At 36.8% G+C, this 72089-nt stretch overlaps 2 protein-coding genes across 7 annotated transcripts; both read right to left on the bottom strand.

The window, feature by feature from the left end:
• Positions 1 to 20550: 20550 nt before the first annotated feature.
• Positions 20551 to 39645, bottom strand: LOC101117272 (caspase-13). Of its 4 annotated transcripts, none has more exons than XM_004015963.5 (9): positions 39585 to 39645; positions 35215 to 35469; positions 30643 to 30752; positions 29674 to 29847; positions 28191 to 28425; positions 27222 to 27365; positions 25966 to 26075; positions 24088 to 24191; positions 20551 to 20735 (listed from the first exon to the last, which is right to left on the bottom strand). In XM_004015963.5, exons 1-8 carry the CDS (start codon positions 39589 to 39591, stop codon positions 24093 to 24095), a joined length of 1134 nt encoding a protein of 377 aa, XP_004016012.2. In that variant the 5' UTR covers positions 39592 to 39645; the 3' UTR covers positions 20551 to 20735; positions 24088 to 24092. The 4 variants fall into 4 exon arrangements, with proteins under 4 accessions (XP_004016012.2, XP_060255238.1, XP_027834926.1 ...); XM_060399255.1 differs by having other exon boundaries at positions 35215 to 35466; XM_027979125.2 differs by lacking the exon at positions 30643 to 30752 and having other exon boundaries at positions 35276 to 35469.
• On the bottom strand, positions 35356 to 54940 carry CASP1 (caspase 1). Of its 3 annotated transcripts, none has more exons than XM_042232827.2 (10): positions 54902 to 54940; positions 54047 to 54313; positions 51637 to 51696; positions 48314 to 48429; positions 47502 to 47675; positions 46828 to 47062; positions 46260 to 46403; positions 42516 to 42625; positions 41956 to 42055; positions 35356 to 35469 (listed from the first exon to the last, which is right to left on the bottom strand). In XM_042232827.2, exons 1-9 carry the CDS (start codon positions 54906 to 54908, stop codon positions 41957 to 41959), a joined length of 1212 nt encoding a protein of 403 aa, XP_042088761.1. In that variant the 5' UTR covers positions 54909 to 54940; the 3' UTR covers positions 35356 to 35469; position 41956. The 3 variants fall into 3 exon arrangements, with proteins under 3 accessions (XP_042088761.1, XP_004016011.1, XP_042088762.1); XM_004015962.6 differs by lacking the exon at positions 35356 to 35469 and adding an exon at positions 40381 to 41530; XM_042232828.2 differs by lacking the exons at positions 35356 to 35469; positions 41956 to 42055; positions 42516 to 42625; ... (1 more) ...; positions 46828 to 47062; positions 48314 to 48429 and having other exon boundaries at positions 47503 to 47675.
• Between the last annotated feature and the right edge of the window lie 17149 nt (positions 54941 to 72089).

The following is a 72089-nucleotide window of genomic DNA, read 5'->3' as shown; positions in this document are numbered from 1 at the left end:
TATAATTTTCAATATGGGAGAAAATATTTGCAAACAAAGCAACTACAAAAATTAGATTAAAGTTTTACTGAGCATGGCCCCACACATCAGAACAAGACTATTTCCCCCTCAGTTATTCTTTCCCATTAGGAAGCTTCTGTAAAACTCTTATCCTTCTCCATCAGAGGGCAGACAGACTGAAAACCATACTCACAGGAAACTAACCAATCTGATCATGCAGATCACAGCCTTGTTTAACTCAATGAAACTATGAGCCATGCCATATAGGGCCATCCAAGATGGACAGGTCATGGTGGATAGTTCTGACAAAATGTGGTCCACTGGAGAAGCTAATGGCAAACCACTTCAGCATTCTTGCCTTGAGAATGCAGTGAACAGTATAAAAAGGCAAAAAGATAGGACGCTGAAAGATGAACTCCCCAGGTCAGTGGGGCCCAATATGCTACTGGAGATCAGTGGAGAAATAGCTCCAGAAAAAGTGATGAGACAGAGCCAAAGCAAAAAAAAAAAAAAAAATCCAGTTGTGGATGTGACTGGTGATGGAAGTAAAGTTCAATGCTATGAAGAGCAATATTGCATCGGAACCTGGAATTTTAGTTCCATGAATCAACATAAATTGGAAGAGGTTAAACAGGAGATGACAAGAGTGAACATCAACATTTTAGGAATCAGTGCACTAAAATGGACTATAATGGGTGAATTTAACTCAGGTGAACATTTTATCTACTAGTGTGGGCAAGAACCCATTAGAAGAAATGGAGTAGCCATCATAGTTAACAAAAAGAGTCCAAAATACATTATTTGGATGCAATCTCAAAAAAGTCCGAATGATCTCTCTGTTTCCAGGGCAAACCATTCAATATCACAGTAATTCAATTATATACCCTGACCAGTAGTGCTGAAGAAGCTGATGTTGAATAGTTCTATGAAGACCTACACGACCTTCTAGAACTAACACCCCCCCAAATATTCCGTTTTCTTTACAAGGGACTGGAATGAAAAAGTAGGAGGTCAAGACATACCTGAAGTAACAGGCAAATTTGTCCTTGGATTATTAAACAAAGCAGGGCAAAGGCTAATAGTTTTGCCAGGAGAACACACTGGTCATAGCAAACACCCTCTTCCAACCACACAAGAGAAGACTCTACACATGGACATCACCAGATGGTCAACACTGAAATCAGATTGATTTTATTCTTTGCAGCCAAAGATGGAGTTGCTATATAGAACCAGCAAAAAGACCAGGAGCTAACTGTGGCTTAGATCATGAACTCCTTGTTGCCAAATTCATACTTAAATTGAAGAAAGTAGGGAAAATGACTAAACCATTTAGGTATGGCTTAAATCGAATCCCTTATGATTATACAGTGGAAGTGACAAATAGATTCAAGGGATTAGATCTGATAGGCAGAGTGCCTGAAGATCTATAGTCAGAGGTTCATGACATTGTACAGAAGGCATGGATGAAGACCATCTCCAAGGAAAAGAAATGCCAAAAGGCAAAATGATTGTCTAAGGAGGCCTTACAAATAGCTGAGGAAAGAAAAGATGCAAAAGGCAAAGGAGAAAAGAAAAGATATACCCATTTGAATGCAGAGTTCCAAAGAAGAGCAAGGAGAGATAAGAAAGACTTCCTCAGTGATAAGTGCAAAGAAATAAAGGAAAACAGTTGAAATGGAAAAGACTAGTGATCTCTTCAAGAAAATTAGAGATACCAAGAGAATATTTCATGCAAAGATGGGCACAATAAAGGACGGAAATGGTATGGACCTAACAGAAGTAGAAGATATTAAGAAGGGGTGGCAACAATACATGGAAGAACTATACAAAAAAGAGCTTCATGACACAGATAACCACGTTGTTGTGATCATCACGTAGAAACAAACATCCTGGAATGGAAAGTCAAGTGGACCTTAGGAAGCATCAATAAGAACAAAGCTAGTGGAGGTGATGGAATACCAGTTGAGCTATTTCAAATCTTGGAAGATGATGCTGTTAATGTGCTGCACTCAACATGCCAGCTAACTTGGAAAACTCAGCGGTGGACACAGTACTGGAAAAGTTCAGTTTTCATTCCAATCCAAAAGAAAGGCAATGCCAAAGAATGCTCAAACTACCGTACAATTGCACTCATGTCACACGCTAGCAAAGTAATGCTCAAAATTCTCCAAGCCAGGCTTCAACAGCACATGAACCTTGAACTTCCAGATGTTCAAACTGGATTTAGAAAAGGCAGAATAACCAGAGATCAGATTGTCAACGTCCAGTGGATCATCAATAAAGTAAGAGAGTTCCAGGAAAACATTTACTTCTGTTTTATTGACTATGCCAAATCCTTTGACTGTGTGGATCACAACAAACTGTGGAAAATTCTTTAAAAAATGGAATACCAGACCACTTGAACAGCCTCCTGAAAAGTCTGTATGCAGGTCAAGAAGCAACAGTTAGAACTGGACATGGAACAACAAACTGGTTCAAAATCGGGAAAGGAATTCTTCAAGAGTGTATATTGTCACCCTGAATATTTAACTTATATGGTGAGTATATCATGAGAAGTTCTGGGTTGAATGAACACAAGCTGGAATCAAGATTGCCAGGAGAAATATCAATAACCTCAGATATGCAGATAACATCACCCTTATGACAGAAACTGAAGAAGAACTAAAAAGCTTCTTGATGACAGTGAAAGAGGAGAGTGAAAAAGTTGGCTTCAAAGTCAAATTAATAAAACTAAGATCATGACATCTAGTTTCATCACTTCAATGCAAATAGATTGGGAAACAATGGAAACAGTGAGAGATTTTATTTTGGGGTGCTCCAAAATCACTGCAGATGGTGACTGCAGGCATGAAATTAAAAGATGCTTTCTCCAAAACTTCCAATTAAAATAAATAGATTTATGTTTTAAAAAAAGGAAAAAAAAAAAAGACTCTTTCTCCTCAGAAGGAAAGCTATGATCAAACTAGGCAGCATATTAAAAAGCAGAGACATTACTTTGCCAACAAAAGCCTTTTATTCACAGCTTTGTTTTTTCCAGAAGGTATGTATGGGTGTAATAGTTGGACTACAAAGAAATCTGAGAGCCGAAGAGATGATGCTTTCGAACTGTGGTGTTGAAGACTCTTGAGAGTCCCTTAGAGTACAAGAAGATCAAGCCAGTCATTCTTAAAGGAAATCAGTCTTGAATATTCATTTTAAGAACTGATGCTGAAGCTGAAACTTCAATACTTTGGATCTGATGTGAAGACCTGAATCATTTGAAAAAACTCTGATGCTGGGAAAGATTGAAGGCAGGAGGAGAATGGGATGACAGAGGATGATATAGCTGGATGGCATCACTGACTTGATGGACATGAGTTTGAGCAAGCTCCAGGAGTTGATAATGGACAGGGAAGCCTGGTGTGCTGCATTCCATGAGGTCACAAAGAATCGGACATGACTGAGTGATTGAACTGACCAGTGTTCCCAATGTGAAAAATTGCTGGGGTCCAGCCCTGGTGGATCCAGGGTAATTCGAAGGGGAGATGAAGTAGGCGTCCTAGGAAATAACTTAATTAGAAGTATAAAGAGAGATTAGAAAGGAATAGTGTAGTAGGTAGATTAGTGGAGAAAAAGAGGCTGAATAACTTGATTTATGTGGAATACCAATAAAATTCCAAGACAGGGAAATTGCACCATCTACGTTGGGCCACCGGCACCACTTGAATATCGGAAGGTGGCCCTCCTTGGGCTCCTTCTCCCATGGAACTTAAAAGCTGGGGCAAGTAAGTATACATGGCGAGCACCCATGCTCCAGATTGGAATTCAGCCAGAAAAATGGTGAGCAAGAAAGAAACAACATGGGGGAATCAGTCTTTCCAGAAACTGATCCGATCTCTTTATTTTTAAGGTTTGCTTATATACCTTTAGTTACACATAGAGACAAATGGAAATTTTAAAGTCATGCAGGGGTCAGCAGTCCTGACCTTTATCAAAATCAGGTGCTTCACATAAATGTATAAAAAAGGTCTTAGGGGTTTTACATCATCTCCTGGCTATGAGGCCTGCTGACATTTTATGATCCTTTCTTTCTGATAACCAAAAAACTTATTTTTTCCAAGGGTGTTTTTCCTTAAACCAGGCGCTGCACTCTGAAGGCACCAGATAAAGTTGCATTCCTATAGGGTGAGGGTTGCAGTGGGTTACAACTAAAAAAGGAATTTATTTAACCTAAGGTTAACATGATTAATCTTATAGGTTACTACTTATTTCTCCTAAATGCTAGTCATATTCATTATAAGGGCAGGGAATATGGAGATTTAGCAGCAAACATCAGCCCAACAAATGAAAACCTTGCACCAATGTTCCCCTTAAGATCTATTTAGTCTTAAAATAGTGATAAAGTTACATTTTTACATAGCAAGGACACAGTGATTTATAACAAAGTACAGTAATCTATAACAAAAGAGAAAATTCATTAATTCAAAAAGTCTAGTATTGCTAACATCAAAAACTACTATATTTCCTTTTCTATATTTCAAATACATTAATATATTCTCAGGTGCCTAAGGACATGGAGGCCTGGCGGCAATCACTGACTCAAAAATGAGAAAGTCCTATGTTAATTCAGTTCAGTTCAGTTCAGTTCAGTCACTCAGTCCTGTCCGATTATTTGTGACCCCATGAATCACAGCACACCAAGCCTCCATGTCCATCACCATCTCCCAGAGATCACTCAGACTCACCTCCATCGAGTCCGTGATGCCATCCAGCCATCTCATCCTGGGTCGTCCCCTTCTCCTCCTGCCCCAATCCCTCCCAGCATCACAGTCTTTTCCAATGTGTCAACTCTTCGCATGAGGTGGCCAAAGTACTGGAGTTTCAGCTTTAGCATCACTCCTTCCAAAGAAATCCCAGGGCTGATTTCCTTCAGAATGGACTGGTTGGATCTCCTTGCAGTCCAAGGGACCCTCAAGAGTCTTCTCCAATACCACAGTTCAAACGCATCAATCCTTCTGTGCTCAGCCTTCTTCACAGTCCAACTCTCACATCCATACATGACCACAGGAAAAACCATAGCCTTGACTAGACGGACCTTAGTCAGCAAAGTAACGTCTCTGTTTTTGAATATACTATATAGGTTGGCCATAACTTTTCTTCCAGGGAGTAAGCATCTTAATTTAATGGCGGCAGTCACCATCTGCAGTGATTTTGGAGCCCAAAAAAATAAAGTCTGACACTGTTTCCACTGTTTCCCCATCTATTTCCCATGAAGTGATGGGACTGGATGTCATGATATTCGTTTTCTGAATGTTGAGCTTTAAGCCAACTTTTTCACTCTCCTCTTTCACTTTCATCAAGAGGCTTTTCAGCTTCTCTTCACTTTCTGCCATAAGGGTGGTGTCATCTGCATATCTGAGGTTATTGATATTTCTCCCGGCAAACTTGATTGCAGCTTGTGTTTCTTCCAGTCCAGCGTTTCTCATGATGTACTCTGCATAGAAGTTAAGTGACCAGGGTGACAATATACAGCCTTGACATACTCCTTTTCCTATTTGGAACCAGTCTGTTGTTCTATGTCCAGTTCTAACTGTTACTTCCTGACCTGCATACAGATTTCTCAAAAGGCAGGTTAGGCGGTCTGGTATTCCTAACTCTTTCAGAACTTTCCACAGTTTATTGTGATCCACACAGTCAAAGGCTTTGGCATAGTCAATAAAGGAGAAATAGATGTTTTTCTGGAACTCTCTTGCTTTTTCCATGATCCAGCGGATGTTGGCAATTTGATCTCTGGTTCCTCTGCCTTTTCTAAAACCAGCTTGAATATCAGGAAGTTCACAGTTCACGTATTACTGAAGTCTGGCTTGGAGAATTTTAAGCATTACTTTCCTAGCATGTGAGATGAGTGCAATTGTGTGGTAGTTTGAGCATCCTTTGGCATTGCCTTTCTTCGGAATTGGAATGAAAATTATTCTTTTCCAGTCCTGTGGCCACTGCTGAGTTTTCCAAATTTGCTGGCATATTGAGTGTAGCAGTTTCACAGCATCATCTTTCAGGATTTGAAAGAGCTCAACTGGAATTCCATCACCTCCACTAGCTTTGTTCACAGTGATGCTTTCTAAGGCCCAGTTGACTTCACATTCCAAGATGTCTGGCTCTAGATTAATGATGACATCATCATGATTATCTGGGTAGTGAAGATCTTTTTTGTATAGTTCTTCTGTGTATTCTTGCCATCTCTTCTTAATCTTCTGCTTCTGTTAGGTCCAGACCATTTCTGTCCTTTATCGAGCCCATCTTTGGATGAAATGTTCCCTTGGTATCTCTAATTTTCTTGAAGAGCTCTCTAGTCTTTCCCATTCTGTTGTTTTCCTCTATTTCTTTGCATTGATCTCTGAAGAAGGCTTTCTTATCTCTTCTTGCTATTCTCTGGAACTCTGCATTCAGATGCTTATATCTTTCCTTTTCTCCTTTGCTTTTCATCTATCTTCTTTTCACAGCTATTTGTAAGGCCTCCCCAGACAGCCATTTTGCTTTTTTTGCATTGCTTTCCATGACTATGTTCTTGATCCTTGGCTCCTGTACAATGTCACGAACCTCATTCCATAGTTCATCAGGCCCTCTATCTATCAGACCTAGGCCCTTAAATCTATTTCTCACTTCCACTGTATAAACATAAGGGATTTGATTTAGGTCATACCTAAATGGTCCAGCGGTTTTCCCTACTTTCTTTAATTTAAATCTGAATTTGGCAATAAGGAGTTCATGATCTGAGCCACAGTCAACTCCTGGTCTTGTTTTTGTTGACTGTGTAGAGCTTCTCCATCTTTGGCTGCAAAGAATACAATCAATCTGATATCGGTGTTGACCATCTGGTGATGTCCATGTGTAGAGTCTTCTCTTGTGTTGTTGCAAGAGGGTGTTTGCTATGACCAGTGCATTTTCTTGGCAAAACTCTATTAGTGTTTGCCCTGCTTCATTCTGCATTCCAAGGCCAAATTTGCTTGTTACTCCAGGTGTTTCTTGACTTTCTACTTTTGCATTCCAGTCCCCTATAATGAAAAGGACATCTTTTTTGGGTGTTAGTTCTAAAAGATCTTGTAGGTCTTCATGAAACTGTTCAACTTCAGTTTCTTCAGTGTTACTGGTTGGGACATAGACTTGGATAACTGTGATATTGAATGATTTGCCTTGGCAACAAACAGAGATTATTCTGTCGTTTTTGAGATTGCATCCAAGTACTGCATTTCGGACTCTTTTGTTGACCATGATGGCTACTCCATTTCTTCTGAGGGATCCCTGCCTGCAGTAGTAGATATAATGATCATCTGAGTTAAATTCACCCATTCCAGTCCATTTTAGTTTGCTGATTCCTAGAATGTCAACGTTCACTCTTGCCATCTCTTGTTTGACCACTTCCAATTTGCCTTGATCATGGACCTGACATTCCAGGTTCCTATGCAATATTGCTCTTTACAGCATCAGATCTTGCTTCTATCACCAGTCACATCCACAACTGGGTATTGTTTTTGGTATGGCTCCATCCCTTCATTCTTTCTGGAGTTATTTCTCCACTGACCTCCAGTAGCATATTGGGCCCCTAATGACCGGGGGAGTTCCTCTTTTGGTATCTTATCATTTTGCCTTTTCCTACTCTTCTATTTAAGATTTTCAAAATACTCCAAACTCTCTGTGTTGTTTATCATTGAGAGGTAGTAAACAGCCATGTGTGTAGTGGCAGGAGTATGGATAATCCTTTCACACAAACTAGTCTGCCAGCAGAGAGGTTTGACCTGAGACACCATTGTCACTCCCAGGAGAGGGAATATGGAGACTTAGTGGCAATTATTGACACCACAAATGAAAAACCCTTCACCAATATAATTCCTAACCAACCCACTATACTAATAATTTCTAACTTCCCAAAAAGAATCTGCCTTTAGTAGGTCGAAAACATCTCATGCCTCTCACAGTTGGGAGCGTTTAAACAATCACATGTGGCTGGACGAACCTGTACAGGCAAGCTAGATAACCTTCAGAGGAGTTCATAAGTTGAAACATTATTGTCACGCCCAGTAATTTTTATTGACTCGGAGCTGTAAGTTAACTCCTTTTCCTAGAAAGGTAATGAGGGTCAGCCCCCTGTAAAGTCAGAGGTATAGGTGAGAGCATAAAACAGTAAAGTAGGCAGACCCTGGTTTGGGGGTAGATGCTCAGAAACAGGGGATTTCCTGAGGCTCGATCCCGCCTTTGCGTATGCCGAAGCCTCCTTCCTCATGACCTTTGCCATGGGCAGAGTTCCTCACGCTGGCTCCCAGCAGAAAATATATACCAATGCTTGGAAAGTTCACAGTTTATCATACTCAGAACTTTCAACAAAGATTTAGAATGTTTTAAGTTCCTTGTTAGTGGAGATACTTCTATTGTAAATGGAGCTCATATATCTGAATAATGACTTTAATGTACTAACTGAACATTAAGTTTCCTTCCCATTGTTTACATGAGACTAGTTATTTTGGGCCTGAGAAAGAAATCAATGTGTGACCACTAATAAAAACAGAAATGTACAGTGGTGTCAGTAAAAAGCAGCAAGTAAAAGGAATAGTACTCAATTTCTTTTAGTCATTTAAATATGAAATTATTTTCTTATTATATTAAGCTTTTGGTGGTCTGGCAGTAAGAATTTGTCTAGAATAAATGCCCATGCAGGCAAAAGATTTGCATGGTAACGGATGTTACTGTTTAAAGAGCTACTTTTCTCTCTTTTAACTCCGTAAAAAAAAGCAAGCTTCTTAGCCTTGGAAATGAAAAGTTGGTCCTCATATTCATTTACATAAACTGAAGACAGCAAAGGTAAGTGAGGCGATATGTTTTGAAAGACTTTCCACTCAAATCTCACTCAATTTAAGTTCTTGTTACTAATGCCATAAGATCAGAACAAAGGCATAGGATGCCACTTAGTCATGTTATCTAATTAAGTGGTACTTAAATTTCATTTCCCCTCTGTTCCATCACATCCTGAACTCCTGTTCACCAATAAACCGAAGTCCAGTTTCTAGAGTGTATACTCAGACCTAGCATATGTTTTCAGTCTCATGTATTGTCTTTTTCCCCCATAGGACACATTTTCCCTTCCAAGCTATCAGTCACCCACTGTATAATTTCAAAGGCACCTTTGTATGGATTGTGGAAGCAAAATTAAGATGTCTGAGATAACTCATTTTGTTATATATCTGTTATTAATGTATTAACTCAATATTTTGCAGACATATTCAGTGATGGAGAAGGAGGGCCAAGCACTCCTGATCCTCATCTGCAGCAAATAATTTGTTTATCTTTCTAAATGATATGAGGCTTCCCCAGTGGCTCAGTGGGTTAACAATCCACCTGCAATGAGCAGACATAGTAAGCTCCAGGTTGATTCCTGGGTAGGGAAGATCCCCTGGAGGAGGGCATGTCAACCCACCTCAGTATTCTTGACTGGAGAATCCCATGGACAGAAGAGACTGGCAAGCTACAGTTTATAAGGTTACAAAGAGTCAGATATGACTGAAGGGACTTAGTACGCACACATGTTAATCAATATGGTTACGAAGTTGACCTTTTGGAAATGCAAGATTTACTTGAAAACCTTGGATAGTTCAGTTCAGTTCAGTTCAGTCGCTCAGTCCTGTCTGACTCTTTGCGACCCCATGAATCGCAACACACCAGGCCTCCCTGTCCATCACCAGCTCCCAGAGTTCACTCAGACTCACATCCATTGAGTAAGTGATGCATTCAGCCATTTCATCCTCTGTCATCCCCTTCTCCTCCTGCCCCCAATCCCTTCCGGCATCAGAGTCTTTTCCAATTAGTCAACTCTTCACATGACGTGGCCAAAGTACTGGAGTTTCAGCTTTAGCATCATTTCTTCCAAAGAAATCCCAGGGTTGATCTCCTTCAGAATGGACTGGTTGGATTTCCCTGCAGTCCAAGGGACTCTCAAGAGTCTTCTCTAACACCACAGTTCAAAAGCATTAATTTTTCAGCACTCAGCTTTCTTCACAGTTCAACTTTCACATCCATACATGACCACTGGAAAAACCATAGCCTTGACTAGACGAACCTTTGTTGGCAAAGTAATGTCTCTGCTTTTCAATATGCTATCTAGGTTGGTCATAACTTCCCTTCCAAGGAGTAAGCATCTTTTAATTTCATGGCTGTAGTCACCATCTGCAGTGATTTTGGAGCCCAGAAAAATAAAGTCTGACAGTGATTCCGCTGTTTCCCCATCTATTTCGCATGAAGTGATAGGGCCAGATGCCATGATCTTAGTTTTCTGACTGTTGAGTTTTAAGCCAACTTTTTCACTCTCCTCTTTCACTTTCATCAAGAGGCTTTTTATTTCCTCTTCACTGCCTGCCATAAGAGTGGTGTCTTCTGCGTATCTGAGGTTATTGATATTTCTCTTGACAATCTTGATTCCAGCTTGTGCTTCTTCCAGCCCAAAGTTTCTCATGATGTACTCTTCATATAAGTTAAATAAGCAGGGTGACAATTTACAGCCTTGACATACTCTTTTTCCTATTTGGAACCAGTCTGTTGTTCCATGCACAGTTCTAACTGTTGCTTCCTGATCTGCATATAGGTTTTCCAAGAGGCAAGTCAGGTGGTCTTGTATTCCATCTCTTTCAGAATTTTCCACAGTTTATTGTGATCCACACAGTCAAAGGTTTGGCATAGTCAAGAAAGCAGAAATAGATGTTTTTCTGGAAGTCTTATTCTTTTTCCATGATCCAGCGGATGTTGGCAATTTGATCTCTGGTTCCTCTGCCTTTTCTAAAACCAGCTTGAACATCTGGTAGTTCACTGTTCACATCTTGCTTAAGCCTGGCCTGAAAAATTTTGAGCATTATTTTACTAGGGTGTGAGATGAGTGCAATTGTGTGGTAGTTTGAGCATTCTTTGGCATTGCCTTTCTTTGGGATTGGAATGAAAACTGAATTTTCCAGTCCTGTAGCCACTGCTAAGTTTTCCAAATTTTCTGGCATATTGAGTGCAACACTTTCACAGCATCATTTTTGAGGATTAGAAATAGCTCAACTGAAATTCCATCATCTCCACTAGCTTTGTTCGTAGTGATACTTTCTAAGGCCCACTTTACTTCACATTCCAGGATGTCTGGCTCTAGATGAGTGATCACACCATTGTGATTATTGTGATCATGAAGATCTTTTTTGTATAGTTCTTCTGTGTATTCTTGCCACCTCTTCTTAATATCTTCTGCTTCTGTTAGGTCTATATAATTTCTGTCCTTTATCAAGCCCATCTTTGCATGAAATATTCCCTTGGTATCTCTAATTTTCTTGAAGAGATCTCTAGTCTTTCCCATTCTGTTGTTTTGTCTATTTCTTTGCACTGATCGCTGAGGAAGACTTTCTTATCTCTCCTTGCTATTCTTTGGAACTCTGCATTCAGATGCTTATTTCTTTCATTTTCTCCTTTGCTTAGATTCTCTTGTTTTCACAGCTGTTTGTAAGGCCTCCCCAGACAGTCATTTTGCTCTTTTGCATTTATTTTCCATGGGGATGCTCTTGAGCCCTGTCTCCTCTACAATGTAACGAACCTCTGTCCATAGTTCAGCCACTCTATCTGTCAGATCTAGCCCCTTTAATCTATTTCTCACTCCACTGTATAATCATAAGGAAGTTTATTTAGGTCATACCTGAATGCCTAGTGGTTTTTTCTACTTTCTTCAACTTGAGTCTGAATTTGGCAATAAAGAGTTCATTATCTGAGCCACAGTCAGCTCCCAGTCTTTTTTTTTTTTTTTTTTTTTGCTGAATGTATACAGCTGCTACATCTTTGGCTGCAAAGAATATAATCAATCTGATTTCTGTGTTGACCAACTGGTGATGCCCACGTGTAGAGTCTTCTCTTGTGTTGTTGGAAGATGGTGTTTGCTATGACCAGTTCGTTCTCTCAGCAAAACTTTGTTAGCCTTTTCCCTGCTTCATTCCGCATTCCAAGGCCAAATTTGCCTGTTACTCCAGGTGTTTCTTGACTTCCTACTTTTGCATTCCATTCCCCTATAATGAAAAGGACATCTTTTTTGGGTGTTAGTTCTAAAAGGTCTTGTAGGTCTTCATAGAACTGTTCAACTTCAGCTTCTTCAGTGTTTATGGTTGGGTCATAGACTTGGAATACTGTGATATTGAATGGGTTGCCTTGGAAATGAGCAGAGATTGCATCCAAGTACTGCCTTTCAGATTTCTTCTAAGGGATTCCTGAAGGTAGATTTATTCCTAAGTATTTTAGCCTTTTATTGCAATGGTAAATGAAGTTGTTTCCTTAATATCTCTTTCTGTTTTCTCATTGTTAGTATATAGGAATGCAAGGGAATTTTGTGTTTTAATTTTATACCCTACAACTTTACTGTATTCATTAATTAGCTTTAGTAACTTTCTAGTGGAGTCTTTAGGGTTTTCTATGTAGAGGATCATGTCATCTGCAAACAGAGAGAGTTTCACTTTTTCTTTTCCAATCTGGATTCCTTTTATGTCTTTTTCTGCTCTTTTTGCTGTGGCCAAAATAAAAATGATGTTGTATAGTAGTGGTGAGAGTGGGCATCATTGTCTTGTTCCTGACTTTAAGGGAAATGATTTCAATTGTTCACCATTGAGGATAATGTTTGCTGTGGGTTTGTCATATACAGCTTTTATTATGTTGAGGTATATTCCTTCTATGCCTGCTTTCTGGAGGGTTTTTTTTTTATCATAAATAGATGCTGAATGTTGTCAAAGGCTTTCTCTACAACTATTAAGATAATCTTAGGGTTTTTTTTTAATCTTTTAATTTGTTAATGTGGTATAGCACATTGATTGATTTGTGAATATTGAAGAATCCTTGCATCCCTGGGATAAAGCCCACTTGGTCATGATGTGTGATTTTTTAAATATGTTGTTGAATTCTGTTTGCTAGAATTTTGTTGAGGATTTTTGCATCTATGTTCATCAGTGATATTGGCCTGTAGTTTTCTTTTTTGTGGCATCTTTGGTTTTGGTATTAGGATGATGATGGCCTCATAGGATGAGTTTGGAAGTTTACCTTCCTCTGCAATTTTCTGGAAGAGTTTGAGTTGGATAGGTGTCAGCTCTTCTCTAAGTTTTTGGTAGAATTCATCTGTGAAGCCATCCAGTCCTGGGCTTTTGTGTGCTGGAAGATTTCTGAATACAGTTTTGATTTCTGCGCCTGTGATGGGTCTGTTAAGATTTTGTATTTCTTCCTCGTCCAGTTTTGTAAAGTTATACTTTTCTAAGAATTTGTCCATTTCTTCCAAGTTGTTCATCTTATTGACATATAGTTGCTGATAGTAGTCTCTTATGATCCCTTGTATTTTTGTGTTTTCTGTCATGATTTCTCCATTTTCAATTCTAATTTTGTTGATTTGATTCTTCTCCATTTGTTTCTGTTTTTTTAAACAGTTTAGTTTTTTTTTTTTAATTTTAAAATCTTTAATTCTTACATGCGTTCCCAAACATGAACCCCCCTCCCACCTCCCCTCCCCATAACATCTCTCTGGATCATCCCCATGCACCAGCCCCAAGCATGCTGTATCCTGCGTCAGACATAGACTGGCGATTCAATTCTTACATGATAGTATACATGTTAGAATGCCATTCACCCAAATCATCCCACCCTCTCCCTCTCCCTCTCCCTCTGAGTCCAAAAGTCCGTTATACACATCTGTGTCTTTTTTCCTGTCTTTCATACAGGGTCGTCATTGCCATCTTTCTAAATTCCATATATATGTGTTAGTGTGCTGTATTGGTGTTTTTCTTTCTGGCTTACTTCACTCTGTATAATAGGCTCCAGTTTCATCCATCTCATCAGAACTGATTCAAATGAATTTTTTTTAATGGCTGAGTAATACTCCATTGTGTATATGTACCACAGCTTTCTTATCCATTCATCTGCTCATGGACATCTAGGTTACTTCCATGTCCTGGCTATTATAAACAGTGCTGTGATGAACATTGGGGTACATGTGTCTCTTTCAATTCTGGCTTCCTCGGTGTGTATGCCCAGCAGTGGGATTGCTGGGTCATAAGGTAGTTCTATTTGCAATTTTTTGAGGAATCTCCACACTGTTCTCCATAGTGGCTGTACTAGTTTGCATTCCCACCAACAGTGTAGGAGGGTTCCCTTTTCTCCACACCCTCTCTGGTGTTTATTGCTTGCAGATTTTTGGATCGCAGCCATTCTGACTGGTGTGAAGTGGTACCTCATTGTGGTATTGATTTGCATTTCTCTCATAATGAGTGATGTTGAGCATCTTTTCATGTGTTTGTTACCCATCCGTATGTCTTCTTTGGAAAAATGTCTATTTAGTTCTTTGGCCCATTTTTTGATTGGGTCGTTTATTTTTCTGGATTTGAGCTGCATAAGTTGCTTGTATATTTTTGAGATTAGTTGTTTGTCAGTTGCTTCATTTGCTATTATTTTCTCCCATTCAAAAGGCTGTCTTTTCACCTTGCTTATATTTTTCTTTGTTGTGCAGAAGCTTTTAATTTTAATTAGATCCCATTTGTTTATTTTTGCTTTTATTTCCAGAATTCTGGGAGGTTGAGTCTGGCTAATGGTTTGTCTATTTTATTTATCTTCTCGAAGAACCAGCTTTTAGTTTTGTTGATTTTTGCTACGGTCTCTTTTGTTTCTTTTCCATTTATTTCTGCCCCAATTTCTGAGATTTCTTTCCTTCTACTAACTCTGGGATTCTTCACTTCTTCCTTTCCTAGTTGCTTTAGGCATAGAGCAGGGGTATTTATTTGATTTCTCTCCTGTTTCTTGAGGTAGGCTTGTATTGCTATGAACCTTCCCCTTAGCACTGCTTTTACAGTGTCCCATAGTTTTGGGTTGTTGTGTTTTCATTTTCATTAATTTCTATGAATATTTTGATTTCTTCTGTGACTTGTTGGTTATTCAGAAGTGTGTTATTTACACTCTAGATGTTTGTATTTTTCATAGTTTTTTTTTTTTTCCTGTAGTTCACATCTAATCTTACTGCACTGTGATCAGAAAAGATGCATGAGATGATTTCTTTCTTTCTTTCTTTCTTTTTTTAAATTTGCAAAGGTTAGATTTATGGCCCAGGATGTGATCTATCTGGAGAAAGTTCCATGTACACTTGAGAAAAAGGTGAAATTCGTTGTTTTAATGTGAAATGTCCTATAGATATCATTTGAGTCTAACTGGTCCATTGTATCATTTAAAGTTTGTGTTTCCTTGTTAATCTTCTGTTTAGTTTATCTATCCATAGGTGTGAATAGGGTATTAAAGTCTCCCACTATTATTGTGTTACTGTTAATTTCCCCTTTCCTATTTCTTAGCATTTGCCTTACATATTGTGGTGCACCTATGTTGAATGCATATATATTTATAATTGTTATATCTTCTTCTTGGATTGATCCTTTGATCATTGTGTAGTGTCCTTCTTTGACTCTTTCCGTGGCCTTTATTTCAAAGTCTGGTTAACTGATATGAGCATTGCTACTTCTGCTTTCATTTGGTCTCGATTTGCATAAAATATCTTTTTCCAGCTCTTCACTTTCAGTCTGTATGTGTCCCTAGGTTTCAGATGGGTCTTTTGTAGACAGCATATATAGGGGATTTTGTTTCTGTATCCATTCAGCCAGTCTTTGTCTTTTGGTTGAGGCATTCAACCCATTTACATTTAAGGTAACTTTTGATAAGTATGATCCCCTTGCCATTCATTTTATTGTTTGGGTTTAAAGTTTTTTTTTTTTTTTTTAATTATAACAGAGCATATTTTTCACAAAAAATCTTAACTAAATATTAAATAAAATTTACTATTTTAATTTTTTTTTTTTTTTTTTTTTTTTTTAGTTTTAGTTTATAAACCTTTTCTGTGTTTCCTGTCTAGAGAAGATCCTTTAGCATTTCTTGGAGAGCAGGTTTGGTGGTGTTGAATTCTCTCAGCTTTTGCTTGTCTGTAAAGCTTTCGATTTCTCCTTCATATTTGAATGTGATCCTTGCTGGGTACAGTAATCTGGGTTGTAGAGTTTTCTCTTTCATCACTTTAAGTATGTCCTACTTTTCCCTTCTAACTTAAATAGTTTCTATTGAAAGATCAGCTGTTATATTTTTGGGGATCCCCTTGTGGGTTAATTGTTGCTTTTCCCTTGCTGCCTTTAATATTTGTTCTTTGTGTTTGATCTTCCTTCAGTTCAGTTCAGTTCAGTTCAGTTGCTCAGTCGTGTCTGACTCTTTTGCGACCCCATGTACCACAGCACATCAGGCCTCCCTGTCCATCACCAACTCCTGGAGTCTACCCAAACCCATGTCCACCGAGTTGGTGATGACATCCAAGCATCTCATCCTCTATTGTCCCCTTCTCCTCCTGCCCTCAATCTTTCCCAGCACCAGGTCTTTTCCAGTGAGTAAACTCTTCACATGAGGTGGCCAAAATATTGGAGTTTCAGCTTCAACATCAGTCCTTCCAATGAACACCCAAGATTGATCTCCTTTAGGATGGACTGATAGGATTTCCTTGAAGTCCAAGGGACTCTTAAAAGTCTTCTCCAACACCATAGTTCAAAAGCATCAATTCTTCTGCACTCAGCTTTCTTTATACTCCAGCTCTCACATCCACACATGACTAATGGAAAAATCAAAGCTTTGACTAGATATAACTTTGTTGGCAAAGTAATGTCTCTGCTTTTTAATTTGCTGTCTAGGTTGGCCATAACTTTCCTGCCAAGGAGTCAGCATCTTTTAATTTCATGGCTGCAATCACCATCTGCAGTGATTTTAGAGCCCCCCAAAATAAACTCAGCCACTGTTTCCACTGTTTCCCCATCTATTTCCCATGAAGTGATGGGACCAGATGCCATGATCTTCGTTTTCTAACTGTTGAGCTTTAAGCCCACTTTTTCATCTCCTCTTTCACTTTCATCAAGAGGCTCTTTAGTTCTTCTTCACTTTCTGCCATAAGGGTGGTGTGTCATCTGCATATCTGAGGTTATTGATATTTCTCCAGACAATCTTGATTCCAGCTTGTGCTTCTTCCAGCCCAGCATTTCTCATGATGTTCTCTTCATACAAGTTAAATAAGCAGGGTGACAATAAACAGCCTTGACGTACTCCTTTTCCTGTTTGGAACCAGTCTGTTGTTCCATGTCCAGTTCTAACTGTTGCTTCCTCACCTGCATACAGGTGTCTCAACAGGCAGGTCAAGTGTTCTGTTATTCCCATCTCTTTCAGAATTTTCCAGTTTATTGTGATCTGCATAGTCAAAGGCTTTGGCATAATCAATAAAGCAGAAATAGATGTTTTCTGGAACTCATTTGCTTATTCCATGATCCAGCGGATGTTTGCAATTTGATCTCTGGTTCCTCTGCCTTTTCTAAAACCAGCTTGAACATCTGGAAGTTCACGGTTCACATATTGCTGAAGCCTGGCTTGGAGAATTTTGAGCATTACTTTCCTAGCATGTGAGATGAGTGCAATTGTGTGGTAGTTTGAGCATTCTTTGCATTGCCTTTCTTTGGGATTGGAATGAAAACTGACCTTTTCCAGTCCTGTGGCCACTGCTGAGTTTTCCAAATTTGAGAGAATAGTATCGAAACATAAACATTACCATACGTAAAATAGATGACCACTGTGAATTTGGTGCATGAAGTAGAGCATCCAAAGCTGGTGTACTGGTGCAGCTGAAAGGGAAAAGGTGGGAAGAGAGGTGGGAGAGGGGAGAGCGGTGGGAAAGGGGTTCAAGATGAGGGGGACACATGTATACCTATAGCTGATTCATGTTTATATATAGAAAAAACCATCGCAATATTGTAAAGTAATTATCCTCCAATTAAAATAAACAAATTAAGTTTTAAAATACTTGTTTGTGTTTTGAATACAAGAATAATATTAAATGTTGTATATTGATCTCAGTTCCTGAAAATTAGAACTTTATATTATTCCATCAAAAAGTTTTTAATAAATAAAATCTTATTTTCAGAAACAGTGATGGCTTTGTTTCAGGCTTCAAAACATTTTAGTTTATATTTTTAGCTTGCATTTTATTATCTTGAAATCTAGTGCAAAACTGAATAGAATTTTTAAATCTCTTATTTTGATGAATGCTTCCATATATATTTTTATTAAACTATAACTTCATCCCCAGAGTAGTTACTAGCTCATTAAAAAATATCAGCAACGTTTCCTATTTGGCTGGAATTGCTTTGCTAGCATGTTGTTTAGAATATTTACATCAATGCACCTGAAAAATTAGGTTGTATTTTTCTACCTTTTCTGTACTTCTCTGGTTTTGTATCAGTTTTGCTAGTTAGTTAGTTTAGTTGATAAGTTGTGTTCGACTCTTTGGACCCTATATACTGTAGCCTGCAAGACTCCTCTGTCCATGGGATTCTCCAGGCAAGAATATTGGAGTGGTTGCCATTTCTTCTCCAGTCAGTTTTGTACTAGCCCTGAAAAGAACTTAAGAAGTTTATTTCTCTTTTTATTATATGGAAGTATTTATATAAAATTCAGCTTATCAATTCTTAAAAGCTTTGTAAGACACTTCTCTATAATCTTTTTTTTTAGTAGATATAGCAAAGAAAATTTACTGAATTTATTATTGATTCATTTGTCTTTTCATTTCTTTATGTCCTCATTTGCTAATTTACTATTTCTAGAATTCCATCAATGTTATGTACTATATTTGCTTGTGATTTTTCTATGTTTATGTTTATCTCTATTTATTATCTCTCTTTACTGCTAATATTGTCTTTGTGCATATTATATTTTTTCATACTCAGTTCTGGTGAATGTCTGCTATTTAATGAGTCCTTTTTAAAGAAAGAGGTATGCTTAGTGACTCAGACCGTAACAATCTTCCTGCAATGCAGGAGACACGTGTTCAATCCCTGGATCAAGAAGATTCCCTAGAGAAGGAAATGGCAGTCCATTCCAATATTCATGCCTGGAAATTTCCATGGACAGAGGAGACTGGAAAGCTACTGTCCATGGGGTTACAAACAGTTGAACAGGACTGAGTGATTAACACTTTTACTTCAATTTTAAAGGAAAAGCTTTTTCTTTTTTTTTTTTTAAGAATCTGCTCAAATTTTTTTGTGTTCTGTTACTGTCTCATTATATATATATATATATATATATATATGTATATGTATATATATATATTCTTTTTAATCTTTATCATTTACTCTCTTCTATTTTCTTAATGGTACAGAATTTTTCTAATTTCTCAATTTGAGTACTTAGTTCATACTTTTTCCTTTCTTATTTTATATCTGTATGTATATTTATGTTTATATATGCATATACTATGTGCACATGTTTTTATTTCTAATTATGTAGATATTTGTTGCAGTCCTTATGTTATTGGGTTTTTAACGTCATCATGCTGTAGTCAGAGAAGAAAGTTTGTCTCTGTATATTTTTTGACCATTGTGATGCGTTTTTGTATGTTTTGGATCTTTGGTTCCATGTGGAGAAGTGAATTACAGAAATATATACATCATAAGTCTTTGTACTGTTAGTTAACCATTACAATTTAAATTTCAGTAAACCCTTATAATTGAAAATCTGTACAACTTAGTCTCTCCTTTTTAAGAGAGGTAGTGTGGTGCAGTGGTTAACAATTCAGATTTCAGAACAAATCTGATTGCACTCAAATCCTGGTGTGGCCACATACTTTACGTGTCACTTTAGGCACATCACTTAAGCTCTATTTTCTGTTTCATTATTTGTAAAATGGAAATATTAATACTTATTACTTCATTAAGGTGGTTGTGAGGATTAAAGTAGTGACTTAAATATGCAATATTCCTTATAATAATAAAAATCTTTCAAATAATTCTGACAAATTATAAGAAATATTACTTATCATCATAGTATTTGATATCTAGATAATCATTTTATTTATAATGCAGTTCAGCATGTACTGATATATCTATTCAGCATTCTGCATGTATGTAATCAAAATAGTACATCTCCTTAGTCTGTAGCTCAGATGGCCATGTTGCCAAAATTCCTCTACTGACATTCACTTTCCAGAAATTTTAACATTTTCTTTCCCATTGCTGACATTTCCCACACTCTTAGATGTTTTTTATCTAATAATATCTGTTTTTCTATATAGGCACACCCAGTTATACCATCTTAAATCAAAAGCCCAATTTATTTTATACAATTACCAAGTGTTTCCTAAATAACAAAATTTTCCTGAAGCTTGGAAATCTGGAAAGAAAAATCATCAACAAGAAAGCAAATTAATTTATGGATGAGAAGAAATATACAGAAGTACCATAATAACTTTCTGAAAAAAAATTGAACTTGACCTATGATGTTGGTCAAATAATAAATTAGAAAAATTCTTCCAAATCATTCTAGTTGAAAGGTTTGATGAGTGATCAAAGGATGAGGTGACCCAGTTTGTGGTCCTTGTCTCCACATGGGCACCATCCCCTTTAACCCTGCTGCTGAGGGCAGGTCATGACTAGTTCTCTTTACTCAGTAAAGTGCAGGTATTATATGCAATAAAACTAGAAAATCCAATTTGCTTCTTCCACTTTATTTCCATCCATCCACCATTTTAATTGAAATTCTATTCTTTCTTAGAGGACCCCAAAGAACAGTTCATTTGTTTTCACTTTAATTGAAAGATAAAAGGTTAAACATGGATGCTGTGCTGATAAAAATGCTTCCTGAAGCTGATAAACGGTTGGATTTCCTGTGATTTTCTGGAGAAGAGAAAAAGAAGAGAAAATCAATATAGTAATCCCTGGAAGTCTTCAATTTAATCCTTACTGTGATTTTTTTTTCCTTATTTTCTTCCATATACTTTTGCCATTTCCTCTACTTTCTATTGGTGACTTTTGTAGCTATTTACCAATAAGAAATTAGAGTGATCTTTGTAAAGTCTGAGTGAGATTATACCATTTTCCTGATTTTCACTCTGCCATTTCTCCCACTCACGTTCTCTAGTCAGCTGTCTTTTATCAGCATCTAACCAGTTTAAGCACACATTTGCCTCAGGAGCTTGCTTCCTGTTTCTGCTGTTGGGATGCATTTTCCACATAGAAACATGAGGTTCACCCCCTACTCTATTCATTCTGATTTCAAATAATTTCATCACTTCAAACCAGACTTTTCAAAATGATCTATCTATAACAGTACAACATCTATCTTTTTGTGTCTCTTTAGCCTTTTTTATTTACTTATTTTCCCTTAGCTCATGCTACTCTCTGACATATATCTACTTGCTTGTGTATTTAGATTCTGTCTGCACTCACTAGAGTAAGAGCTTTCTGAGAGCAAGGATCCCATTTATCTTGTTCACTGGTATATTCTAAGCATCTATAATAGAACTAGGAACATGGTAAGTGCTTGATTAAATACTAGTCAAACAAATAATTCAATCCCCAAATGTGGTTCCATATGGCTAATTAGAAACTAAAAGTTATTCTGCTAAAGTATCCATGGGCTTATGTAACCAGAGTGTCAGAAACCAGGAGTAGAAGATGGTAGGTAAATATTTATATAGCATTGAGATCAAGTTTACAATAAAATATAATATTTTTTAAACTTTATTTATTTTTTTTAATTGGAGGCTAATTACTTTGCAATATTGTGGTGGTTTTTGCCATACATTAAGATGAATCAGCCACAGGTGTACAAATGTCCCCCGATCTTGAACCACCCTCTCACTTCCCTCCCCACCCCACCCCTCTGAGTTGTCCCAGAGCTTGAGCTTTAAGTGTTCTGCTTCATGTATTGAACTTACACTGGTCATCCTTTTTATTTATGGTAATGTACATGTTTCACTTCTATTCTCTCATATCGTCCCACCCTTGCCTACTCCTACAGAGGCCAAATATCAGTTCTTTACAACTGTGTCTCTTTTGCTGTCTTGCCTCTAGGGTCATCACTACCATATTTATAAATTCCATTTATCTGCATTAACATACTGTATTGGTGTTTCTCTTTCTGACTTACTTCACTCTGTATAATAGGATCCAGCCTCATCCACCTCATTAGAACTGACTCAAATGCGTCCTTTATATATATATATATATAAACTTACTTATCCATTTGTCTGCCAATGGACATCTAGGTTACTTCCATGTCTTAGTTTTTGTAAAGAGTGCTGCAATGAACATTGGGACATGTCTGTTTCAATTATGATTTCCTCGATGCGTAAGCCCAAAAGTGGTATTGCTGAGTCATATGGAACTTCTATTCCAGTTTTTTTAAGGAATCTCAACACTGTTCTCCATAGTGGCTGTACTAGTTTGCATTCCCACTAACAGTGTAAGAGGGGTCCCTTTTCTCCACACCCTCTCCAGCGTTTATTCATTGTAGCCTTTTGATGATGGCCATTCTGACTGGTGCAAGATGATACTTCATTGTGGTTTTGATTTGCATTTCTCTGATAATAAGTTATGTTGATCATTTTTTCATGTGCTTTTTAGCCATCTGCATGGCTTCTTTGGAGAAATGTCTGTTTAGTTCTTTGGCCCATTTTTTTATTGGCTCGTTTGTTTTTTTGGTATTGAGCTTCATGTGCTGCTTATATATTTTGGGGGTTAATTCTTTGTTAGTTGCTTCATTTGCTATTATTTTCTCCCACTCTGATGGCTACCTTTTCACCTTGCTTATAGCTTCCTTTATTATGCAAAAGCTTTTAAGTTTATTTAGGTCCCATTTGTTTATTTTTATTTTTATCTCCATTACGCTGGGAGGTGAATCATAGAGGATCTTGATGTGATTTTGTCAGAGAGTGTTCTGCCTATGTTTTCCTCTAAGAGTTTTATAGTTTCTGGTTTTACATTTAGATCTTTAATCCATTTTGACTTTATTTTTATGTATGGTGTTAGCAAGTGTCCTAGTTTCATTCTTTTACATGTGGTTCGTCAGTTTTCCCAGAACCACTTGTTAAAGAGATTGTCTTTTCTCAATTGCATATTTTTGCCTCCGTTATCAAAGATAAGGTGTTCACAGATAGGTGGATTAATCTCTGGGATTTCTATTTTGTTCTAGTGATCTATATTTCTGACTTTGTGCCAGTACCATACTGTCTTGATGCCTGTAGCTTTGTAGTATAGTATGAAGTCAAGCACTTTGATTCCTCCAGTTCCATTCTTTTTTTCTCAAGATTGCTTTGGCTACTTGAGGTTTCTTGGTGTTTCCATACAAACTGTGACATTATTTGTTCTATTTCTGTGAAAAATACCATTGGTAGCTTGATAGGGATTGCATTGAATCTGTAGATTACTTCAGGTAGTATGCTCATTTTCACCATATTTATTCTTTCAATCCATGAACATGGTATATTTAGGTCATACCTGAATGGTATAGTGGTTTTCTCTACTTTCTTCAGTTTAACTCTGAATTTTGAAATAAGAGGCTCATGATCTGAGCTACAGTCAAATCCTAGTCTTGTTTTTGCTGATGTATAGAGCTTCTCTATCTTTGGCTGCAAAGAATATAATCAATCTGATTTTGGTATTGACTATCTGATGATGTTCATGTGTAGAGTTGTCTCTTGTGTTGCTGGAAGAGGGTGTTTTCTATGACCAGTGTGTTCCCTTGGCAAAACTCTGTTAGCCTTTGCCATGCTTCATTTTATGCTAAAAGGTGAAATTTTCCTGTTACTCCAAGGATCTCTTGACTCCCTACTTTTGCATTACAGTCCCTTATGATGAAAATGACATCTTTTTCTGGTGTTAGTTCTAGAAGGCCTTTTAGGTCATCATAGTACCCTTGAACTTCAGCTTCTTTGGTATTAGTGATTGGAGGATAGACTTGGATTACTGTGATATTGAATTGTTTGCCTAGGAAGCATATAGAGATCTTTCTATCATTTTTGTGATTGCATCCAATACTGGATTTCGGACTCTTTTTGTTGTCTTTGAGAGGGGGATCCAGATGCATATATAGAGAGTAAACAAATAACAACATATTACCAAATTACATAAACAAGGAACACCAATTCACTAATTCACAACTAAAGCAATGAGCTGTCTTTAGTCCTCACTATTAATATCACTCTCCTATTTCTTTTTCCTGTCAGCAACATCTCTTGATACTTACTATTTTCAGTTGCCAGGAAAGAGGTAGAAATATCTTGTCATAGAGAGTCTTTCAACAGTGGGCATCTGGGCTTTAACATTTGGTTTTTCAAATGATTGTTGTACCTAAAAGCAAAAAGAGATTCTAGATGATACATATCTCTTACGCATCTCAGAAAATATTTTGCAAAAATAAGCCAAAAAAATTTTTTGGAATGAAGGGTGCTCCTAGGATTGATGGAACCAAGCCCTTGGATATTTTAACTCCTTGTTGCTGCTATTTTACCTCTTAGATATGACACCCAATGTCAGAATAGTCTCTTTATCTCAAAATACATACCTCAGTCTCTCAGTCATGTCTGACTCTTGGTGGCCCCACAAAATTTTTGTCCATGGAATTTGCTAAGGGAGAATGCAGGAAGTGTTATTCCCTTCTCTGAGGGATCTTCCTGACCCAGGGATGGAACCTGGATCTCCTACATTGCAATCAGATTCTTTACCCTCTGAGCCATCAAGGAAGCCCTATGTCTAAACTAAGTATTTTCAAATTTCATTTTCTCTACTTTCCATTTCTGATCTATAGATTTGATGATTAATTATTCTTTGGTATTTTTTCATGAGAATTGAACTTCAGAGATCCCCTATCTTCTACCTCCAGTAAGTCTAACTCTTCAATTTAATATTGCAGGGTTTTGTCCTTAAGGTCTGAATGATGAGCAAGATTCACAGTCCCACCACTAAGTTGATCATTGAGCCTTTTTGTTGTTGTTGTTGTTGTTGTTCCCCATAGATTTATCAGTGAAATACTACTTACTTTGATCCACTCTTTCTAATCTTTTCTGAGGAATTCCCTTGAAAATGTAATTTTTAAATCTTATTAGTTCAATAGGACTTAACTTCCTACGTTCCTATTCACTGAGACTCTGACTCACTTTATACTACAATTTTCTCCAATTCATGAAAGGTATATCCTTTTATTTTCCCGCAGAGTATTATTATTCTGTGTGGTTTTAGTTTAAAAAATAACCACAGTTTCCCATGTTCATAATACCAGAAGCTTTCTTACTGAAAAAGGAGGGACATTTATTCACACATTCATGCATTTATTTCTTCAATGACTATTAATTCCTACCTATTAGCATGTTGAGTATTGAATAAATCCCAGGTTTCATGGGCATGCATTCACGTAAGTAAATGAAGATAGCAAACAAACAAACGTTTATTATTTGGGTTGTGGTAAGAATTATTCAGAAAAATAAATTAGGAAAGAGGGAGGAAATAGGGGATGTCCTGAGTTGGGGAATGAGTATCAAGCCTTCCTTTCTAGGCCACTCTATTCAAAGAATTTTTTCAAATGTCCTTGCTGTTCAGTCGCTAAGTCATTGATATTATTTGCAAGCTGTTCACATTTCCTAGGACCTTCTCTTCATGGATCCTATCACACCTACATCACACAATGTGTTTGTTGGAATATTTTTCAATACCCATCTCTCTCATAAGAATGTAAGTTCTAGGTAGCCTTATATCACATGTGTCTCACTTACACCTGTGTCACAAAGATATAACCCATTACTAAGTAGACGACTATATATATATATATATATATATATATATATATATATAATTAAGCAGTGAAAATTAATCCAATATACTTTCCATTCTTTGAATTATAAGAATTTATAGCCCATAAGATACAAGCTCATATGTTGTAGCATTTTGTTCTTCTGTGGTGCATTAATGTAGTCTTTTTGTAAATTATATATTAAATAGCTGGATTACAGAAACCAAGTGCTACTCTACTTTTGTGTGCCTGAAAAAATCTTTTATTGTCACTTGAAAGCAAATAATATTTAAGTTTTCCTTAGCAAATAAATGATTAGAAAAGAAAAGATGAACTTACCTTCCTAAATACTTCCTCAAGGTGACAGCACCAAGCATATTTTTGGAAGCATGTGATGAGTCTTGTAATGAAGAGAGAACCTTTTTTGATGTCTCTCCAGGACACATTATCTATGATGATAAGAAGTGGTAAGCCTTGGGCTGTGGTGTTCATAATTATTTTTTACCTTTTTTTTTTTTACTTTTAAAACAAAAATGTATCTTGGGAATTATTTTGACATATTTAGGGGAAGAACTTACAACCTTCCATTAACTCATTTTCCAAAAGAAGTTCAACTAAAGAAGCAAATCATCACAACTGAAGTTCATTTCATAGACTTTTGTCTTTTGGAGACTGACTCTCTACTATGTGACTGATGTTTACCCACCTGGCTTTGAAAAGAGGCTTAAGAGATGATTGTAATTATCCTATTTTACAGAGGAAGGAATACAGGTTCAGAAGGAAGAATTTTTCCATGTTCATACAGGTGGTTGTTTACAGATTATAAATCATGATGTCTTACATAATATAGTGAACAAAATAGATCTAATGAAACTTTTGGAAGGGAGGAATATGCTTTTGGTATAGATAGTGGTGACAGATAGTGGTATAGATAGTGATATATACTTATCTCCTAACTCATTAAACTATATACATTAAACATGTACAGCTTTTTGTATGTTAACTATGCCTCCATAAAGTGATGAATGATTAAAATTGTCAAGTTAGAAATGCTCAGATATAAGGCCTCTCAAGATGATTATGTAGAGTTCAAGAAATAAATGCTCTTCCCTTACTAGTTATAAGCCCCATTTTATCATTTTCTTCTTCTTTTAAAAGGATATGTACCTACTTGCTAGTGCATGTTTATGGTGCTGCTCTAAAAAACACCCGATGAGAAATAATAGAGAACATGAGTTGGAATTGATAATTTTTAAGAAAGGGCAGTCAGTCCTTAGATCCAAAAAAACTATACTCAAAATGTTAAATGGATTTAAAAGAAAACTGAATCAATATTCTGTTTGTAATCAGTGTGATAGTAAAGGGATTATCTTATATTAGGTTGTTTAATGGTTACTGTTAGGCTATAAAGTAAACAGATCATAAAAATCAATTTTTAAAAGTGAAGAAAAAGTAAAATATATTGACAGTATTCAAAATTTGTATCAAATCATTGCTACTCATCTTTTTTTTTTTTTTTTTTTTTTTTTTTTTAGGAATCATTCAGAGATAGCCTTAGACCCACAAATCCCTGTCTGCAACTGAAAGACACATACGTGGAGTTGAGGAACAGAAAGCAATGAAGTCCTTCTCCACGTGGGTCTTGTAAACAGCATCCTCTTCCAGGTTCTCGGGTGACTGTGAAAAGCTGTCTGCCAAGGCTGCTGGAGAGTCACTGACCCACAATTCCCCACGATTTGCTGTAGAGACATCAACTTTCTTCACACAGTGTGTCTCCCTCAGTGTGACTATTGCAATTACCTCATTATTTTACAATGTTTATTCTAACTAGTTTTATACACAAAAGTACACACACAAGTACACAAATGTGAGTGCATCTCTACCCAACACTGCCTCTTTCTTACGTCATTGAGCAATGTGCCAATTAATAGTAAAAACAGGGTAAAATTGGAGGAATACATTTGCTGAGAATAACAAAGGAGTTAAAGCCTTATCTGCATAATCTCAGAGCATATTTATCATTTTATAGCTAAATTATTTCTATTTTTCATCTTTGAAAACTGCTCTAAAAGTTAAAATGACAATTGGGAGTCAGAAAAAAGAAAAAGAAGAAAACAAAAAATTTTCCCCGAAATCCCAAGTTCTCTCATCTCCCAATTCATTTCCATTTCAATAATCTATGAGGAAAAAAAAGAAAAATACATTGCTATTACATAATACTCCAACTTTCAAATGAAGTTCCTCTCAAGCCAGAGAACATCAAAATGTCTGTAAAACATTTACAAGCAAAGAAATCATTTAAATGATTTCATTCCAAGGTTAGAATATTTATGTCTAATTTTTTTGAGGATTCTAGTGATCTCCTTCATCACTTACTTTAGATTGGATTTATCAGCTAATTTATCAGAAATTTATCATCTAACAAGTCTCATGAGACCAGCCCCTTAAATGGAATTTCCTAATAATTCAATTTAGTTTAAGATTGTTTCCCCCTAGAAATGAAACATGCAGTTCAACACCTTTATGATCTTCATGAACTTTGGATTCTTCATCTCACAACTCACCACCTCTGCAGGCCTGGACAATGATGACTTTAGGTTTGTCCTTTAGACTGAGGCAATTACGGTTGTTGAATGTCCGGAAGATGGTGTCATAAGGTAATACATCTGGTTCCTCATCTCTGTGCATAGTCCCACAGATCCCATCCAGGATGCCATGAGACATGAATACCAAGAATGTACTGTCTGAGGATTTGTGCTCTTCACGTGCAGCAAATTTCCACAGCACTGATTCCATGTCCTGAAAAGACCATAAAGTCTTACTTCAATAGACAAGCATTAAAATTAAACTGACCTATTTATTATGATCAGTATAAGGTCGGTCTGTAACATTCCAGTCTCAGTGCCTTTATATAGTGGATGCTCAATGATAATTTTATTTTTGTTTCTATAATGGATCAGTGGATTCAAATTTTGCTCCTGATATAACCTGTCCTCTTAATACATTTTACATTTGTTTATTGTCACTATATGCTTTCCCTTTCAACCCTTTCCTTTCTCTCATTACTTAATAAGAAACTTGAATAATAAATGTATCATACCATTTTCCTTCTAAAACACTCCCCATCATACTTAGAATAAAATAAAACTTCTGACATGAGCATACTTCTCCTTCTGACTTTCTTCCTCCTCCTCTGGTTACACCGATCTTTTCCTACTTTTCATGTAACAGTTTCATATTCAGTTCAGACTTTTCGCTTGTAGTCATGCCTTCTTGGAATATATTTCATTCATATCTTTCTAGAGCTATCTTGTCCCTGATAGTCATGTGTCTGATCCCATATTATCTCCTCAAAGATGTTTTTCTTGGTCATGATTGAAACATTATTACTTATTATTATGTTATCAGTAAAACAATCAAACATTATTATTCCCCATTCACCAATGTATTCTTTTGTTTCCTTTTTCCTTTTCACTTTCTTTTCAATCTTAAAGACATACAGATATATAAAATCTCTGAAATGTTCTGTTTTGCTTAAGGCTTGATCATTCCCTGCCACCCAGAAAGTTAATCTATATCAGTGTCACCCAGAAAGTTAACCTATATCAGTGTGAGTTGGGACCCTTCTGTCTCATTTACTGACCCATCCCCCATGCCAGCATAGCCCCTGCCAGATTCAGGATTCAGCATTTATATGAATGCTGTAAATAGCAGTTCACTCCTGCTAGCATTCTTTACTCCAGAATTTTCTGGGAAATACTAGGGCTGAATCTCAATCTTCACACTTCAGAATTGTGTGGGCATACATGCTCATCAGTTTTTTTGTCAGGTTTTATGGAATTAAGGATATTTGAAACTCTAAAGAGACACAGATTTCACCTATCTTAATATTTACTTTACAACACACATTCACACATTTAGATACACACATGCACATAAATGAGACCCATGATTGTTAAAGCATTTGCTTAGAATTATAAAGTTCCCTTGTTAGTAGGAGGATATGTGTTGAATATGTGTGTGTCAGGGTGGGTGAGGGATCCTCACTCTGGCTGTGAGTTTCTCTTCCACTTCCACAGTGTAGCCAAGACCCTCAAGCAGCTGCTTCATTCCAAGAATGTCAAGGTCAGCCCCATTCCTGGGAGGCAGATGATCAAACTCTGTATTGCATATGATGAGAGCCAGACGAGTGCGGTCCTTTCTTTCTTTTATTGGATATATCTGCAACAAATTGATATGCAATGAGTTTGATTTACCTAAGTCTCTCTTAAACCTTCATTTACCAATCACTGTTGCTACTAAGGGCTTGCATAGTTGCCCCCTCTCCTACCCTGTACCAGAAGATACTGCCCTTCCTCTCTCTTACTAATGGGTTAAATTGACAATAGAAAAAAAGTACAAATTGGAAGTGAATTGTCTTTGAAAAGCCAAGAACAGGATCCAAACATATTTGTGATGGTTACTCAAGAATCTTGAAGAGACTAGAACAACTCCTACCCTCTCCTTCTTGTCTTTCTTTTACACCTAGTCAAATCTTTCTTAACATCCAAAGATTCAAGTCAAATTTTGTAAAAACTAGGAGATATGTGCCATTGGCTCCAGCTAAAAATAAATACACCAAAGTTTATTTGCCTTAGGAAACATTATTTTGACACTATTTTTAACACTAACATTATGTTTTGCAGATGTTAACGTTTTTTTTAACTAGAATGTAACTAATTATTACTCAGCCATGTTATTTCATAAATATTTTGATTCTATGACTACAACTAAAATTCTAATGAATCCAAAATATATTTGACAACAAATAAATGAAAAAATGACAGACATATTTTATCATAGGGAAATAGAACTAGAATTTGTGTGAGGTCATGTGATTTCCTCCTGCTCCAAGTATTTATAAACAAGATTACCACTGTCCCCACCCTGCTGTTCTGTAACTATCACTTTAAGAAATTATGTAATTAGTGAAAGAAGTTGCTGCTTTTCCTCCCTTTCATGTACAGAACACAGCACCTCTCCAGCCCTTTCTTTACACAGTTTCAGGAATTCTTCATGAGGGCAAAGCTTGAGGGTAGCGGCAGATCCTGCTGACTCATCTGGTCCAGCCACAGTTTCCTCAGGAGCTGCAGGATACATCACATGATATAATTGGTGATATGTGTCCCTGTGACCCAGTTATCACCCAAGAAGACTGACAGAGAGGGGACAGTCTGGGAAAAAGGTTTTAACACATTTGGTCATAGGAGATAGATATTATCACTGGGAAAGAAGGGAGAAATACTTGGTAGTAAGAGCAGAGCTACTAACAAATGCTATAACATATTCTGATATTGTGAAAAAAATAACCTTGATGATTTGGGATCAAATAACTTTGTTCCTTACTGAACAAAACAATTCTATTTTTCAAATAGTTTTATTCTAAGTTATTAATTATCTACGTGGACTTTCTGTTGTCTCTGAGCAAGAGCACATTGACTAAATATTCATCAGTATTATCTATTATAAGTATAATTGAATCACATGTGCAATTTTAAATTTTCTAATGCCCATTTTAAATAAAAATAGTATCAATTAATTTAAAAATTAATATAATATATCAAAAATATTATCATTTTTAGGTGTTACTAGACACAATTTATGCACATAAAAACTAAGTCCAATATCTCAAGTCCATTCCTAATTTACACAACAAATATAGACATGTATACCCCCAAATACTTAAAGGAATCCTGAATCTTGTATCACCCAGGTATTATTTCTTTTCAACCTCAGCATGAATTCTTTAGCTTTCCAGAGAAAGTGAGCCTCAAGGTTTCCTCATCAAGCTGTGAATTCAACTATTTAAAAGAGAAATGCTGTCTATTAACCATAGTACTATACCCAGTGTCAAAAGGACAGATTTGCCAGAGATTCTACATTCTACATACTCTGAATGTCTGCCTCCAAATGCTGAATAACTACCACTGGGTTTTCAACCCATATGGAGGAAATAACTTCTCCCTCTTGGAAACATTTTTTTCTGACTCATTCTGCCTTAATCCTTTGAGAAATGTAATATTTTCTGAAACTAGTTGGCCTCATTAGACTAAGATTGTGCAAGAGACTGGGAAAGTCCAAAGCCCTTCCTTTTAGAGGGAAGGAAGAGAGTCTTCATAAGCAAAAACCTAAAGAGAAGTTTATCAAGAACTAATATAACAAGGTTTTTGTCTATGAAAGGAATAAACCTCTATGTTCATATACATGAACTAATCAAATTTTTCTTATTAATTTAATTTACATTAGAAAACCAATATCATCTTTTATGATTATTTTCATTTATTTTTTCCATTACTTTTTAAATAATATTTTTATAAATGTCTTTCTAAAAAGCATGCTAAAAATCTAAGCTCTGGAGAGGCAGCAAAGGGTAAGTCTTTAAGGGTACCAAACTCTCTGAACATTTATTTTCATAGATTATATGAACATATCTACATATTTCATAAGATTCTGCCAATGTGAAGATATTTGGGGTCCTGGGATAGTCTCTGGTCAGAACGCATGTTTTGTCATTGAAAGTCTCCTGTTTTCAAGTAATTTACAGGCTTGGTGTACTCTTAAAATTTAACAAATGCCATCTCCTAATGGCCATGTCGACATATAGATGCAGCATTTACAAATAAAACTGAAAATTAGACTTTCTTATATCTAAGAGTAAAATTAGCATGAATCATTTCAATACAGCATAATAACTATAGTGTAGCCTGCTGTCCAAAGGGAGTGCCCATGGGCCTGACAGAATAGCAAAAAAAAAAAAAAAAGAAAGAAAGAAAGGAAAAGAAACTTAGGAGTTTATATAAAACATTTTAATATCTCGGTTTTATCTGTTATCTAATGGTGTGCTCAGGAAGTCTCTTAAACTGAAACAAAAATAAAGATAATGATACTAGATAAGACAAGGCCACCTCCCTTGGAATGGTAAGAATTTGAATAATTACCTTCCTGACTAAATAGCAGTTATTCGTAAATAGTCTGTGTGAGGGCTTCCCTGGTGGCTCAGAGGTTAAAGCATCTGCCTGCAAGGTGGGAGACCCGGGATCAGCAAGATCCCCTGGAGAAGGAAATGACAACCCACTCCAGCATTCTTGCCTGGAGAATCTCATGGACGGAGGAGCCTGTAGGTTACAGTCCACGGGTCGCAGAGTCGGACACGACTGAGCGACTTCACTCACTCACTCAGTCTGTGTGAAAGTGAAAGTGTTAGTCGCTCAGTTGTGTCCAACTCTTTACTACCCCATGGACTGTAGCCCACAAGGCTCTTCTGTCCATGGAATTCTCCAGGAAAGAAAATTGGAGTAGGTAGCCATTCTCTTCTCCAGGGGATTTTCCTGATCCAGGGATCAAGCCCAGGTCTCCTGCACTGCAGGCAGATTAAGATAAGATAAAATAAAACAAAATAGGAGATAATGCAACAAATAGAAATCAGAATTGAAGTAATGGGAACTTCAACATGATTTTAGCAATTGCAGGATCCAGAACAAATCTTCAACTGAAATAACGTATCCTATCAGAAGAGTCACTGGCAGGCAGGAGGCAAGTATAGACCTATTTGTTAAAACAAATATCTTGGATTCTTCCTATCTCTCACCCCATTTCCTCAATACTATGCTAAGAATCCTCCATGCCCCAAAGGCCTAATATTCTAATATTGCACATTCTAATTGCCCAACTTACCCAGCTTCCTGACTTCCAAGACCAGGGTACTCTAGGTGTCCTAGGACTCTTCTGGAGGTTCCATGTAGATAGAACTCAGGGGACTACTGGATACTTCATGAAAGGATCTGCACCTGCCTCCTGCCTGCCACGGATTCTGCTGGGAGGTTATTTCAATTTAAGATTCATTCTCATTTCTGGGATTGCTAAAATCATTTTGAAGTTCCCATTACTTCAACGCTGATTCCTATTTTTTGAATTATCTCTAATTTTGTGTTGTCTTATTTTATCTTATATTTTCTATTCTTTTCCATCCTGGCTTATTATAGGATATTGAGTATAGTTCCCTGTGCTGTACAGTCGGTCCTTGTTTATCCATTCTATATGCAATGGTTTGCATCTACTATCCCCAAAATCCCACTCAATCCCTCTCCCACACCTCTCCCCCTTGGAAACTACAAGTCTGCTCTCTGATTTTTTTTCTAAATCCAAATCATTTTTATCCCACCCCAGTTTAAGAGAAAGTAATAAACTTGCACAAGGACCAACTTAAATATGAATGATAACATCTTGGATATCTATTAGACTAGTATGTACTTCTTGCTGGTGGTAGCGTCCCTTCTACACAGAGAAAAGTTAAGTTGCTCAGTCGTGTCCAACTCTTTGTGACCCCGTGGACTGTAGCCCACCAGGCTCCTCTGTCCATGGGATTCTCCAGGCAAGAATACTGGAGTGGGTTGCCATTTCCATCTCCAGGAGATCTTCCTGACCCAGGGATCAAACCCAGGTCTCCTGCATTGCAGGCAAATGCTTTAACCTCTGAGCCACCAGGGAAGGGCTTATTAAAAAGACTTAGTTGCTGTAGTGAGGTCTGTACAATAGTGTGGCATTTCATTTGTTACAGCTTACTATTATTAATAAGCTCCAGTATTCTGGGCTGGAATTTCAGGTTAAATTATACCAAATTGAGTCCATCACTGGTGAACTTGGACCTGAGGATATTTAGACTCTAGTGATATTTAGAATTTAATTAAAGTGAAGTTTTGAAAGAGGTTAAGATATTGGACACTTTATAGGCATTCACCTAATCATATTTTGTAAACTCACAGGAATACATAAGCCTTCTAAGGGTATAAACATTATAAGCTACAGAATAATTATGATAATTACTATTTATTACATGGATGCATCCAACTTTCATTATATGCCTTATAATATGCTTTATATATATGGTATATCCTTGGTACTCTGCTAGGAGCTATTATTCATTGGTGAAAAAAAGAAGTGAGCTGGATCAAGAAACTCAGTGGATTGTAGTCTTATTTAATGAGATAGGGGATAGAAGCGGAACAGATTCGATAGGGAGAATTAAGTATTTCATTTTTCATATCTTAGCTTTGTGAAGTCAATGGAACAATCATATCTGGAGCTCAGAGGAAAATTCCAGATGGGAGCTAAAATATTAGGAATTGTCAGCCCATACCTGCCATTATGTTCCTGGCCTTACAAAAATCTGTGACAAAGTTAGTGAAATTGTTCCCATTTCACGGATGCTCATATTGATGTTTATGAAGGATAAAAAACTTGAATGGAGACACATAGTGTCCAATGTGACAGAAACCTAAGTTCAGGTTCAGATATTCCTTATTATAAAGTCTTTGTAGCTATCTCAGTGAACAACCTTCTGTTTAGAAGACTCGGCTTCTCAGCTAATTGGAAATTGGATGCCCTCCCACAAGTGACAAAGTGGCCTCTAAAAGGGCAATGATAGATTTAATGAAAATTATACATTAGTAATAGAAGGATGAGGGAACTATAGAAGATAGTGGAACAGCCTTAGAGTGAAGTAGATTCTAAAAAAATTAAGATATCCCTTGTAAAGAATTCCAGTCTTACCTTTTATATTGGTGGGATTTTTGTCTATGTTTAGGAAAGTTTGAACAAAGACTTGACCTGCCTCTTGGTTTTTCTGTCGTATAGAATCAATCAAGACCCGGGCTTTGTCTTGAAGTTTGGCATCATAAATTTTTTTCTTCTCCTCTTCCTCCAATTTCAGGACATTTTTTTCCACAAAGTCATCCAAAAGGCCAGAAATGAGTTCTTTGCCCAAAGATTCCAACGTCTTAAGTGGGTTTTTGTTGTGTTTGTCTTCTGTTAGAAATACAAAGCTTCAACTTGACCTTGTCTCAAAAAAACTCAGAATTGAAAACAATCTGGTGGTTGATCTTTCAATATTATAGATCAGCCTGACACCAGGTTAATTTATTACTGTCTGAGATAATTTGAATTTTTGTGGGGAAATAAAGAAGTCAAATTACTAAAAATTTTGTTGTAACACCATAGATATTATTTGAACATGTAGTGTATGGGAAGACAGGATATCTCACCAATCCTTAATTAAACCTACAAGAGAGTTATACAGTCCATCTAGAAATAAAGATAGCCTTGACACAAAATGACATAGTCTAAAAAAATTCACCAAGACATTGAACCAGAACTTTGGCCCAGAAGCATCAGCCTCATTATTTATGTTAGCTTCAAGTAGTCTTTCAATAAATGTATATTGGACAACTTTTATGAGAAAGAAACATGGAAATTAACAAACATGAATAAAATGTTTCCTAATATCTGTTCATTTAATAATAGCTAACATCTCTTAAAAGATAAGTATAAAACAATATAAAATATTATTTACAAGTATACTAAGTAATTTATAAATATTAATATGATAGACACTCACAATCATCCAAAGAGATAGTTAATACTTTCCCTATTTTACAGATCATTTAAATGAAATGCTGGATCACATTTCTGTTCTTATGCCATAAGCATAGCGCAGCTTCAGTAAGTACAATTGATGTTCATTAAGTTCCATTGGTCTCAAGTGCTTCATATGAATCTTCTCAAAGTTAATAAAAATTTCATGTAATAGATATATTAAAATTTCCATTATATGGTAAAAGAAACAAGCACAGAGCAGTTAGTTAAATATTTGACCAAAATTGTGTGAAGAGTACGCCACATTAGTAAGAGGGCAGAGGGAGATTCAAACTCAGAGGTTCAGAATCCAGAATTATCACTCTTAAATCATCAAACTACTTTACATGATACTTGGGAAAGTGAAAGTGAAAGTCACTCAGTCCTGTCCAGTGTCCGACTCTTTGCGACCTCATGGACCGTATAGTACATGGAATTCTCCAGGCCAGAATACTGGACTGGGTAGCCTTTCCCTTCTCCAGGGGATCTTCCCAATCCAGGATCGAACTTGGTAAAGAGATATTTAAGGGAACAGAAAGTAATCAGGTACTCGGAAAAGACTGGACAAATTTCTTCAGGTGAGGGCGCAAAAGGCTGCTTTCTCAGAAAAAGTCACAGAAACATCGGTTTTAGAGTACAGCAGACACATGTCACAACAGAGAATTTGAAGAATTACAAACAACATACAATTAATGTATGAGATGTTTACTCTGATGGGATTCTGGGATTCTTTTTAATTTATTTCTGCCCTCAACAAAGTTGAATGATGACTGAATGAGTGGTACTAGGAGAAATACGGTAAACGATTAAAGTTTTTTTTATAACTTTGGCATTACATCCACTTATTATCTACATGTACTCATGGCTTCAATTATTAGCTTTAAATAATAAATTAATTATTCAAATAAATAATTTCTGAATTTATAGACCAGCCCAAAGATGGATCTCAATATTAAGGCTCATATAGTCATTTTTTCTCTGTATACAACAAACTCTTAAACTCAACTTTTAAAAGCTGAACTGTTAGTTTTTCATCACCTGCTTCATTCCCTATACATACTAGAAAATGATATCTTAGAGTCAATTATACCAAATCAGTAAAAACTGGTGATATTGAACCTCTTCTACCATCTATATCTTATTTTCTATCTCACATCAAACTGTATTGATTCTATATACTAAATATTTGCAGAATCTGACTGCTTTTCCTTTTCTAATAGTTCAGTACTCCAGTTCAGACCAATATCTTTTCTTTTTTAATTACTCTAAGAATCAGATAAGTCTACTCTTGGACCTTTCTAATCAGTTCTTCACAATGAAGCAGAGTCACAGTTCTAAAGAACATTTGAATAGATTTCACTGCGAAATGTCTCTGCTGCTGCTACTGCTAAGTCACTTCAGTCGTGTCTGACTCTGTTGCGACCCCATAGATGGCAGCCCACCAGACTCTTCCGTCCCTGGGATTCTCCAGGCAAGAACACTGGAGTGGGTTGCCATGTCCTTCTCCAGTGCATGAAAGTGAAGAGTGAAAGTGAAGTCGCTCAGTCCTGTCCGACTCTTAGCGACCCCATGGACTGTAGCCTATCAGGCTCCTCCACTCATGGGATTTTTCCAGGCAAGAATACTGGAATGAGTCGCCATTGACTTTCCCGTGAAATGTCTCAGTTTATTGTAATCTAGGTCTTCTTGTTCAGCCTCATCCTCTGCTACCGTACCCACCTTGCTCATTACATTTTGAACACTTTGCTCTTCATTCAGGTTCTAGAAAGTTATTCACAGTTTCTCACACCCAACATTCCTCATTCCTTTCTTTTTATCTTCAAGTCTCAAATGACATGCCATTTCCTTTTGGAAATTCTCCCTAATGCTTAAAACTAGACCGAGTGTCAGAGCTATATGCTCCCAGAGAAACTTGTTTCAACCTAAGGAAGCATTTTTTCCCCTTATAGTTGTTAACTAGTTAACAATGGCAACAAAACTCATTAGCGTATTGAATCACTCTACTAGTTTTTGTCGACTGCTTTTCAGTTTCTCATGTCTGTTATTTAATGATGTCCTGATTCCAATTCAATAACCAGTGAAGTCATCCTGCCTAGCTAAAGATGCAGCCATGAGTGTGAATTTAAAATACTACTTCCCAGACAAATGCTGTATTAGTATCCTGAAGAAGACACTAAGAAGATACTAGAAAACAGTTAATACTCACATTTTAGGAGCTTAAATTAAACATGTGAAATCGACAGAAACCTGGAAATAATTATACTACAGGGAAAATGAAAGAAATAAAGAAACACAGTAGCAAGAAAGTATGAGTGGGGTGAATGCAATAAACATTTTTTAAGGAAACTGAAATCTTGCTTTAGGGAGATTAATGGAAGGGTGAATAAATAGTAATATATTCTGAAAGGTATGAAAACCTCCCTGACAAGTTCAGACATTTATTTTGTTTGTTTGTTTTAATGGGAGTAAGGATCATTGCAATTAACCAAGTTAGAAAATCTAAGTTTAGATATCTAGAGCATAAGAACTGAAAGATAATGATCTATTCTTTCCTAACAATGCTAATCTGCAGACATACCTAATGCAGATACATAAGAATCATTTGTAGATCGTTAAAAGATTATAAATTACAGCCTATTCATGGTTGAGTAATTCAAGGTTAGGGAGGGGGAAATAATCTAAATGTATTAATGTCTATAGATTATTTAGATTTATTGTAAAGTTTAGAAATCATTGATTTAATTGAACCTCTTCCTTTTCAAATGAAGAAAATGAAGCAAAGAAATGATTTAAAATACTTGTATATTAGCTGCATAAATAACATAAATAATAGCTGCATAAATAGACCTCATTTCTTACGCTCTCCAGCTTCTGTGTGTAAGATATGTGACCTGAAAGCAATATGCAAATGGATTGGAAGATTAAATTCTGGAGAGAAGGAGACTAGTTAAAAACTGTGATAACAGTCCAAGAAATAGTGTGCTAGAGTAGTTAGCACCAGAGCTAGAAATGAGGAAAAAAATGGAGTCACTTAATAAAGACCAAGATCGTAATTCAATATAGAAGATGACAAGGGAAGGTGGGAATTCAAAGACTCACTTAGGGAAGGGGAAATAATCTTATCTGATCACTTATCTGATCATGGAGAGAGTTTTATGAAATCAAGAAGAAGCCTAGAAGATATAATAAAGTATTAAAGAATTTTCAGTTTTCTCACATATAAAAATGTACTGTATTTGTCTTTGCCCACCCCTCATTTTGATTATCAGAAGCTGTAAAAATAGAATTAACTGCTTCCTGGCTCTGGGCTATCTGGAGATCATACCCTCCTTCAGTCTCTGAGGCAGAGTTCCCAGTTTAAGCTACACAGAACTAACAGGAAGAATGTAACGTTCACAGAAAAGGCTCACTTCCCTTTTGTATATTTCTGTCTGTCACAGAGCAATTAATAAAGTGTTTTCTAAGACTCCAGTGTCTGACCCCTAGCTAGGAAAAAGACCCCTACTCACCAGCCATAGATAATAGGCTTAGTATCTTCCTACTGCCTTGAAGGAGCACAATCTCGAAAATGAAAGTTACTGGGCATTTCCTTAGTACCGGGGGCTGGGACGTCTAACCACAGATTGAGAAATTCTTGTTCAGAACTTCCGGGTTCACTGTCGGGAAATCCCCTTTAGTCAGCAAATGAATTTCCCAGTCCTTTGGGAAGAAATGTTTATTCACTTTGGAAGAAAAAATCAAAATGACAATACATTTTCTGACCTATGTTGGTACCTCTTGTTTTTTTTTTTTTTTTCCTTTCCTCAGTCCCCCCTACACCTTGTTTTCTTTGTTCTTCTCTCTCAGATATCTCAGTGTTTAAAGAACTTAAAACTAACAAATCCCATTTCATTTCAGGATAAGGATTATCAGAATAACTTTTGCTTCCTTTTTAACTGTGTTATTAATGGCAATATCATCTCTCTGTCTCCCTGTCATTTTAAACATTTATTGGAAATAAGTTCTGAATGCTTGCCTTCATTTCATGCTTTTCTTTTACTGCCTAGTTTCCTTAACATTTACTTTTTACTGAAAGTAACAGTTCCTCTTTTTGTTATATTCTGAACAAAGACTGACCATAGAAGCACTGTCATGATGTAGTACAATGATCCTGTGATAATACAAAAGAGATAGATTCAGTTAGTGGAAAAAAAAAAAAAAGTGACATGCTCAACTTTGAAGATTTTTAAAAGCTCAGAAGTTCTAGGTCCTTCCATGTTGCTGCAAATCATACTACAGAAATAAGTCAGATAAGAAAGACAAATATCATGTGATATCACTTATATTTCAAATTGAAAGAAAGTGGTACAAAATTTTTTTTATGAAACAGAAACAGAGTCACAGATGCAGAAATTAAACTTATGGTTACCAAAAGCAGGCAGTGGGGAGGGAAAATTAGGAGATTGAGATTAACATATATACAACTATACACAAAATAGATAATTAATAAAAAACCTTTTTATAGCACAGGGAACTCTATTCAATATTCTGTAATAACCTATGTGGGAAAATAATCTAAAAAGAGTAGATATATTATGTGTATAACTGATTAATTTTGCTGTACACCTGAAACTGACAGGACATTGTAAGTCAACTATACTCTATATATATGTGTGTGTGTATGTATGTATATATTATATACACTATATAATATATACTAATAAAAAAGTAGAAAAAAAGTCCCAGTAAGTATATATTTGACAAGTCCAACTAAAACAACAAATGGTCAGAAATTCATCTTCACTTTTAATGGGTTAGGTTTAGAAAAGGCTCATATTTGCAAGTGAAAGAGTAGTTTTTCCAGTCATTTCTGGGTATAACCTTGCTAACTGAAAATCTTACACCAAACTCATAGGAATACTTTTGCATACATCTCACCCTAGCATTTATTTATAGGGTGTCATGCACTATCTTGTTTCATGTTTATTGACTGTCTTATCTTCTTAATGAGACTGTAAACTACTAGGTACCTAGATACACAATTATTTTGTGTTATGAAATGCTTTAAGGAAGGGCTAGAATTGTGTAAACAGTAGACATGACTTTGTCAGTGATAAACTCTGAGATTTTGGATAAGTTACTTATCACATTACCATCTCTGTTTATCTCCTGTTGAGCTCAAAATTTGTTGAGGTCAGGTACCTACTGTAATTTATATCTGTATCCCTAAAGCAGAAAATCTAGCAAATGTTTTCTAGAAAGAATGGTGTGAGTAGCAAGTTCAATTCTTATGAAATCTGAAGACTTCAAATCCATTACTTTCTTCAAATTCCACCTCCCTATCTTCTCAGAGTGGTAAAAAGGAAACTGATGGCCTTTCATTTCTATTTCAAATTTATTGAAATGTTTAAAGAAATGTCTGTTTTCTGCCAACAGGATTCTAAAACAGTTATAGAATGACACAACTCCTGGCTTCCTATGGAAAAGGAAGAGAAAATAAAACAAGTGTTAGAAAAGAATTCTGCCAAAATAAATACAAATAATAAAATGACTCCATCAAGTGGTTACACACACTCCTAAGAATGAAGAGCCCATGTTATGTCTCAATATTGCCCTGCTGATGCAAAGGGGAGGAATGTCTAAAACTGAGCTTTCATCATCTTCTGGCCAAATCTCAATCTATATAAACTAACAATTAAAATGGCCATCTACCTCTGCAGAACCTTGAGGCAAGTGCAGTGTACCCTGTACTAACCAGCAGAAAGGCTTTCGTTATCCTTCCATTATCCCCTGTTTATTATACTAGACCTTGAGATCTTCACTAGGAGGGTAGTTCAGCACTCATCCCCCAATTTTGCCCCACCCCTATCACACATACATCTGTCCTTTCAACTTACTTACTTTAATATCCTGGAAAGAGGTAGAAACATCTTGTCAAAGTCACTCTTTCAGCGGTGGGCATCTGTACCTTACCATCTGGCAGCTCAAATGAAAATCGAACCTAAAAGGAAAATAAGTTCTATACATTTCCCACCACCACCACCCCCGCCCCGAGTGGAAGGATTTTCACTTATGTTCGAAAAATAGTAGCAAAATAAATGATTAAAACAAAAAAATTTGCCTCTATACAAATCAGCAATATGCATGTCAAAGGATGGACTGACCATGCTTTTAAAATCTACTGAATCTAATAGTTTTGGACACAAGTAAATTAGAGTCCACTCATTTGTCTATTCAGGAAAGAGGGATGTTAAAATAAATGATTATTTTTCTTAGGGGTTGTTTTCTAGATCACAATAGCTTGAAACTGGCTTCCAGGTTGGCTGACTCACCAAAGAAAACCTCAAAACTCACTTGAGAAGAAGGACATTTTTACAAGAAAACATATCCAGAGCTTCTTCTTAGAGGTTGCCAGTTAGAATAGATAGGGAGGTAGCATTTCAGAAGTATCTAGCACCTACCTTTCGGAAAATTTCCTCCAGGTCACAGGACCAGGCATATTCTTGAAAATTTTTGATGAGTTTAATAATAAAAAGAGAGCCCAATATGGGATGTCTCCAGGAAACATTATCTATGAAGAAAACACATTTCAAATTTTGTGTAAGCTCTCTCACTTGGCTACTGAAATGGAGTCCTACGATTTCTGTTCCAGCTAAAGCAGACTGTTCAGTTTATGCTATTTCTTACAGACTGTATGCCATCTTTAAGTGACTCCATTCAACATTCACTGTGTATATTTTCACTGATACTTGACAGTTTTTAAAGCCATAGGAAGAATTCTGTATATGGTACAGATGTTATGCAGCACAATCTTTGAGGTTCAAAGAACCACAGATATAGTAGAGAAGGAGAGAAAGGCAGGATAGGATGGAAGGGAGTAACTGGACCTTGAGGAACAAATACCAGAGTGTGGATCCCAAGAGTGCCACTGACAGACTTGATTTAAGTTAATTATACACTCTGAATTGCAGGCCTTGACTGTAATAGGTAGGGTAATAATTTCTGCCCCCAACATACATTTGCGTATTAGATGTAATATGCATTACAAGGATCTGGAAGAATATATTAATGTAGTACCCAGTTTATACAAGGAATTCATATTAATAAAATTTCTTTAAATTTATCTACCTTGTGATTTAATTAAAATCAAATAATATTGGTCACAAAGCATTTAGGCAAATAAATTACTAATTAAATATGAAAATGATACCAACAGAAAAGAAGTCCATACCTAGAAAAGATTTAAGTGGGAAAAATCATAAGACAAAACACTCTCATAGAAAAGGTATATTAAAAACAGAATAGTTATACAAAATAGTAGGTCTTAGAAGTTATAAAGCCACTTTTAAATTATGCAAAGGAACATATAGGAAAATTATCAAAACATTTTAGCCAATCGAAATGGTAATAAAATGCATAATAGCAATAGATTAAAATCTTATCTAAAACTACAGCCGTCTTAATGAAGATGGTTTCAATGAAAGGAAGTAGGTGGGAGAGAATTGCAGGCCAATATCTCTTCAAGTTCGTAGTGAAATTAGTTAGAGAATGGTCACTTTTATTTATAAGAGTACTACAATGTAATTGGAAATAATACCAGAGGTTATAAACCTAGATTTACTCATAGAAACTCAAGGAAACTGAACTGGAGTTTCCACAAATCATCTGGAAAAGAGCATGAGGAAACCGAAAGAAACGAGACAAAAATCAACAAGATAGATATCAAGAAACCAGGGGGCCCATAAAGGTTATAACACCTAGAGGTAAATCTCTGTGGAAGACTGGGATCTTTTTTTTTTTTTTTTTTTTACTAGCTGTATCTAGTATTAAAGTCCGTTAAATACACTCAAATTGTAAATGTATGGAGGCTTCCTTTAGTGTCATTGTTCTCATTTTTGAAAAAAATTGATTTCTATATCAAAATATGGTCAACACAATGCAAAAGCATGCTGTCTCCTGAGAGATGGTACCTCATTATAAGAAAAAAATCTGTAAGTTAAACTATTTGTTTTTTAAATTTTCTTTTTTAAAATTTATTTATTTTAATTGAGGTTAATTACTTTACAATACTGTATTGGTTTTGCCATACATCAACATGAATCTACCACAGGTATACACATATTCCCCATCCTGAACCCCCCTCCCTCCTCCCTCACCATACCATCCCTCTGATCAGGAGCAAATCTTTAGGCTGAAAGTAATCAGAGAATGTTAATGCCCAAGAAATTCCAAACTATAGTGGATGACTTTTATTTAAATCTGGATATGGAAAGTAACTCAAGGTAAAAGCTTTAATTTAAGCTACACATAAAACATCGTTAATAATGGCAATAATTTAAAGTGTGCTTTACTCTATGTCATGCTTACTTAACATTCCATATTTATTACTACAATGTTTTCAGATTTATGACTATGATATTTGCATTCACATATATTAGTGAGGAATTCAAAGAAAGTGCAGATAAGCTAAATAACTGGAACTAATTTACAAAGTACTAAGTGACAGAGTCAGAATATTATTGGCAGTACTCATAATCCAAAAACATCTCAAAGCCAGGCTTCAGCAATATGTGAACCATGAACTTCCAGATGTTCAAGCTGGTTTTAGAAAAGGCAGAGGAACCAGAGATCAAATTGTCAACATCCACTGGATCATGGAAAAAGGAAGAGAGTTTCAGAAATAATATCTATTTCTGCTTTATTGACTATGCCAAAGCCTTTGACTGTGTGGATCACAATAAACTGTGGAAAATTCTGAAAGAGATGGGAATACCAGACCACCTGACCTGCCTCTTGAGACACCTGTATGCAGGTCAGGAAGCAACAGTTAGAACTGGACATGGAACAACAGACTGGTTCCAAATAGGAAAAGGAGTATGTCAAGGCTGTATATTGTCAACCTGCTTATTTAACTTCTATGCAGGGTACATCATGAGAAACGCTAGACTGGAAGAAGCCCAAGCTGGAATCAAGATTGCTGGAAGAAATATCAATAACCTCAGATATGCAGATGACACCACCCTTATGGCAGAAAGTGAAGAGGAACTAAAAAGCCTCCTGATGAAAGTGAAAGGGGAGAGCAAAAAAGTTGGCCTAAAGCTCAACATTCAGAAAACGAAGATCATGGCTTCTGGTCCCATCACTTCATGGGAGATAGATGGGGAAACAGTGGAAACAGTGTCAGACTTTGTTTTAGGAGGCTCCAAAATCACTGGAGATGCTGATTGCAGCCATGAAATTAAAAGATGCTTACTCCTTGGAAGGAAAGTTATGACCAACCTGGATAGCATATTAAAAAGCAGAGACATTACTTTGCCAACTAAGGTCCATCCAGTCAAGGCTATGGTTTTTCCAGTAGTCATCTATGGATATGAGAGTTGGACTGTGAAGAAAGCTGAGCACTGAAGCATTGATGCTTTTAAACTGTGGTGTTGGAGAAGACTCTTGAGAGTCCCTTGGACTGCAAGGAGATCCAACCAGCCCATTCTAAAGGAAATCAGTCTTGGATGTTCATTGGAAGGACTGATGCTAAAGCTGAAACTCCAATACTTTGGCCACCTCATGACTCAGTGATGCTGGGAGGGATTGGGGGCAGGAGGAGAAGGGGATGACAGAGGATGAGATGGCTGGATGGCATCACTGACTCGATGGATGTGAGCTTGAGTGAACTCCAGGAGTTGCTGATGGACAGGGAGACCTGGCGTGCTGTGATTCATGGGGTCACAAAGAGTTGGACACGACTGAGTGACTGAACTGAACTGAACTGATAATCCAAAATCTAAGTTTAGAATCATTCAGTTTTTTTGTTTGTTTGTTTCATTAACTCCACATTTCTGGTTAAAATACCTTTACAATAGGGACTCAATATGCTTTGTTTGCTTTTCTGCCTCTCCCCTTTTATAAATATTCTTCTATAAATACATGTGTAGGCAAATTGAAATGTTAAGTGATGTCAACATGTGGACATATCTATTTATTCCTCACAGTACAAAAATCATTTTGCAACATGGGAGTTTCCTAAAATAAACGTATATTTATTTAGTCTCCATGGATAGGAGAATTGAAGGTGTAACTGAGAGGAAGACTTGAATTAGTCTTCAAAAGTCTCATGAAAATTTTAACACAGACATCCATTCCCTAATGTATTGGTGTGAGTTTCTGCATTGGTAATGTTCACAAAGGTGTCTTACACAGATACTCATTACCTGGTGTCGAAGAGCAGAAAGCAATGAAATCCTTCTCTATGTGGGCTTTCTTAATGGCATCAGAGTCAAAATCTTCTGGGACCACTAAGGGACAGTTTCCAGAAGCTGCTACTGAATCGTTTACCCATACCACCCCTTGCTTCTCTGAAAAGACAAGATATGGTTTCTTGTTACTGCCAATAGCCAAGAAAACTTTCTCTACTAAACATCTGTTCAATCATTTACTAATTTGTCAATAACTTTAATTCAGATACAGATGCACATATATATCTCAAAAACTATCTTAACAACTCTTGTCTCTCCTAACCCTCAAATTAATTTTAGCAACAACAAAGTCTTAAGATTAAAAGTGATATTTCAGTTGAAAAATGAACAAAAATCTACGAACCAGTCATATAATTCACAGAAGCTTTTGTAATGTTAAAGAATATCTACTTTCACCAAACAGGATTGTAGCTTTTCTTTGACATTGAAGAGTAGACTCAAAGGAATGGAAAAATATTGGACACACACAGATAATGAGATCAATAATTCAGGGCCCTGTGTTCTGACAGACATCAGCACTCACCACCACGGCAGGCCTGGATAATGATCACCTTGGGTTTATTCCCTAAAGCTGGGCAGTTCAAGGTGTTCAAAATTTGAAAGATGTCATCAACTTTTAATATGTCTTGGACTTCTTCAGAGTATTTCTTCCCACAAATGCCAGCCCGAATTCCATGAGACATGAGTACCAGGAAAGTACTATCAGAGGTCCGGTGCTCTGAGCGAGCAGCAAATGCTTTCAGTTCTAAAATCATTTCCTGGAAGAGACATATTAATACCACTGCTGTTAAACTATGTGATTGGTTATTGTGGCAGCTTGGAATCCAATAAAGAGACACTCCTGAATGATATGAAAATCGATGGAATACAAAAGGAACATTTAATTTTCAATTCATGGAAAGGTGGAAAAAGACTTTTGGGGTGTAATTAAGGGATTTCTAGTGCAGAGTAAGAGACATCACTTATTTATTTTTGTGGCCACAGACATATAATTGAATTAATGGAACATTTTCCAAGTAAAGGTTTCACCAGACTCTTGCTAAAAGATTCTAGGATAGAAGCATGAAATACCCTACAAGAAAAAATTTGGCTTTTACACTATCAAGAGATTAAGCTTCTGGTGCTACAACCAATCTTTCTAACATTCTTTAGGAGTAAAGGCCAAGACCATTGTTTCTACATTATGACAAAATTTACCGAAGCAGTGAGATTTTCTTTCACATCCACCTTATATCCCAGACCTTCTAGTAGCACCTTCATATTTCTGGTATCAACATCAGCTCCATCTCTTCTGGGAAGATTTTCAAACTCTATGTTGCAGATAATAAGGGCAAGACGTGTGCGGTTCGACCTTTCCATTATTGGGTAAATCTGTAAAAAGCACAGGTTGAACAAATAGCGTTGTTCTCTCTAATTAAATATTCATCTTGAGGATGTAAGACAGCTTCTCTTCCCTTAGTTCTCTACAGAAACCCAATCTCTTGAACCATAGGTAAAAATAAAGAGGGGAGAATGAGTCCTACCATAGGAGTGGAATGAAATTTGCAAATGCCCAGATGGCAGCTAAGCACTTGATTTTAATTACTTTTGAGAGGTAGGATTGAGGGCAATGAGCAGAATTAGATCTATAATGACTCAATTTTAAAACTGATTCCTTGACTTACTGCTTAAGACACATTGTTTCACAACTATTGCCTCAGTGTTATGATCTTTAAAATGGGCTATTTTGAGGGTTCAAGGTGTTATTATACGCAATATCCTCAGAACAGTCCAGGCCTCATATTAAGTAGCTGTTTTGATTTTACTATTACAACTATTTTCTCAGGGGATCGGATTAAACTTGAAAATCTCTAAATAAACTGGGGAAATAGGAATTCTTTATGTAAGGGAAGAAGCAGGATGGTTTTCAAGAACCTCTCAAAGAAATTAGCTCTAAGAAAGAACCACTGCAGTTTAGAATTTTCTCCAGTGTGTCTTTCACCAAGATCCTCATGTTCTAAGCATAGCACCTCTCCTGATTTTTCTTTCCATATTCTTTGGGCTGTTTCTGGGGGGCAAAGCTTGAGGTTCCATCCTGGTCCTGAAGATGCAAGCTTAACTGGGTTATCCTGCATTGCCTGAGGAGCTGCAAGAGACAAGAAACATTATGAATAATGGTATTCCTGAGTATCCCATTTGGTGAACCTCCCAGAATCACCTGTGCATGAAGCCATGGAGGAAAGAATTAATCTTTAAGAAGATATCCTGGGTTACTCCTTACACCATTGAAAGCAACTCTGCTACAGGAATGTATTCCAAGTCGGAGATTTCCATGGTGTGATACAGGCATCATATCCCTTCATCACTTAGAATTAGTATTTTACAAATGCTTTTAATTAAAAAGCAAAAGGGAGTTTTTCAAGGCCATGAATTATAAAACTCCCAGAAAACAGTATGTTAAATAAAAGAATTAAGCTATAAATATATTTCAAATAATTGAAATCTTACATAATTGAAGTTGGCCTTAACGAATATATTTCAGTGATTTGAAAATTCATGTTTATGTATCTATTTATTTGCTTAACAGTTGAGAGAGTAGGCATTAGAGACTGCAAGGAAGGAAGGAAGGTAGGAAGGAAAAGCCTTTCTCCTATTTTTAGGATCTCTTTACTCTGTGTGCATATAGGGAGAAAAAGAATATATTGAATACATGGACAAAATGAATATAAAATAGAGTAATAAATCAAGGTGTACACCTAGAGGAATCCATAGCACTAAATATTGATTGTACAAATATATGAGGAAGAGTTTTCACAGTGGCTTATGTGAGAAAAAACTTAGGAGTTTATTTGATCACAAATTCAACATCATCCAATAATGTTACACATTTTCTAAATAATTAATGTAATCTTGGATTCAAAATAGAAATAGTTTTATTTTTAAATAAAAATCAATTTTTATTGATCAATTTTTGATTGATCAATTTATTAATCAATGTATTGATCAATTTTTATTGATGTTGGGGGGATATTTTAGAAACTAAACTGTTCAAACAAGAAAATTATATTCAATTTTGACAAAGAACTTATAGAAACTGTGGTATATTCAGTTAGGTAAACCAGTGTAGCATGAAGTGTGTTGACTCTGGAGAAAGTAAGAGGTAATTAGAATGGATATAGTTGGGAAAAAACTATGGAAATCATTATCATGTGGAAAAACTATTGCATTTCTTAAAAAAAGGATTCTGAAGAACAATAGAAAAAATAGATAAATATTTGGACTATATTAAAGCTAATTTTTCTTATAGCATTTGTTTATATGAGTGTCCCAGATGACAAGAAGTTCTTGTCATCTGGGACCAAGGTATTCCTTGTGCTACCTTCAGTGCTATGTTGAATGAAAAGTTTTGTGTTTAAATTTTGTGGCTGAGACTAGCTAAATCTTCAATAAAACAATTTATTCTTTTTTCTGAAAACACAGCTAATCTATATAGCTAACAAGTCCAAGTGATTAGGTATGGCCATACAACTAAGTTCTAGATAATAGGATGAAAGCTGATATACTGTGTTTTTCATCCAGGCCAAGCCTAACAAAATCTCTTACAAATTATCCTACATATTCCTTCCAATGCCATTAATTTGATTGTTATTACCACAATCATTTTGGCATTGTATGCTGCAGATATCAGAGCCATAGCATGAAAGAGACCTAGATATTTCAGTTACCACCTGAAGGAAAGCTGAATCTGAAGAAAAAATGCCCATTTTAGAAATTCCTTGAATTAGAACAAAAGTTTCTATCATATCTAGTTATTATAAATATTTATCTCTAATATTCTATATCATGTCAACTGACAGAGATATGTGTAGTGTCATTTCCATCCCCAAATTTTTGGCTGGCTTTATTTTGACGGTGGAGTTTCTTAAATGCCTATCCACTCACTCTTCATATATTCAAGTAGTTTTAAGAAAAGAAAAAATCTTGCTTATTTTCTTATTACTTTCTAAATAGTCCATAAAACAGGGTCTGTAGCACGATTAGCACATGCAAATACTTTCTAATGACATAGTAAATAGTAGTGATTCTGCCCAAATTATTCAGTGAAATAGTCTTAACAAACATTAGTTGCATATATATTACAGGTTTACAGGTGAAATTCTACTAGAGGTGATCTATTAGCAAACATCGGAGAAGGCAGTGGCACCCCACTCCAGTACTCTTGCCTGGAGAGTCGCATGGACGGAGGAGCCTGCTGGGCTCCAGTCCATGGGGTCACGAAGAGTCAGGCACGACTGAACGACTTCCCTTTCACTTTTCACTTTCATGCATTGGAGAAGGAAATTGCAACCCACTCCAATGTTCTTGTCTGGAGAATCTCAGGGACGGGGGAGCCTGGTGGGCTGCCGTCTATGGTGTCGGACAGAGTCGGACACGACTGAAGCGACTTAGCAGCAGCAGCATAAGCAAACATGTATGTTCAATTTCCTCATAAAGCTTAAAGTGCTATGAGGGAAAAGAATGCATTCATTTTTAAAATTACAAGAAAAATATAGTAAATTTATGACTGGAGAATTATGGAACACTCTTGGAATAGGGGCTCTGAAATCTAATAGTAGAAGTAAAAATGCAGAAACCAATCAGAATTTGTGAGAGGAAAATAAATTTGGGTGCCACTTAAATGTTGGAAGTCAGGGAGAAGAAATGGTCTAAGATAATTTCAGTTTTCTGGTTTGAATAACTGGGTGCTAGTGGAAAATCCTATTGATGGAGGAGCCCTGTAGGCTGCAGTCCATGGGGTCGCTAAGAGTTGGATACGACTGAGCGGCTTCACTTTCACTTTTCACTTTCATACATTGGAGAAGGAAATGGCAACCCACTCCAGTGTTCTTGCCTGGAGAATCCCAGGGATGGGGGAGCCTGGTGGGCTGCCGTCTATGGGGGTCACACAGAGTCGGACATGATTGAAGTGACTTAGCAGCAGTGGTACCATTAATCAAGACAGAGGAAAGTGGAGGCGAGCCAAGGTCGGGAGGCATGGCAAGCTATCTCAGTTCACATGATTGAAACTGTTTGCAGGAGATGAATGCACGTGTTCAGTGGATGCTTGAATAGCAAAATGTGGCACTCAAGTGGTTACTCAGGATTTGAGATACAGATTCGGAACTGTTAACATGATAGTGAAGCTGTAGAAACAGCTCCTGCTAAAGCAGAATAGATTAAGAAGATAAAAATGTATAGAATAAATCTGCAAATAAACCCATGGTCCTCTGACCCTGATTCATCCCATTAATCTGTAGTTAATGTCAAGGAAGGTGGCATTCAAATAATGCTATTGCCTTGAGAATACCATTACCTGGAAAAGGACGGACCACTGCTTGGGATTCTTGTCTAAGATAATTTTCAGACTGTGAACCTGAGGAAAGACAAAGGACATTAACATAGTTACAATCTCTAAAGATTCTTAACCCAGTGTATTGGACACTCATTGCTAAAGATACCTTCCACAGGTTTAAATCCTATGCAAGATGTGACTCACCTGGAGCTATACTCATCACTGGGAAACAAAAACTTCTACACATGAATGACTGGACTTATTAACAAGTAGTGGTAGAACAAAAGTGTCTGGAAGTGACTTCTTTGATTATACTTTCTATGATGAAAATAAAATTAAAACAACATCAGCTATAGAATCACATATATCTTAAGGTGTCTCCTGAGGTAATCAGTACTGCCTAACAAATGTGTGTTCAAAGTGAAGTTGTCTAATTCAGAGTTGACCTGGACTTTGGAGAAAACTAATGCTAAAAGGCATCTGTGTTTGGATACTTAGTCATGCCAAGATTTATCACAACAAAATGAGAATGAAATTGAGGCCTATCCCCAATCAGTGTTAAGTGAATTTCCTAAGTCATATAACAAGAAGATGGTAGAGCCAGGATTTGAATACAAAAATGTCTTGACTATCAATACTGGCCTCTTAACCACTAAGCTACTCTCTAGCCCACAAAGGGTTTTATACAATTATGCAAATGACCGGAGCTCTGACCACAACCTGTAATGTGCACTTGTCTTACACAATCAAATTTATTAATATGTTCTCTGAGGTTGCTAGACATTCTGATTGTCAATTTCAAGCACAAGAATTGAAATTAACTTTATTTATGGTTTTATAAATATCTCAATGTAGCACAACCCACCTGAGAAACATTCTAGAAACTTAAGTATCAGCATGAACCAATACTACTCCAAGTCATAGTACCTACTAAAGAAAAGATTTCCATAGACAAATTATGTGCAATGTTTCTGCTGTGAATGGAGCAGAGCCATGGGACATCCCACAATGCTTCAAGTCCAAGACAGAGGCTACAATTTGTCCCATCCTTCCCATTTAGACTGCTGGACTAAATTAACCATTGATAAATTCAAGAACATTTTCTGGATGAAGGCTTGTTATTGCAGTATTTCATATGTCAAGAAATGTTTTTAGGTATGTCCTCTTAGAGCAAATTTAAATATTATATCCAATTATCATACACTTGGGTCCTGAAGCAACTGGCAAATAGATGAGGAGGAAGCAAATCCATTACAACCTTGACTGAGCAGGTATCATCCAACATTTGGAGAAACAGATTCCAGGAATTAGAGTTGTCATAATGAGTTGCACAAGTGCTTCTAGGGTTCAAGGACTGTGAGTTAAAAGAAATATGATAAGGAAGAAGAAGTTTTGACTATTATATAGATATTCTAAACCCTTATTTTTATTGATTGTCTTTAATTCCTGGAAGTGGGAGTTAATCTAAAAAAAATTATCAAAAAATTCAACAACAACAACAACAAATCATTTGCTGTCACTGAGAGGTGCACAGGACTCCTCTCAGTTCCTGAGGGACAAATAATGTCTTGTTTTCAAATAATAACTACTTTCCTTGAATGATTTTAGAACCACAAAAGTGAAAGTTGCTCAGTCATGTCCAACTCCTTGCAACACCATGGACTATATCGTGGGTAGATTTTCCCTTCTCCAGGGACTCGGAGCAGCACAAAAGAAGCCAGGAACTAGAAGCCCATCAGAGCTACAGTCTTTTTTGTGTGGAGAAGCTAGGGAACCATAGAAGGGGAAGCTCAGATGGCTGAGCCTGGACTGAGTCTTCAGGAGACAGGAAGAGAAGTGATGGGCCTCCCAGAATGGTACACAGTAGAGGCACAATCCTACTCGAAAGAAAATGCAAGGGGTCAATGGAAAGCAAGAATCCACTTAAAATATCTACTTTTCTGTAAGCAATTAATTTATTCTCTGAGTGTTCCATTCTCCCTGAAATATATTTTATTTCTCCTGGAGAGCAAAATTTTGGAGACACATTATGCAAAGCATGTGGTTACAGAGTTTAAACCTGTCAAATGAAAATGCATAGGTTTCTAGGGACCTTTAGACTATAACTAACTTACTAGATAAATCAATAAAATACCTTGCAAGGATGACTGAAGAATACAGTATGAAACTTTCCAAGATTGTTATCATGAACTTCAACAAATGAGCTACAACATACTTAGGATAGGAAATAAGCTTTAATCATAAGAGAGACACTAAGGCCAAAAAACAGGACCAAAGAAGAAAAGAGACAAGGGGCATGCAATATGATCACTGAAATACCTGAAGTCAGAGATAAGAAGTGGTCTGAAAGCTAATATGACCAATGAAGAAGTCAGATATGCCTAACGACACAGGGCTTACATGAACTTCAGTCTGAGTCACAGACCCTTACCTGAAGTGAGCCCCAGTATTCCTGCCAGGTGGGAGTCTTCTTCACAAATATGGCTGATGCAGATTTGGCATGCCCGAGGTCCTTTACAAATAACAATGTCTATCAAAACTCGGGCTTTATCCATAGTTGTAATATTTTCATCTCTTATTTTTTCCATCTCTCCCTGGTTCAGCACTCTTTTTTGTAATAGCTCATCCAGCAAGCCATTTATTGTATCCGTGCTCACTGAATGAACAAACAGCTTCCTCTTCTCTTTCAGAACCTTGTCTGTTGGAAACAAAAGAATGCCTGAAGTCATAAAAACAACCTCACTTTCCTTTCATTTCGGCAACTCAGAATAGCCTCTTTCAGATTTAATCAATAAAATGTGCCTTCCCACACAGTGTGGTAATCCTGAGGACACTCACACCTCATTCTTCCCTCAGTATCATCCATGTGCTGACAGACTGGCCCAAAGACTGAGATTTACTACCCCCAAGATAGTACCTGAAAACCCTAAGTTAACATGCTTCGTGTTGATTCAAATGTGCATAATAAAATAATGAAACAGTGATTTTCCATTTCCTCTGGGGAGAGCTGCTGGAATCCATTCTGTACCAATTCTGCACCCTCTGTCAGAATTCAGTTACGATTGCAAAATGACGGCCAGAGAGCGGCCAGTGAAGTTTGGTTCCTTTCTGTCTCTCACTGTTCCACACCTCTTTCCTTCTCTTTGCCCCTACCCATCCCTCTCTGCACAAACAATCCCTCTTTGCACATTCATAGAACTTAACTATGGCTTCTGTAAAAGCCAGCCCCTTCCAAAATTATTCTTTCAAGAAACTATTTTCAGTAAAAAACAAAAAAAAAACTCACCGGCCATGACTTCCCCTTCTTAGCCTTGGTGTGTGTTATGAAACTGAAAGCTTGTTCCACCTTCCTTTTCAACAGGGTGTGTACATATTGTGAAATATCCATGGTGCATGTATATACATATATGAATTTATTTTCATTCTAAAGAGATTATCAGATAACTCCAACTTAGATCACAACAGGGATTGTATCCCTGGGAAATTTTCTTCACCACAATTTGAATTAGGTCAGGGTAGGCAGGACGCTACTGAGCGACTTCACTTTCACTTTGCACTTTCATGCATTGGAGAAGGAAATGGCAACCCACTCCAGTGTTCTTGCATGGAGAATCCCAGGGACGGCGGAGCCTGGTGGGCTGCCGTCTATGGGGTCGCACAGAGTCGGGCACGACTGAAGCAACTTAGCAGCAGCAGGCAGGAACTGAGGCTTACAGAATAAGAATATAATGAAGAAGTATATATACAATTAAACTCACAGAATAATTAAGTGTAATCTGCAAAGCTAACTCATCCTTTGGTATCGTCATTCATTCAGGCTGCTGTAACAAAAAGTCACAGACTGGATATCATATAAACAAGAGAAACGTATTTCTCCCACTTCCGAAGGCTAGAAGTAAAAGATCAGGGTGCCAGCATGGTTGGATTACGGTGAAGTTCCTTATTTGGGTTGCAGACTGCCAACGTCTCACCATGTCCTCACATGGCAGAAAGGACAAGTGTCTCTCTCAGATCTCTGACATGAGGGCACTGGTCTTTCCATGAAGGTTCTGCCCTTATGATCAATTCAGCATCTAAAGATCCCGCCTCCTAAAGCCATCAGCTTGGGCTTTAGGTTTTGAACATGGGAATTTTGCCCATTCCTTATATAGTCTTTGCAGAAGTTGAACTACTATGACCCATTCCCCACACTCCATGGCTCTGGATTGGGAGCTATGTGTCCCTGGAAGCTTTTAGGAAGGAAGCTTCCTAAACATTCTAATGAAAGAATTTCCTACATGTTCTGCTTTTAGGAAGGAAATATTTTTCACTGGAATCAAATGTAACACTCTTCCTTTTAAAGAGCCTCTGTCATGAGGAACACTGTAGAGATAAAAGCAAAAGCTCTGCACTCAGAATCTGAGACTTAGCATTTTAACTCTCTGTTCTTGGCCAAGATATTGAACTTTTTCACGCCTTATTTCCTTTATTTGTTAAATACTTTAATTGATAGTGAATGCCTACATGGATTTGAGCATTAACTGAATTAAAGTGTGGAAACTTCATAGGACATTTCCTGACACATGATAAGCAGACAATAAGTGGTGTTATTCTTTTTAATGTAAGTATTTCACACTAGAAAAACAGCCAAGCTTAATTATCTGCAAGTTTTCCTTTTAATTTTGTCTTTTGTACATCTCACTTATTCATTCATTTAGAAAATATATATGGATGACCTTCATATCAGAACTCTTCTAGCTGCCAGAGTTGAGACAAAACAGACAATGGTCTCTTGCCCCTGTGTCCTCACATTGAATAGGAAAAGACAAACATGAAACTCAACATGGGTAACTAGGATGTTCAGAATGTTAAATGCAGTAAGTACTAAAGAGGATAAATTACTTAGGGAAGTAGGTTTTGAATTTTGGAAAACTCATCAATGCTGAAAACAGGGGAGTCTGGAAAGGCAGAAGAAGTCATTGCTTTTGTAAACACATGTACAAATAATTATCCCAGAAATAAACTCAATGCGGCCAATTGATTTTACATATATTTGATGAAAAAAGGGCTAGTAACAATGCATAGATATTAGGCCTTCATGCTTATCACTTTACTTACTGAAAATACTTTCAGGGAAGATAAATCGGTAGAACCACTATGGAGAACAGTATGGGGATTCTTTATAAAACTTAAACTAGAACTACCATATGATTTGGCACACAGTCCTGGGCATATATCCAGAGAAAACCATAATTTAAAAAGTTACATGCACTCCAGTGTTCAGTGCAGTGCTATTCACAATAGCTAAGATATGTAAACAACCTAAAAAAAAAAGAAGGCTGGATAAAGTTGGCTTAAAGCTCAACATTCAGAAAACTAAGATCGTGGCATCTGGTCCCATCACTTCATGGGAAATAGATGGGGAAACAGTGTCAGACTTTGTTTTGGGGGCCTCCAAAATCACTGCAGATGGTGATTGCAGCCATGAAATTAAGACACTTGCTCCTTGGAAGGAAAGTTATGACCAACCTAGATAGCATATTCAAAAGCAGACATTACTTTGCCAACAAAGGTCCATTTAGTCAAGGCTATCGTTTTCCAGTGGTCATGTATGAATGTGAGAGTTGGACTGTGAAGAAAGCTGAGTGCAGAAGAATTGATTCTTTTGAACTGTGGTGTTGGAGAAGACTCTTGAGAGTCCCTTGGATTGCGAGGAGATCCATCCAGCCCGTTCTAAAGGAGATCAGTCCTGGATGTTCTTTGGAAGGACTGATGCAAAATCTGAAACTCCAGTACTTTGGCCACCTCATGCGAAGTGTTGACTCATTGGAATAGACTCTGATGCAGGGAGGGATTGGGGGCAGGAGAAGAAGGGGATGACAGAAGGAGATGGCTGGATGACATCACTGACTCGATGAACATGAGTTTGAGTGAACTCCAGGAGTTGGTGATGGACACGGAGGCATGGTGTGCTGCAATTTATGGGGTCACAAAAATTCGGACACGAGTGAGCAACTGAACTAAACTGAACTGATACTCCAATATAAAATAAAATTAGATTAAAAATTAAATGAAATACTTTTGGAATTATTATCTTAATAAAGACCCAGAGTTACCAAAACGTTCAGTATGTTTGTGTGTGTAGGTGCAACTGCATGTAATATCTAAAGTGAATATTGATAGCTTTATCACTATTGTTTTAAAGCTCTGTACAATTAAAAACAAACTTGCTTTTTAACATATGGGCACCAGTTTTGCTCCCTATAGTCTAGACTGTATCATACATTTTATTATAATAAAATTCACTATGTATATTTTAATCCAGGCTTTCCTCACTGTAACTTTTATTTTTTCTTCTTTGCTTTCTTACTCAATCTAATTGCAGCACAGTCTTGCACTCCTTGACACAGGGAGACGTGTTGTAGAGTAACAAGCAGAAATTGAATGCACATTTATTCTAGTCCACATTTGAATTTATTTGTTTAGTTATTTCTTTTTTTTTTTTTAGTTTTTTATTTTTTAAATTTTAAAATCTTTAATTCTTACATGCATTCCCAAACATGAACCCCCCTCCCACCTCCCTCCCCATAACATCTTTCTTAAGTGTTCAACATGAGGGTTTCTCCACCAGCCAGGGACACACATCACTGAGCTGAAGCATGCTGTTGTGGTCTCCAAGCCACAGATATGCTTGAGAATATAGATATTCTCAGATATGCTTGAGAATGTAGAACTCTAAAAACATAATCAATTTGATGATTTGATTGATCCCCAAAGCTAAGTAGAGACTCACATAACTTGGATACACTGTTGTCTCAAAAAGGAAGATTCAAAAAACTGGAAACACCTCAAATGCCCATTATAGGAACATGTCTGAGCAAACAAATTGCATTTTATACAAATATTGGTATATTTCTCAACAACAAAAAAATAATAAATTACTGATACATGCAGAACCATGAATGAAAATTTTTATAACCAAAATAACCCATATATAATATAGTATACACCTATGATTTCAATCATATAAAGGTCTAGAATAGAGAGAACTAATTTGTTGTAATAGAAATCAAATAACTAATTGCCTGAGCAGGAGGTGGAAGGAAATTGAGTGCAAAGGGCATACGTCTACATTATAGGGCAATGGATGGAAATGTTTTGCATTGTGATTGGGATGGTGTTATATACTATAATATAAATTTGTCATTAATAATCACACTGTATCCTTAAAAGAGATATAATTTTTTATATAAATTATACCACAAAAAATTGAATTTTAAAAACTAAAATCAGTTGTTGTAATGATAGAAGGTGATCAATTTAGAAACTAGGATATGTACTTAGATAATAGTAACGCATAGAATTTTAAATATATAAAATCATCTTAAAATAAATTCATATAGCAATCTAGTTGTAAGTAGTATTTTAAAGGAAGCATATTGATTTTAAAATTCTCCTGTGATAGCATATTTGTGCAAGAGTATCATTTTAATAAAACTAGCTAACACAAGAAGCTTCTACACAGAAGACAGAAGATCCCTGTTCTTGTGTACTGGTTGTGCCATTTTTATCCCTTGGAAATCCATTTTCCCTCTCAGTTTATCTTTCTCTTATTCTTTATATTTTTAGGACCTTGTGACTAATACATTTTAGACCAGTAATCTACATAACATGTTATTTTATTTATTCTTTGCCTAAAACTTTCCCTTCTACACAGCTTATTGAGATTCATTAGCCTTGGGATCAACTTCTATTTATTAGCTGTCAATCTTGGATATGTATGTGATGTTTTTTATCTTCTGTTTTCTCATATGTATGGAGAAGTTCATAATTATTAGTATTTTGTATGATGGCATAGTATGTGTAAAAACTGTACCACAATGCCTCCCATCTACAGTACTCATGAGCTATATATCAAAAGCAAAGTAATATCAAAATACACTAAATTATTCACATGCCTTATTTTGTAGCCTGTCATAGCAACTGTATAAGTTAGGTTAAATAAGCATTGATTCTATTCTATAAAAAAGAAAATCATGTGAACAGTTGATTCAGAGACTTGACAATAAACTGCAGAACTTGAGCGAGGAGCCAGCTTTCCTTCCCATTCAATATTTCCTCTATGTGATGCATTTTGCTCCAACCTGGACTCTTTGGGAAATATGGACTATGAACTTATTTTTATGGGACTGAAGATAATTTGGGGAGATTAAATTACCACTGATAAGTGATAATAAATGAGGGCATAAGTTAAAATGCTTGGCTGTATCAAAAAAGAGTCAATTAAATATGGCCTAGAACATTCAGGGCAGAGTGCACAGGCTGGCAGGAGAGAGAGTTTTCAGATTGGTAATGGAGGAGAGAGAATAAATACATTATTTATTAAGACATTTCTGTGTTTTGGATACCAAGATAGGTCCTTTCAAATGCTTAACAATACTGAAAAATTATTGCCAATTTCAAAGATCAGAAACTGAGGTTCTGAGTAGCTACATCTCTTCATCAATAGCAGAGTCCATGAATAAAAAGTTAATTTGATTTTTAAACTCTGAAGTCCATGATATTTTTTGGAAAAACTATAAACAGTAGAAATGTGAGAACAGGGCAAACCGATGAGGAGTGGAATGTTAGTCATTCAGTCATGTCTGATTTTGCAACCCCATGGACTGTAGTGCACCAGTTCCCTCTGTCCATGGAATTTTCCAGGAATACTGAAGCTGATAGCCATTCCCTTCACCAAGGCATCTTCCTCACTCAGGGATCAAACCTGGGTCTCCTGCTTTGCAGGCAGATTCTTTACCATCTGCACCACCAGGGAAGCCCAACCCAATGAGGAGACTAAAATAAATAAAATTTCAAGTCCAAAATCAAGAAAGGAGGGATTTTTTTAATTTTGTATGAATCAAAGCGTGTTTTGTTTTGTTTTGTTTTGTTTGATAAGCAGGAAGTGTGTTGTGAGAAATAGGCTGAATCTAGATATGATGATTTATAACAATCAGCCTCCATGGGGAATTTAAACTCATGTGATAGGAAATAGGGAGCCAATGTAATGTGTTGAGTAAGAGAGTCACATAAGCACACCTCTAAAGTAGATATTCTGTATTGAATATTTAAGGAGAAATAAATTTGGAATGGGTATTTAACCTACATTGGTTCTACTAGTGAAAATTCTTGAAAATACTGATATTCAAGTTTACCTCATATTATTGAATCAAAATCTCTAAGAGTGAGGCTCAGAGTTATGAGTATATAAAAATAATCATAGATGATTTTGATATATATCCTCTATTAAATAGCACTACTCAATGTCCTAATGTAGTATCAGAAATAAAGAGAAACTCTCTGAGACCCCTACACTTCACAGCATTGATAATTTAGTGGCACCTGTTTTTTGAGATATTGCTGCTCACATATGAATCAGAAGTTGGGCCTTGAGTAGCCAGGGCATTCATGCCATGAGTTGGGATGGGAAAACCTGGGAGTTAGGTTTGGCTGCGAAAAGAAGCTGTAAATGTGAAGTGGAGTGGAACACCAAAGTGCTTGCCTGGACTGGCAACACACATGAGTGTGGTCTTCTTGTATCAGATTTCTATTTCAACAGGATATGAAAATACTGACTTATAGAACCTCTACAAGGTGAGAAAGTTGACCCTAGAATCACCCTGGGGCCAAATCCTTGAAGATGAATGTATGAGGCTTTATAAATGATTTTATCACATGACAGCAAAAGTAGAAGGAATTCATTCTTTTCCATGTTTGGCCATCAAATTGTCTATTCAAAATAGGAAGTATACTGACAGGTGAAGTTTATAAACTCACTACAATGCAAGTCACTGTGAGACTATGTTAGCAGATAAAAGAAACTGCAAATGTATGTTCGTAAGGATATGAAGATGCTGGACTAATATATATATATATATATATATAAAGTACAGAATGGAAGTGTATGAGACAATCCGATAAAGGGGGGAAAGTGATTATTTCATAATAAGGAATAATCAGAACAACTGGTGATGCCATTCAACCTTCTCATGCTCTGTTGCCCTTTTCTCCTTCTGCCTTTAATCGTTCCCAGCATGAGGGTCTTTCCAATGAGTTGGCTGTTTGCATCAGGTGGCCAAAGTATTGGAGCTTCAGCTTCAGCATCAGTCATTCCAATGAGTCTTCAGGGTTGATTTCCATTTAGATTTACTGGTTTGATCTCCTTGCTGTCCAAGGGACTCTCAAGGGTCTTCTCCAGCACCACAGTTTGAAAGCATCAAAGTTCATGGACATGAACTTGGGCAAACTCTGGGAGATGGTGGGAGACAGGGAGGCCTGGTGTGTTATAGCCCACAGGGTCATGAAGAGTTGGACACAACTTGGTGACTGAACAACAATAAATCAGAACAATTTCATTAAAATGAAATATATATGAGACATGTATCAGTTATAATTAATAATAGATAGTTTAAAGGGAAGACATACAAAATTCATGAGAATATAAATGATTTGGAGACACACAGTTTATTTAGAATACAATAAAAAGATATGAGGAGCTGGAAAATTTTAAATAAAGATTCAGAGATAAGAAGTAAGTATGAATGAGAAATTCAAATATATATATATATATATATATATGTATATATATATCTGATTAAAATCCTAGAAAGTCATAATTGAGTATTTGGAAGAAAGAAAAAATTTAATTTAATGTTTTTTTTTTTTTTTTTCAGAATGAAGGACAAATGAATCCACTGGATGAGGAAATGTGACATGCCTCAGACTGGATAAATTCAAAGAATAAGTGTTTATGACCTTATGACAACCCTGTAAACTAAGCTTATGGGTTGAATGGTATATCAAAGAAATATATATTGTAGTTCTAACCCACAGAAACTGGGTGCTCTCATTTTGAAAAAGTGTTTCTGCCAATGTATGTAGTTAACATGAAATCATATTGGATTTAGGTGTGCATTTAATTCAATGTAACTAGTGACTTTTAAAAAGAAAGGGGACTCAGGAACAGAGATAGATGGAACACGTAAAAATAGAGATACACAGAGAGGAGGCAGTAGTAATGTACTGAAAGCAAAGATTAGCATCACGCACCTGTAAACCAAGAAACACCAAAGACTGTCAGAAACACCCAGAAGCTGTCAGGGAGAGCATGGCTCGTCTGACGCTTTGGCTTCAGACAGGATCCAAAACTGTAAGAGACTAAATCTCAGTTTTGAGCCTCCTTGTTTATGATACTTTTTTTGAGCAACTATGAAATTAACATGGGCATTGTTGATTCCATTTTGCAAAAAAATGGTGGCTCTCACAGACTCCATCATGAGCACAGATTTTGAGTTTTTCTGACTTTCACAGATATACTTTCTTTTGACATTGGTTATTTATCAGAAGTTAAAATTTAAAAGGGCTTCCCTTGTGGCTTAGATGATAAAGAATCTGCCTGCAATGTGGAAGACTGGGCTCGACCCCTGGGTTGAGAAGATCCCCTGGAGAAGGGAAAGGCTACCCACTCCAGTGTTCTGGCCTGGAGAATTCCATGGACTGTATAGTCCATGGGGTTACAAAGACTTGAACATTTGAAAACTTAAAAGATTTCAAATAAAATTGTGGAATATAGTCCTCCCTTACCTGAATTTACACATAACAATAATTACCTTGAACAAAATCCACACTGTTACATTTATATGTTCTCCCATTTTCCCTATTCCCACCTAACCTGATTACTTTACTGTGTGCTTCTTGCCAATCCCATGGCCTTGTTTCATTTGTGGCCTCTAATGCGGTGATTAAAGACCGACCAGAGTTTGGACTCAGCCATTCTTAATAATATCAACACTTCACATTGATATAGCGATTGGTGTGATAATTATTCAACTCAAATCTAAATTCCCCTACTTGTAAACTCTGCCTTGGAGAAGTTTTTAGATTAAATTTAATGTTGAAAATGAGTATCACCTGTTGAATGGTGTACACCCAGTAGTGTGATTACTACCTTAACATAATTTTACAAGTAACCATAATGCTAGTAGAAACTGAGAAGTGTCATAAGATAAAGGATTCAGCAACAGAAATGCAGTATATTTCTGCAAAGAGTTCAAGAGTGAAAAACTACATCTGTTTCAAGGGTAAAGGAGGGCAGTATGGAGAGACATGGAGATTATACTGACTAACACAGAAGAAAAAATATATTTAAGACATAAATAGTATTACATAAATTTCATAAGCAAAATATCCAGTACTAATTTGCACTATGAGTTTGAAGAAATAATTATCGTCGCATGCCATAATCCTTCGACTGACCTGGCATGAATGCTATTATGATGGAAAGTTTCTTGCATGTGGCTAGTGTCCCACATCAAGCCACTGTGCATCAGTTTCTTATTTTTTTTTTTCTTGCTTTGCTGTCTGGAGATATTCACCAAAGGACTGAGGATTGCTCAGCTGTGAGTATGTACATGCAAGAATTTGGGTGCATATAAAGGCCTGCTCCCTCAAAATTTCAACATATGGAGGACAGTAGTTGGTTGATAAATATCTCCAATTTTCCATCTTCTCAGAAGGCAGATACTACAGGATCCCAGATGATTACCCAGGAAGAATGAAATTCAGTTGTTCAAGATAGTAACTAATTCACTAATGCAAAAATTTCAGGTGATTTTTTTTTTTTTTTTTTTTTTTTTTTTTTACCGTTCATCTCCTTTTCCCACTCTGCTTCCAGGTGTGTCCAAAGTAAGAAAATATCTTTGTCATCATCGTCATCATCCTTACTGTTTTTCTTACCATATTAATTGAGCACTTTCTGTGTGAAAAGCTCTATGCTTAACTTTCTACATGTTTCATCTCATGTAATTCTTACTACATTGAGATTGATAGTATTATCTCTCCTTACAGACAAAAATCTGTAACTAAGGTTAGTTACACATATAATCACATATCCTATAAGTTGGATTCGTATTATATACCCAAATTATTTTAACTCCCTAAATTTAATGTAAATAGAATACAAGGTTCATTTATTTTTAATAGCCTGTGCATAAACTCTTTGAATTTTAAAGCCCAAAACTATGTTCCTGATGTTTCTTATCAGACCTATTCTCCACTGCTCTCCATGATATTCATTAAATAACTTTAAGCAAAGCTAGCCACTAAGTAATCCCTCAAGTATTTGTCTTGTCTGTTTTCTGTTTCCCAAGTTTTAACTTGTTTTTGTCTAAGGAATGTCTACATATTCCTCTTTATTATTTCACTACTCTGAAGAGATCCTTAAATGACAGGTAAATTGTCTGTAGTAGGAATGTATAGAATTATTTCCCACTGATAGTGAAACTGGAAATAACACAGGGTGGAATATATAAAACAATATGCAAAGCATTCTGAAGCTGAAACTTCAATACTTTGGCCACCTTATGTGAAGAGCTGACTCATTGGAAAAGACCCTGATGCTGAAAAGATTGAGGTGGGAGGAGATGGGGACGACAGAGGATGAGATGGTTGGATGGCATAACCGCCTCAATGGACATGGGTTTGGGTGGACTTCAGGAGTTGGCGATGGACAGGGAGGCCTGTCGTACTGTAGTTCATGGGATCACAAAGAGTCGGACAGGACTGAGTGACTGAACTGAACTGAACATAAAACTGATCATCTGAATCAGTCTTTTTGTCCATTTCAGTGACATGAATTATATATACTCATACTGCTGTGCAATTATCACAGCCATACATTCATACAGAACTCATCTTATAAAACTGAAACTATCTACTCTACAACAGCTACTTATTTCTCTTTTCTACCACCAGCATCTGCTGACTATAATTCTCCTTTCTGTCTATACAAATTTGATTGCTTTATCTAGCTCACATAAGTGGAATCATACAGTATTGGATGTTTTATGACTGAATTATTTCACTCAGCATAATGTCTTCAAGGTTTATCCATGTTGTAGCATGTGTCAAATTCCTTTTCATTTTAAGGCTGAAAAACATTACATTATAATTAAAATATATATGTATATATTTTGTTTTTCAGTAACTAAGTCATGTCTGACTCTTTGTGACCCCAAGGACTGGAGCAAGCCAGGCTTCCCTGTCCCTTACTATCTCTTAGTTTGCTCAAACTCATGTCCATTGAGTTAGTGATGCCATCCAACCATCTCATCCTGTTACCTCCTTCTCCTCCTGCCCTCAATCTTTCCCAGCATCAGGATCTTTTCTGATAAGTCGACTCTACATCAAGTGGCCAAATGATTGGAACTTCATCATATGTCCTTCCAATGAATATCCAGGGCTTATTTCCTTAGGATGGACTGGTTTGATCTCCTTGCTGTCCAAGGGACTTTCAAGAGTATTCTTCAGCACCACAATTTGTAACGATCAATTATTTGGTGATGCCTTTTCTATGGTCCAGCTCTCACATCTGCACATGACTTCTGGAAAAACTGTTGTTTTTGACTCTATGGACCTTTGTCAGAAAAGTGATGTCTCTGCTTTTTATAATGTTATCTTGGTGTGTCATAGCTTTTCTTTCAAGGAGGAAGTGTCTTTCACTATCAAGGCTGCAGTCATCATCTGCAGTGATTTTGGAGTCCAAGAAAATAAACTTTCTGACAGTTTCTATTTTACCTCTATCTAATTGTCTTGATGTAATATTCTTTGGAAGGAATGATGCTGAAGCTGAAACTCCAGTACTTTGACTACCTCATGCAAATAGTTGACTCATTGGAAAAGACTCTGATGCTGGGAGGGATTTGGGGGCAGGAGGAGAAGGGGATGACAGAGGATGGAGATGGCTGGATGGCATCATTGACTCAATGGATGTGAGTTTGAGTGAACTCTGGGAGTTGGTGTTGGACAGGTAGGCCTGGCGTGCTGCAATTCATGAGGTCGCAAAGAGTCAGACACAGCTGAGTGACTGAACTGAACTGAACTGAATGGGACCAGATGTCATGATCTTCGTTTTTTAAATATTGAGTTTTAAGCTAGATTTTTCACTCTCCTCTTTTACCCTCATCAAGAGGCTCTTTAGTTCCTCTTTGCTTTCTGCCATTACAGTGGTGTTATCTTCATAGCTGAGGTTATTGATATTTCTCCCAGCAATTTTGATTCCAGCTTGTAATTCATCCAACCCAGCATTTTGCATGATGTACTTTGCATATAAGTTAATAAAGCAGTGTGACAATATACAGCCTTGACGTACTCCTCTCCCAATTTTGAACCAGTCCATTGTTCCATGTCTGGTCATAACTGTTGCTTCTTGACCTGCATTCGGATTTCTCAGGAGGTGGGTAAGGTGGTCTGGTATTCCCATCTCTTTAAGAATTTCCCAGAGTTTGTTGTGATCTACACAGTCAAAGACTTTAGCATAATCAATGAAACAGAAGTAGATGTTTCTCTGGAATTCCCTTGCTTTTTCTGTGATCCAGCAGATGTTGGCAATTTTATCTCTGGTTCCTCTGCCTTTTCTAAATCCAGCTCACCTGGGCTGGTTATTTTTACCAGGATCTATTCTCTCCTCTTACCTTCCCTGTTTCATGGCTTTATGAAACATATCCATTGGATAGTGTTGTCAAAAACTTTGAATTGTGTTTGGCGAACAGGATGCACCAGCTGGGGAGTGAAGGAAACTGGAGAGTAGTAGAAGATATAAATGAAAATAACCTATGCTCCCACATATCCACATGCCTCACTGTTATCATATTTCTCTTGGGGGGTTTGTCCTCTATGACTATAGTGCTTTCTGGATGAAACCATTCCTCAGCTGTAACTGTATCACCTCAATCTGGAACAAAACATAAGGGTGTGTATGTGTGAATATTTCCTAAATGAAGTGAGCAGTTTTGGGTTTAATGATAATAAAATAACTGCAATAATAATTACAATATTGTGACTGAACTATACAAATATATGTGTACCATCGTATGTGTCTATATATGTGTATATACATATGTATACGTATGCATATAAATTGCTCAAGGAGGTGTAGACTATTATAGATTTAACATTTTTATTATAAAGTTTAAGAAGGCAAGCTTCAGAAAAGTGAAAATGAGTGACCTCAAATTATAAAACTAGTTAATCAATAGAGCTATACGGGCATGCAGGTTTATATTCACTGCATAGGGGAAGGACTCTTAGCTTTGTTATGTGATTCTTTTCCACATGCGCATTGTAGCCCTTGTCCCCAAGTAGCCCTTCCACCTAAATGATGTAGCGACTGGACCCATTGTACCGAAAGAGGTGGTTAAACACTGTGTTACAGGTGATGAGGGCTTCAGTTCAATTCAGTCACTCAGTCGTGTCTGACTCTTTGTGACGCCATGAATCGCAGCACACCAAGCCTCCCTGTTCATCACTAACTCCAGGAGTTCACGCAGACTCACGACCATCGAGTCAGTGATGCCATCCAGCCATCTCATCTTCTGTCGTCCCCTTCTCCTCCTGCCCGCCATTCCCTCCCAGCATCAGAGTCTTTTCCAATGGGTCAACTCTTTGCATGAGGTGGCCAAAGTACTGGAGTTTCAGCTTTAGCATCATTCCTTCCAAAGAAATCCAAGGGCTGATCTTCAGAATGGACTGGGTGGATCTCCTTGCAGTCCAAGGGACTCTCAAGAGTCTTCTCCAACACCACAGTTCAAAAGCATCAATTCTTCTGCACTCTGCCTTCTTCACAGTCCAAATCTCACATCCATACATGACCACAGGAAAAACCATAGCCTTGACTAGACAGGCCTTAGTCGGCAGAGTAATATCTCTGCTTTTCAATATGCTCTCTAGGTTGGTCATAACTTTTCTTCCAAGGAGTAAGCGTCTTTTAATTTCATGGCTGCAATCACCATCTGAAGTGATTTTGGAGCCCCAAAAAATAAAGTCTGACTCTGTTTCCACTGTTTCCCCATCTGTTTCCCATGAAGTGGTGGGGCTGGATGCCATGATCTTCGTTTTCTGAATGTTGAGCATTAAGCCAACTTTTTCACTCTCTTCTTTCACTTTCATCAGGAGGCTTTTTAGTTCCTCTGCACTTTCTGCCATAAGGGTGGTGTCATCTGCATATCTGAGATTATTGATATTTCTCCAAAAATCTTGATTCCAGCTTGTGTTTCTTCCAGTCCAGTGTTTCTCATGATGTACTCTGCATATAAGTTAAATAAGCAGGGTGACAATATATAGCCTTGATGTACTCCTTTTCCTATTTGGAACCAGTCTGTTGTTCCATGTCCTGTTCTAACTGTTGTTTCCTGACCTGCATACAGATTTCTCAAGAGACAGGTCAGGTGGTCTGGTATTCCCATCTCTTTGAGAATTTTCCACAGTTGATTGTGATCCTCACAGTCAAAGGCTTTGGCATAGTCAATAAAACAGAAATAGATGTTTTTCTGCAACTCTCTTGCTTTTTCCATGATCCAGCGGATGTTGGCAATTTGATCTCTGGTTCCTCTGCCTTTTCTAAAACCAGCTTAAACATCAGGGAGTTCACAGTTCACGTATTGCTGAAGCCTGGCTTGGAGAATTTTGAGCATTACTTTACTAATATGTGAGATGAGTGCAATTGTGTGGCAGTTTGAGCATTCTTTGGCATTGCCTTTCTTTGAGATTGGAATGAAAACTGACCTTTTCTAGTCCTGTGGCAACTGCTGAGTTTTCCAAATTTGCTGGCATATTCAGCATCATCTTTCAGTATTTGAAGTAGTTCAACTGGAATTCCATCACCTCCACTAGCTTTGCTCGTAGTGATGCTTTCTAAGGCCCACTTGACTTCACATTCCAGGATGTCTGGCTCTAAATGAGTGATCACACCATCATGATTATCTGGGTCATGAAGATCTTTCTTGTACAGTTCTTCTGTGTATTCTTGCCACCTCTTCTTAGTCCTCCTCTATTACTGGATAAATGTGCATTGCATTTTTCTTACATATTCGTATCATAATCAGAGTTACACTCTAAAGGATATAGCAGCTACTTGTTTGTCTGCTAGTTTTTGCCAGAACTATTTCTTCACTCTCCTTTACTAATGAATAGGTGGAGTTTCTGAAATGAAACAGTGGCAATGGGAAAAGAAATCTAACCTACAGTATAAGTAAAAGAGCAAAATGCCAGAGTGGTAATGAGAACAGATGAGATTTTTATTCAATGATTTTGCTAAAAAATGTACTTCTTTCCCTCCATTCTTTGATTTAGTCAAACTTTATCTAATATTCAATATCCATCTCAAAATTTTTGAATATTGAAGACATTTCCCACCTCTTTTAGTCTACACTAACTTTCAGGCCCAGTATAAGGCATTTTATATATATATATATATATATATATATATATATATACACACACACACACATACATACATATATATGTATGTGTGTGTGTGTGTGTGTGTGTGTGTGTGTGTGTGTGTATGCACCATATATAATGCATTTTGGCTTCCCTGGAGGCTCAGTGGTATAGAATGTGTCTGCCAATTCAGGAGACACAGGTAAGAAGATTCCCTAGAGACAGAAATGGCAACCCACTCCAGTATTCTTGCTTGGGAAATCCCATGGATAGGGAATTCTGGCAGGTTACAGTCCATGGGGTCACAAAAGTGTTGGGCATGACTTAGTGACTAAACAACAGTGACATATAATATATTACATCATTATCATTCCATTATAAGTACTCAATACAATGAAAACATCTACCTATAATTATATTTTAACTCCCATAGTGCCTTAAGACAACATTAGAAAATAAATTAAAACTTTCAGAATCTCTTCATATTTCATATCTAGGGAAACTTCCACTTAATTTTACCTTCCATTTCATTCTTGACCATCTAATCCTTCCCGCCTCTTTTTTCTGTGATTCCAAGAATTTTTTGTAAGAACAAAAGTTTAAGTTTTCCTATGGGCTCTCTGGGGTGGTTTCCCTGGTGGCTCAGAGGGTAAAGCATCTGCCTGTAATGTGGGAGACCCAGGTTCAATCCCTGCATTGGGAAGATCCCCTGGAGAAGGATATGGCAACCCACTCCAGTACTCTTGCCTTGAAAATTCCATGGACAGAGGAGCCTGGTAGGATATTGTCCATGGGTCACAAAGAGTCAAATATGACTGAGCGACTTCACTTTCACTATGGGCTCTCTGGAGGCTGACTTTATTTTTCTAGCAAGAATTTCTGCAAAAGTTTTGTAAGACAGGACATAGAGTTGTGATATCTAGTGTACTGGCTTTCTTGTTGATTCCAATATCCTATATTGCCCCAGAAATCGTCATAGAGAAGGTACTTATTTTCTTGAAAAAAAGAAAAAAACTTTGCAAGAAGATATCTTACCTTTTAAGAGTTGTAACTTTGTCCAAAATTTTGTTAATGAGATAAATCATTAAGCAAGAGAAAGCTCCTTTTTCAGGGAAGTTATCTGATTATAAGAACTATAACTAAGATTCATAAATGCATGATGAATGTGACTCTTTGGGGAAGAATAAAAGGAAATGGACATAATAATAATAATAATAAATTGATGTACCTCAATTCTTAGAATCCACTAAGAGACTCCTTTAAACCTAGCCTTTGATTCATAATGGTTGTCTGGCTAGTCCCTGATAATAACAGGGTAAGTGAACCTTGTTTCATATAGGTACCTTGTTCTCTTCTCCCCAGTATAAAAAGAAGAAGAAGAAGAAAAAAAAAAAAAAAAGAGTTCTTGCCTCCATTGAACAATGGAGGAAATGCCTTCTTTGTTTTGTTAATATAACTAGTGTTTTCTTACACTGAGGAGGACTAGGTAAATAATAGAACAGCCTGAGGCCTGCTGAGATGTTGCTGACTGGATTGAGTAAAAGAAATGTCCTTGCCAAAGATCCAGAGCTCAGAACAAGCGTCAATTTCTTATAGCAAGTGTGCTGGGGATCATCAGGGAAGCACAAGAATATTCTCAAACTGGAGAATATTGATAACCATGTCTCCATTAGCTTACTTTCTGGGGACATGGATGTCACCCAGAAGCCACAAATGAGTTTCCACAAAGAAGGGAAAATAACTGGACAGAATACATATTTTGACTTTACTTAGATAAACTTAGAGTCCCCTTCATGGTTTACTGCTTGTCATGGTGAAGGGCCTTGAGTAACTCGATGAAGCTATGAATCATGCCATGCAGGGCCACCAAAAGACAGATGGGTCATAGTGGAGAGTTCTGAGAAAACCTTGTCCACTGGAGGTGAGAATGGCAACTCATTCTAGTATTCATGCCATGAGAACCATATGAACAGTGAAAAGTGAAAGTGAAAGTCACTCAGTTGTGTCCAACTCTTTGAAATCCCATGAACTGTAAAGTCCATGGAATTCTCCAGGCCAGAATACTGCAGTGGGTAGCCTTTCCCTTCTCCAGGGGATTTTCCAAAACCAGTGATCCAACCCAGGCCTCCCATATTGTAGGTAGATTCTTTACCATCTGAGCCACAAGGGAAAGCCAAGAATACTGGAATGGGTAGCCTGTCCCTTCTCCAGGGGATCTTCCTAACCCAGGAATCAAA

The sequence above is a fragment of the Ovis aries genome, chromosome 15, assembly GCF_016772045.2.
Source record: "Ovis aries strain OAR_USU_Benz2616 breed Rambouillet chromosome 15, ARS-UI_Ramb_v3.0, whole genome shotgun sequence".
NCBI classification, from domain to species: domain Eukaryota; kingdom Metazoa; phylum Chordata; class Mammalia; order Artiodactyla; family Bovidae; genus Ovis; species Ovis aries.
Note: the sequence above shows the minus strand (reverse complement) of the source record. Positions and strands in the feature narration are given on the sequence as shown.

Bases quoted from the DNA above. Each gene is read 5' to 3' on its own strand.
- LOC101117272 (XM_004015963.5), bottom strand. The intron at 28,426-29,673 runs GTGAGGATCCCT...TGGTCTTTTCAG, and splicing joins AAGAGAAACTCACAGCCAGA to GACATGGAATCAGTGCTGTG. The intron at 27,366-28,190 runs GTGAGTTGTGAG...ATGTCTCTACAG, and splicing joins TGTCCAGGCCTGCAGAGGTG to CAAATCGTGGGGAATTGTGG.
- CASP1 (XM_042232827.2), bottom strand. The intron at 48,430-51,636 runs GTAATGGTATTC...TGTCTCTTGCAG, and splicing joins AGTGGTCCGTCCTTTTCCAG to CTCCTCAGGCAATGCAGGAT. The intron at 47,676-48,313 runs GTGCTATGCTTA...TGCTTTTTACAG, and splicing joins GGAAAGAAAAATCAGGAGAG to ATTTACCCAATAATGGAAAG.